Source organism: Setaria viridis, chromosome 6, assembly GCF_005286985.2.
Source record: "Setaria viridis chromosome 6, Setaria_viridis_v4.0, whole genome shotgun sequence".
In the NCBI taxonomy this organism is placed as follows: Eukaryota; Viridiplantae; Streptophyta; class Magnoliopsida; order Poales; family Poaceae; genus Setaria; species Setaria viridis.
In genome coordinates, this window is record NC_048268.2 from 16,250,191 (window position 1) to 16,321,373 (window position 71,183).

The 71,183-nt window shown below is 45.1% G+C and overlaps 3 protein-coding genes and 1 pseudogene across 5 annotated transcripts; 2 read left to right on the forward strand and 2 right to left on the reverse strand.

Annotated features, from left to right (window-relative positions):
* The first annotated feature begins 25,377 nt into the window (after window positions 1-25,377).
* Window positions 25,378-26,332, forward strand: LOC117859635 (L10-interacting MYB domain-containing protein-like; annotated as a pseudogene).
* A 3,175-nt stretch (window positions 26,333-29,507) lies between these two features.
* On the forward strand, window positions 29,508-44,471 carry LOC117860024 (threonine--tRNA ligase, mitochondrial 1). 2 transcript variants are annotated; one of them, XM_034743231.2, is made up of 20 exons: window positions 29,510-29,893; window positions 31,460-31,697; window positions 31,857-31,916; window positions 32,016-32,105; window positions 32,371-32,445; window positions 32,559-32,687; window positions 32,781-32,870; window positions 33,327-33,415; window positions 33,523-33,619; window positions 33,682-33,768; window positions 33,886-33,970; window positions 35,584-35,678; window positions 35,770-35,802; window positions 36,097-36,183; window positions 41,688-41,780; window positions 42,702-42,794; window positions 42,876-43,097; window positions 43,480-43,551; window positions 43,944-44,015; window positions 44,177-44,471. In XM_034743231.2, exons 1-20 carry the CDS (start codon window positions 29,577-29,579, stop codon window positions 44,270-44,272), a joined length of 2,220 nt encoding a protein of 739 aa, XP_034599122.1. In that variant the 5' UTR covers window positions 29,510-29,576; the 3' UTR covers window positions 44,273-44,471. The 2 variants fall into 2 exon arrangements, 1 of the variants encoding a protein (XP_034599122.1); XR_011898591.1 differs by lacking the exons at window positions 43,480-43,551; window positions 43,944-44,015; window positions 44,177-44,471 and adding an exon at window positions 42,068-42,309 and having other exon boundaries at window positions 29,508-29,893; window positions 42,876-42,924.
* A 1,412-nt stretch (window positions 44,472-45,883) lies between these two features.
* On the reverse strand, window positions 45,884-51,016 carry LOC117860025 (homeobox protein knotted-1-like 13). Of its 2 annotated transcripts, none has more exons than XM_034743233.2 (6): window positions 50,260-51,016; window positions 47,699-47,819; window positions 46,823-47,016; window positions 46,605-46,736; window positions 46,310-46,449; window positions 45,884-46,219 (listed from the first exon to the last, which is right to left on the reverse strand). In XM_034743233.2, exons 1-6 carry the CDS (start codon window positions 50,779-50,781, stop codon window positions 46,216-46,218), a joined length of 1,113 nt encoding a protein of 370 aa, XP_034599124.1. In that variant the 5' UTR covers window positions 50,782-51,016; the 3' UTR covers window positions 45,884-46,215. The 2 variants fall into 2 exon arrangements, with proteins under 2 accessions (XP_034599124.1, XP_034599123.1); XM_034743232.2 differs by having other exon boundaries at window positions 45,884-46,227.
* A 1,067-nt stretch (window positions 51,017-52,083) lies between these two features.
* Window positions 52,084-53,360, reverse strand: LOC117861778 (uncharacterized). Its single transcript, XM_072294735.1, has 3 exons — window positions 53,268-53,360; window positions 52,449-52,687; window positions 52,084-52,407 (listed from the first exon to the last, which is right to left on the reverse strand). The coding sequence occupies exons 1-3, from the start codon at window positions 53,358-53,360 to the stop codon at window positions 52,128-52,130; spliced, it is 612 nt and encodes a 203-aa protein (XP_072150836.1). The 3' UTR covers window positions 52,084-52,127.
* Between the last annotated feature and the right edge of the window lie 17,823 nt (window positions 53,361-71,183).

Below are 71,183 nucleotides of genomic sequence, written 5' to 3' on the forward strand. Positions count from 1 at the left end.
CGGTATGTACAAGTTCCAATAAGTCTAATGCTCTCTCAGGAAAACTGTGAAAGGTGCCTTGATCATCTTGCCTAATAAGCAAGCCTCACATGTCTCGTATCATTCAAAATCAAACAAAGTTAAAAGTCCATCAGTATGGAGCTTCTTTATGCGTTTCTCACTTATATGACCTAAATGACAATGCCACATGTAGGTAGTACTCAAATCATTAGGCCGAGGCCTTGTAGCATTTATGTTACAGACAGGTGAACCATCAAGATTTAAAACAAACAATCCATTCACAATGGGTGCAAAAGCCATAAACATATCATTCTTAGAGATCACACAACCATTGTTTTCACACGCAAATGAATAACCATCCTTCATCAAACATGAAGGAGACATAATGTTTTGACTTAAACTAGGAACAAAATAACAATTATTCAATTCCATAATAAATCCTGACGGTAGGTGGAGTTGCATCGTCCCAACAGTCAACGCAACAACTCTTGCATTATTGCCCACGCGGAAGTCAACTTCTCCCTTTTCAACGCTTCTACTTCTTATCATTCCCTACATCGAATTGCAAATATGAGCAATTGATCCGGTATCAAATACCCAAGAATTAATAATTGTATCAGCGAGAAATATGTTGTCTATAACATTAGTAACAAGCGTACCTGAGGTGGAAGTACTCTTACTTCCGCCATTCTTCAATGAAGCTGGGTACTGCTTGCAATTTCTCTTTCAGTGACCAAGTTCGTGACAATAAAAGCACTCTTTGTCTGAAGCAGGTCCAGGTCCAGCTTTAACCTTGGGCGCTGGGTTTGGCTTGGCAGCCTTGCCCTTATTCTTCCAAGAATTGCCCTTCTTCTTAAAGTTAGGCTTGTTCTGTATAGCCATCACATGGCTGCTACTAGCACTTTCCTTAATGTCAGCCTCTACTGTTTTAAGCATGCCACACAGTTCATTTAGACCCTTCTCCGTCCCATGCATATGGTAGTTCGAGATGAAGTTCCCATAGCTAGACGGAAAAGACGAAAGAATGAAATCAATGGACAACTCTTGGCCCAGTGGGAAGCCTAGCTTCTCCAACCGTTGAGTGTAACAAACCATCTTGATCACGTGTGGTCCTACTGTTGCGCCTTCTGCTAGCTTGCTCTCCACAAAGGCCTTAGACACATTAAACCTTTCAGTCCTAGCCTGTGTTTGGAACATGTCTCTAAGCACCATGATCATATCATGCGCCTCATGGTTTTTTTCAAACTGCATCTGTAGCTCGGGTTCGATGCAAGCAAGCATAAGGTAGCTTACTTCGAGGTTAGTATCACATGCTTTCTTGTAAGCATTCTTAACAGCAGTAGGTACATCATCAGCAGGTTCTTCTGGTAATAGGTTATCTAGAACATCTTCCATTTTCTCAGCCCTGAGAACTATTCTTAGGTTACGGATCCAATCTGAGTAATTTTTTCCATTCAACTTGTCCTTCTCAAGGACTGAATGCAAAGCAAATGGTGTGGTGTTGCTAGGTGCCATTTAATCTACAACAAAAGTAATGCAAAATACTAAGACAAACGTATCCATGACAGAGTAAATCATATTAAACTATTTAACAGAATCTACTCCCACTAAAATCAATATCCCTCTATTGGTACTTAGTGATTCAGGATCCACAACTAACAAGTCTACTAGTGAGCTTTAGCATCTCCGCTAGCAAACAAGGTAGATCGGTAAGCAACTCCTTGCTAATCATATCACATATGACTCCTTTTGCTGGGTGACATCTCCATGTCTCGGCACCCAACCTTTATGCCTCAAGGTTCTTAACCGTTAAGATGACCTTGTTAAGCAAACCAACCCTTATGCGTGTAAGTGTCCAACACAAACCCATCTAGTCAAGGAAAACTAGTGGCACCCTAATTTCATACACCCACCACCAATTGTACAAGACATGGCATGGTGCAAGTTTTAGTTGGGAGGGCATACAAACTTAAACTTTGGGAGGGATCATTCTACTTCTAACATCGCATTATGCAAGAAGTAAAACATAAAGAATAGCATTCACATAGTTGTGACACAGTATGGCCCATTTTCTTATGGTGATCTCCATCTCCATGTTCCATGTGCGCCATCCTCCTGGTGATGAGTCCTCCAAGAACTAGAACATGCTATTGCACCTAATAGATACTAATGAAGATAACATAGTTGCTTGGATCATCACAGATTGGTACGCAGACCATTAAATATATTAAAGTGACAACAGATATGGCTCCAGCCGTGTTGCCATACACGTGACACGCAGGTCACAAATGAGTTACACACATGCATCACATACACAAAGGGACCATACTGATCACAAGATCCATCCACCCTACAAAACAGAGTTAGGCGTTCTAACATTTCAAACTTAAATAGCTTGAAACTCCATCTTCCAAGCCAAATTTGGAAAATCTGATTTCACTGAAAATGACGAAGTGTTGAATTTTACGTGTAACTTTTTTTGTAGATCAATTTTCATATAAAATTCGCCTCGATCCGAGATCGTACCGAAAAGTTATGGCTGTTTTACCGAAGCACACGCATACGGCAAAATTCCGACCCGGTAGTAGATCCAATCTACTATTGCACATCTCATGCGCCTGGCGTATGAACCTAGATTTCGATTCGACCAATCACATTGATCTTGACTCCAATGGCAGAAATCCGACCGGTAGGAGTATGTCGTTACACGACCATTGCAGCAAGAACACAAAAAAAGGCCATAGATCAATCTAAAAACTCGCATATCTCCATATGCACACATCCCAAATCCATAATAAAACAGTTACGGCTCTGATACCACTGTTGAGATACGAGGTAGGCTACGCTAGCGCAAAACAAAATTTTTCTACCGCGTAAACCAGGAAAACTGCCGTATATGGATCACGGGATTACCACTCGACACACTAATGTGGAAGATGTAGAATCGTATCGGGGCAGCGAAGTCGATCATGTTGACGTCGAGTAGCTCCTCAGCAGCTCTTCCATGTGCAGCAAGGTCATCCTCGTGTCGCGGCTCATCGTCGGCTCGTCGTGGCTCGTTCAAGTGCTACAGGTGCAACACCTCCAAGGTATCCACACGTGCGGTGAGGAAGCGTCCCAAGCCGGATTGCTAGATCCATGAGTTGCAATAGGGCGAGGGTGTGGGAGGTGCGGCAGATGTGTTTTTAGCCAAAGGGATGAAACCCTAGGGCGCCCCACCCCTCTATTTATAGAGGTTTCTGATGGGTCTCTTGGTCCAAGGCCCATTAGTACTCCTAAACCTGATCCAACTCGGACCATATCCGAATTGGGCTTCCAGCCCCATAAGTGTGTGACCCTATGGGTTCGGATACGTATAGACATGGCTCGAGTATTCCTACTCGGCCCAATAGTCGGTAGCGGCCTCTAGCAAGACGTGCCAACTCCTATACAAACACGAAGATCATATTAGATGAACCGTCACAACATCACGTACATGCTATTCTCTTTGCCTCATGATATTTTGTCTAGCTTCAAGCCGACCGCTCTTTCTTGATCCCGTGATTTGGAATCCCTTTGTAGGTTAACTCTTAACTTTACGTAGCATGGCCATGCATTTCCAGATCTGATCACTCGAGGGGCCCAGAGATATCACTCTCAATCAGAAAGGGGCAAATCCCATCTTGATTGACCATGCCTCACAGCATACTTGTTGACAAACCCGGAAGCTACCTTTTTAACTACCCTATTACTGTGTACCGTTTGATAGCCCCTAAGTAAGTCGATCCACATCTTGAGTACATGCGACAGTCTTAGGTCTAAGGACAAAGCGTACATGTTGTGTAAAGAGAGAACTACTTCTCGTGTTGGGTCAGTCCTAGCACATGTCTCTACATATGCCTACATTATTAGTTTGACATCTCCATGTCCATAACTTGTGAAACATAGTCATCAACTAATACATGTACTAGTCTAATATTCATGTATGTCCACACATGAACTCTGACTAGGCACAACTTTTAGAATAACCATACAAGCAAAGAGTTCCACATACAATTCACATAATTGCAGATCAATTCAAGTAGCCTTTAATGGATATTCTATGAACACAATATACAAATCATGGATACAATCAGATACCATCATCTCTATAATTGCCTCTAGGGCATACCTCCAACACTCACCACCCAGCTCGCCCCCTTTCCCCCGCCCAGCTCGCACCACCAGGACGCCGCCCGCCGCCGCCGAAGCCTGCCCGCTAGCACCCCCTTCCCGCTGCCGTCCGCCCAAGGTAATGGGGCCAAATGGGACCCCCTCACCCTCCTCCACCTTCCTTGCCACTCGGCTCACCGCCGATCGGCCGGCTGCTGCCAGCCATCTCCTCCCCATCTCTCTATCTCGGTACAGAGGAAGGAGAAAGGGGAAAATACCTCCCAATTTCGATCTACCCCCCTGCTATCTCCTATTTACAAAACAGCCCTCCCACCTCTCTCATACTCTATTCACAGATCAGCCCTTCCACCTTCCAAAAGTATTTACAAACAAGTCTCTGGATCCTCACAGTTAAGCCCCTAAGCCTTGTTTTAACCCTTAAACACGCCTTTGCCTCCTCATTTCATGCGCCAAACTTCCTCCAATTAATCCCAAATTCTACCACATCATCCTCTACTGTATTCCTGCCGATTCATCTACAAATCACATAAAATAACTCATTCCTCCTATTTTTTGTTCGCTTACTCTGTTCGAGCTCAACAAGTAAAATCTTATTTTTTCTCTTTTATTTTGTGCCCGATTGTGTGTGCCGTAGATCACGGAGGACCTGTGGAGGAGCCTTAGGAGGAGTTTGACTATGAGCCCGAGCCCAAGGACTAGCACCGCGAGCAAGAACTCCCGGCCAACTACGAGGACGGCAAGTCCAATCTCACCCTTTGATGCATATTTATCCTAGTTTTTCAAACACAACCTATTGGCCTGTGTTACAAAATTGCAAATTGATTTACTGCTGAAACACGGTTGGATAGCCACCCCTTGATTGCTATGAACATTCCTTGAGTGTCCTATCATTATCTCTAAATATGATTTGCTCTGTTTGGATGATAATTACTACTAGAATGCTTAGGACCTTGTTACTCAATTCAATCATGACTACAATGATTTATTTAAACAATAAATGTGTGAGTATTTTCAAATGAGAAAAATGGGTTTTCAAAAATAAAGAAAAGAAATGCTTAGATGAGATGGATGGGTGTTTCTTGTGTGAAATGCCAATAAGTTGGGCTTGTACCTTTGTGGTTGAGCAAGGTTGGGAGATATCCATCTTGTCACAGTTAAGGACTGTGTTGATGTGCCATCTTGCCTAACCCAAGTATCGTGCAACCACTCGACCGTTGTGTGGGCGTCGGCTTAGCATAAATCCCACTAGCTGGTCTGTTAGCCATCAGGAGAGCTGGTGAGCAACAGGAGACCATGGAGAAGGATTAAAAACTATGTGAACTTAGATCCCGGTTAAGACCTTGTTGGTAGGTCGTTAACCCCTTGGTTGCTTCCGTGTTGGCTAGTCAGTCTTAGCTAAGGTGGGTAATGACTTTGATAGGATCTGCACCGACACTAAGGTGATCGTGCTGCGGTACCCTACTTGTGGGTAAAGTGTACAACATCTGCAAAGTTAAAACATATCCGGGTAGCCGTGTCCACAGCATTGGACAAGTTGCGGCTTGGACACATAACTAGTGTTTGGGTGATGGATGGTTTTCATGGTGTGAGTTGGATTTTGGAAGTGTCTGGTAGTTGTGCCGTGAGCTACCACGGACGGGGAGTCTAGTAGCATGAAAATTTGGATCCTTGGGTAGGATCAACCCCACCTAATGATTCGATTACTAAAGAAAATGTTTTATGAAAACCCTTTGGAAAATGAACCCTTGCATGTGTTGAAAAACCTAGCTTTGATGCAAATAAACCCAAGCCTTATCCTTGATATATCCTGTGCATATTCTTGATTGTATCCCCCTCCGTGAATGGGGTTGGACTTGTTGAGTACTTTTGTACTCACCCTTGTTTTCTTGCTTCAGAGGAAGACCTAGACTTCGTCGTTGAGGATTTCGAGTAGAAGGTTGCTTCTGCACCCAACGCTACCTATGGTGTTGGCCTTTGCAGAATGCTTCCACTGTCACTTAGTTTCGATTGCAGCCCAGAGTCTGACTGGACTGCAGCTTGGATATGTATCGTTGTTAGTTTGTTTCTCCTTTGGGTGTAGCTTGCTCGCCCACTCCTTCGGGAGTTGTATGATTTTTGAACCATCTGTTGAATAAATGTGTTATCAGCCTCCTAGGACTGGTATTTGTATCACATTTAGTCGCCGCTGCTGTGGGGATGCTTCAGGGGATCATTGCCTTTTTGCTAGTGGCAGCACTTGTTCTTGTTCTTAAGTTGCTCCTTTGAGGCATATTTCCAAGGGTGTTTCAAGATCATCACATTTGAACCGGCGTTTGCATCATGCTAACCCACATGATAAGTTGAGTGCATCTTTTACTCATGTGACTAAGTTTTAGATTCCCAAGTATATGCTTGCTAACCCTTTGGGATCCAAGACTCGTTCTTCTTTGTCCCCTCATATGTAGGTACGGGGATGCGGGTGGAGAACATGAGCTCGAAGTGACTTGATCTTTTGCTTGAGGTAATCAAGACTTGATGGTTCTCCACACCGTTTGGATGGCCCTCAAGAGGTCTTTGTACACTTGTATATTGGATGACCCTCAAGACGTCTTCGTACACTTGTATAGTGAGCTTTCCCTTCCACACTCTTTTACTCACTTGTATACTATTTGCATGATTTATCCTTGTATCATGCTGTGAATATACCATGGTAGGCTAGCCACCTTTTCATGTTAGTCTATGTGATCTTCATGTATATCTTATCATGCTAGCTTTGTAATATATCTTGGTGGATGATCCACATGAACATCATGCCATGCTTTAGCTTAGTCTTCTTATTTGGTATGGCATGTTGTTCATTTGGTATCATTTTATCTTAGTATCTTTGTATGATCATTTGCACCTTGTTGACATTTTTGCTTGCCCAATCTTTTATTCATAAATGTATAATCATGTTGCAATGCTTTAATCCCTCTCATTGGTATCATCATTGCATTATGTGACATGAATTGAGTTTTATCTTGCTTTTGGGCTTGCCTTGTCTTTCAATTGCATTTTCTTTTCTTTTTGATTGGAGTTAGAGCTTTTCTTTTGCCCCTTCTTTTTCTAGCTTTTCTTTGCTAGGTGTCTTTGGTTGAAGGGGAGTTCGGCTTCATTCGAGAGGGAGTTTGGACCAAGGACTTGCTTTGGTTTCTAATATCCGCTTTTGATCTTTTAATTGATATCACATTTGATGTTTCAATTGGATTTCATTTTCTTCAAGTGATATCAATTTTTGATTCTTCAATTGGTACCTTTTCTATGGTACTCAATTGGGATCCTTGGTGGTTCTTCTTTTGCCATGGAGCTTTTTCTAGATTGGTTTGACCCCCTTATGAGATTTCTTGATTTGAGTCGAACCTCGTCTCTTTTAGCATTGCATTGCATTTGTACCATATTGCACCTTGTGCGCTTTGCACTAGATGAGCTTCTCCTATATATCCTTAGCATTTCCTTATGCTATTTGTGAGCTATTGCATTGGTTGGTGATTATGTAGCAATGTGCAGCATATGCTCTTGATGATATTGTCATATAACCATGTTGAGCTAAATGCTTTTGTGAATCAAATGTTAATCTTGAATAATGAATTCTGAAATGCTTATCACCCATGCTACCTATTTATGCATTGCTCTTGCTTGAATGCTAGATCCATGTTTAGCTTCTACTTGGAATTTATGTTCTTTTCAATTGGATCAAAGATCTAGGTATCATTGCAAATATTTAGCCCATGATGCATTCCTTGGGGACTTCATGTAACTTGTTTAAAGTGAATGATGAAAAATGATGATAAAAAATAATTCAGTAATTCACCAAGTTATTGTGCTTAATGTTGATATCCTTGCTTGCTTAGTTCTTACATGATGTCTACTAAAAGAAGTAGGCACATGGTTTCAACAAGCCTTGACATGACTTGTGATGCATATGTGGGTGTTTGCAATGATCTCTTGTTGAGAATGTATCTTCCTTGTATGAGCTCTGATGGCCTAGTTTACTTCTTGCTTGAGTGATCCATGACTAGGTGCTTACTCATGTGGTGATACTTTTATAAACTGCAAAACTTGACAACTTGCTTCATCTTTTGTTATATCATAATATCCTCTTGATGGCGATGAAATTGCTCATTATGATATACCTACTTGTGCATTATCTCACTTGCATTTTATGAAAGTGCTTTGTGATCTCCCGTGGCATGCATTTTGTGCGTGTCTTATGTTTGCATTTAAGGGGGACTTGCATTTAATGGGGAGTTTTGCATTTGAGGGGGAGCATGCATTCTTTTGCTCTTGTGCATGCATTTCATTGTGGCATGTTTTTCAGGGGGAGCTTGTGAGTTTGGTGTTCTCTTTTGCTCTTTTGCAGGTTGTGTTGAGATGTTACCTCTTCTTGAGGAACAGGCATTTGGTTTGAGCTTTCGATCGTCACATGATTGGTGTTGAGCCCTATCTGCCTCTTCTTGAGGGATCATGCGTTTTTAATCTTCACATGATTGGTGTTGAGCCCTTTTTGCCTCTTCCTGAGGGATCATGTGTTGTTTTGTCTCAGTTGTGTTGAGCCATTGCCCATGTCTTTGGGGACCGAGACTTTTCCAAGTTGATTTGTCCTTTGTGATGCTTTTCATGCCGAGTGACTTTAATCATAGTTTTTACTTGACTTTTGATCACTTGGATGAGATTTTTAACTTTTGCCTCTTAAAACATTTTGTTGTGCTTGAATGTTGTCAACACACTCATCAAGGGGGGGATTGAGAAAATCAAGTTGATATGATCCTTGATTTTATAGTGATGAGCATTTGACAAATGTTGAAATGGCTTTGATGATATTTTGGGAGTCATGAAGCTCTTATGTCTTTCGCTTGACTCTTTGGTTGTCTTGTGGCATTCATCAAGGGGGAGATTCAGAAATGGCTTTGATGCAACCCAGAATTTTTGTTTGGAGCTTGCATGATCCCTTCTCATTTCAAGTGCCTTTGTGTTTTCTTTTACTTGGTTTTTGGGCACTTGAATGAGTTCTCTTTTGCTTTCAAATCATCTTCTGTCAATGCACTTATCAAGGAAGAGATTGAGACACCAAGTTGAGAAGTGCCTTGATCTATTTGTGATGAGTGATTGCAAAGATGATTTGAGGCTTTACCGTTTGAGTCCTTATTCCATATGCGCTTGATTATGCTAACGGCTAACCAGAGGTGTGAGTTGTGTTGTGGTGGTTGTGTAAACATATGTTGTGTGTTGTGTCTCTTGGCTTAATTGTGATGTGCAGATGTAGGATGCGACATGGCGGTCGACGGCATGAGGTGGAGGTCAAGCGAAAGGTTCATGCTGATGTACTAGGGCTGTGAAGGATGGACACGAGTAGGCTTGGACTGAGGGATCCGAGGAGTCTAGGCGGAGTCATGGGCGATCTACATGGTGCATGGAAGAGCAAGAGTACACAGATGGTGATAGAGACGGCGTCGGTCGAGTCAAGCAGAACAAAGGCAAGTCAAGTAGGCAGCTCAGGAGCTGGGAGCGAAAGACTTGGAGGTGTCGAAGGCTTGATGAAGGCCGAACACGCGTCGACATTAGTGAGTCACGCCTTGCGAGGTGTGCAAGAGGGTTTGACCGGCTTGGCCTCAAAACCAAGGATGAGTCATGCTTACGAGGTGTGCAAGACGATTTGATCGGTTTGGCCTCAAAACTGGGTGACGAGTCTAGTGCGGCTAGACAACATCGAGTCGGAGGATGCGTGACACCATCACGAAGCTTGCGTCAAGGGGAAGCTAAGTCATGAAGGCACCGGGTCCGTTCGATGAACGAAGAAAAAGTTGGACGGTTTTGCCCCTAGGGGGTTTGGAGTTGTATGCTTCATGTAAGGGCAACTTGGAAAATAGCCAAGTGTCTATATATATGAGAGATGGCTGGTTGGGGTAGCCATGCTTTTGGTTGTTTTGGTGGTGGGCTTCTCATTTGTTGTGAGAGCCTTTGGTAGAGGGAGAGAGGGAGAGAGGAGGGATCTTTGTGTGGATCTTTTTGCCATCCTAGCTTAGATTGTGCTTAGGAGTGGCTTGTAACCGGACATGGTGAAGCAATCCAAGAATCAATTTCGTGCTCAATTGCTTCTCCTTCTCAAGATCTAAACTTTATCTTTTTTCCCTATTTTCGAAGCATTTTTTGGTGAATTTTTGGATCTCACGATTGGTTGTGTTTTGAGGTGTTTTTCTTGGGGCAAATCGGTGCTAGCACATGTGCAAGAACATCTAGGATGATCCCCTAGCAAATCCAAGCACGAGCACCTTGGATTTTGAGATTTCTCGAAAATCCCCTTCTTGTGCCCTTCTCCAAATTCATGGAATCTTGTAACCCATTCGTGAGCTTTTCAACTTGAAACTTTGGGAACACCTTTGGAATGTTGTTGTGATGCTATGGTTCAAATTTCGTGAATTTTTGAGGTCGTTGGATCAAGTTTCGAATTTTTCCACCCTTCTCACGAAAGCTGATTTTTGGAATTCCGGAATATTCCGAAAATTTCCGGTGCTCCGGAAGTTTCCAAAGTTTTTGTGGAAATCTCTGAAAATCTGGAATTTTCCGAAGGTTTGTCCTGATTTTTCTGAACTGTGGTGTTGGTTTTGAAAGTCTTTCTTCCGATACTTGTTTGGACTCTTTCTCGCTTCCGCTAATCTTAATTTGGGCTCCTAGCATCATTCCTAGGTCCATTAGCTCGTGTATAGCTAAGTGGACTTGATTTTGCTAGAAGAGAGGTTTGTGGTTGGGTTTGGAACTTTAGCTGAGATTCTTTGAGAAAATTTGAATCGGCTTCAATTCACCCCCCTCTGGTCGCCTTTATGGTCCTTCAATTGATATCAGAGCTTGGTTAAGGATCATACAACCTTAATCGGCTTTGTGATCCATGGGCGACAAGGTAAAGGGCGTTTTTGCTTACGGATTTGGTTTTTGAGAGTTGAGCTTGCTTTCGGCAAATCCATGCACGAGCACATTGGATTTTGAGATTTCCTAAAAATCCCGTTATTGTGTCCTTCTCCAAATTAATGGAATCTTGTAACCAATTCGTAAGTTTTTTGACTTGAAACTTTGGGAACACCTTTGGAATGTTGTTGTGAGGCTATGGTTCAAATTCGTGATTTTTCGAGGTCGCTTGATCGAGTTTCGAATTTTTCCACCCTTCTCACGAAGGCTGATTTTTGGAATTCCGAAATATTCCGGAATATTTTGGAAATTTCCGAAGCTCCGGAAGTTTCCAAAGTTTTTCTGGAAATCTTCGAAAATCTGGAATTTTTTGAAGGTTTGTCCAGATTTTTCCGAACTGTGATGCGGGTTTTCAAAGTCTTTCTTCCGATACTTGTTTGGACTCTTTCTCACTTTTGCTAATCTCAATTTGGGCTCCTAGCATTATTCCTAGGTCCATTAGCTCATGTATAGCTAAGTGAACTTGATTTTGCTAGAAGAAAGCTATGTGGTTGGGTTTGGGACTTTAGCCGTGATTCTCTAAGAAAATTTTAATCGGCTCCCATTTACACCCCCCTGGTCACTTTTCCGATCCTTTAGGGCTGCGGCACATGTATTCAATGCACTCAGTTTTATCCTTAAAACCGGATGTAACAAAAAACCTGCATATTCTCCCGACTAGGCTGCGGCTTTAGACGAAAGATCTTATGGAAAAGATTGAAATGTGGCAGAATCCCCAAAAATGATTCGCACAAGTAAACAAAGATGGAGATATGCAAGATGCTATTGGGATTGAGATGGACGAGTTGCAATGAATAGTACTCAAAGATGCCTCGGAAGAAGTCAAAAGTTGGAGTAGCAAGCCCATGCTCTACAAACTGAGCAAATATTACTATCTCATTGGGGTGCACTTCAAACATCCAAGCATTGCCATAAGAGGACCTCTAGCCCACAATCGTCAGCTCCTGTAGCAGCTTGGCATCCACCAGCTCTTTAATCTCTGCATCCTTCATGGTGGATTGCTTATAGGCCATCGCCTGATTGGGTGACGCAGTCTGGTTGGTCTCCCCACCCTTTAGTGCTAGCAGTTCGGGCTCCTTCCCCTTTCTGGAAGTTCCCTTCTGGGAACCCTCCTTTGGTGCCTTCTTGGCATCCTCCTTGGATCCCTTCTTGGGACCTTCGAGCTTCCTCCCCATCCTGATTGTTGCCTTGGTCTTCACTCTCATGCACTTGGGGGTTTCGAGGTGACGCCAAAGGCAACGGAAGGCGGGGCACTAGCAGTTTAAGATGAGATCGCAATGACACTGAGAGCTAGGGTTTTTTAAGCCAAATGACAGATGCAAAATGTAAAGGCCAGGGGTAACTCCCCCATAACTTTTATAACCGTGGCGGAGTCTCTAGGGTAACGATCTAATATTTTAGCTAATCAACTATAATTATAGCTTTATACATGCAAGATAAGTTTTTTTCCAAACCAGTAGAAGCTAAAAGGTGACGGTAACAGATTAAAAAGACCTTGATACCTCCCGAAACCAGTCGGGTGACAGCTCGGGAGCTGCGTATACTGTGGCCGTTGGATAAAATTTCTTTTTCTTCAAAGATCAAGACGAAGATGGAACAAATGCAGATTGACCCTCAGCCTGACTCTTCGATTCAACATAAGGCTTGGGGGCTACTCCATATGGTACATCGCACTCCCTTATGAAGGTTTGAAAACAAATTTCTAAGAAACAACGTCAGATGAGGCTATAGTACCTTCCAGCCGCATGACAACACTGAAGTACTTAAAGACTTGGCCACGACCAAAGCACTCAAGGAGCGCTAGAAACTAGTCAAGCAACGTCTGCAGAAGTACCCGAGGCTGTAACATTTGACTACAAAGTACTCGAGGGCTTGTCGGGTATATATCCATGCGCCTACTAGAAGGTTTGTGCAGATCCATACAAGGAGAGGTACTCCGAGACATATTAGGACATGCAGACTACGGTATAGGGTGGCGTGGTCTACATGAACTACCAGGAGACAAGTCATAGACAACGAAATTACTCTTCTGAATAAGAGTAAAACTCTGTAGTCGTATTCGACTAGTACTCTTGTAGAACAACTACATTGTAACCCTGCTCCCCCGAAATATAAGGGCGGGCAGGGACCCCCTCCAGACAAGTCCAATCCAGTACAAGCAAACAACAAGTACTCTTGTAGAACAACTATCTTGTAACCCTGCTCCCCCGAAATATTACACGATCTAGTGGCCCGAACCTATCTAACTCGCGTGCCTACGTACACCATCGAGCTCTTGATTTCAGCGACACCCACCAACCAAGAACTCTACCTCGGGTACCCCTAGGTAGGTTGCTGGGTAAAACACCGACAGTAAATGCTCGAAAACACTTCCAAACATGGTCTAGGATCTAATGGATTAGGTTGGATGTGTTCATGTGAAAAACTCCGTCGGAGCTTAGCTACCCTGAAACAGTGCATTCAGGTGCCGAAACACCCCCGTTTTGCATCTTTTTCGTACAGTAGCGAAATGCTCCAAAACACTCCCAAACATGATCCAGGATCTAAGGGAGTAGGTTGGATGCGTTCGTACCTAAAAACTCCATCGGAAGATCACTACCCTGAAACAGTGGATTCCGGTAGTGACACTTGTGCATGTTTTAACTTTGCCAGAAGGACCAATAATTTTGAAGCCCCAAATAATCTCATCCACTCAACATTCAATCTTCTCAAAGAAAAATATTAATTATAGTCAGGAGTTAAGACCTGGGGCAAACTACACTGCCCAAAGCTAAATACATTCAGGTTTCCTATCCAAGGCAGTCACCGTGACCACTATGAGAAAAGCGAAAACTAAAGCATAGTGATGCCATCGTACCAAAAAAAAGAAAGAAAATCACTCCACCATGTACACATGCTTCCATAGAATACAATTAGCCTAAGGTAAAAATGGTAGGCCGCTTAGAATTCTCTACAACTCTATTGTACAGTGACATTCTATAAGTGTGCAAACTCATTTCTGAGCCCTGATCACCCTTTTTGGCTCAAAGACTTTCGGGTATATCAGTACTGAATCGACGCACAGACCATGGACATCCCATTTATAAAGAAATATTCTCATGAAAAACCAAAAAGAATGAAATTCTCTTAACGGTATGTTTAAATATTGTAAATTGATCAATCAATATTTCCCAGATCCTTTGTTCAAGAAAACTAATAGAGCAACAATCCAGATACTAATTTTGTAGTTCCAGAATATCTAGAACTTATTTCTGTAACAGAGATGAAAACATAATTTCTCTCAGTATTTAATATGATATAAAAAAGAACTAAAAAACTAACCTCAATGTAGGTGACCTCTTAAAAAGTAAATCCCATGAGGAGAAGTATCCTTACAGTGCCAATGCCATCACACTTGTCATGATTGAAATGAGAATTCAAAAGTACAAACACTTGAGTATGCTTAAACTGAATTGATTTTACCTTCTTGTCCTCTGAAATTCTAGTATACTAAAATCACATGAAATGATTTGAGATGGATCGTTGATTTCAGATGGATGCAAACTAATAACGGACAGGCATTCCATCTCAAATATACCAAGAGAAATTGTAGCAGATAGCTGCTAACCTTTCCTCTGTTTGAATGCATCCCCAAGGAGGTCCAACCCAACATGAACCTAATAATGGCTATCTAGCGAAGGCACATGCAGGCCATCACTTTGTTCATGCCCTGTCATGTAGAGAAAAGGGTCAGCCTGTTGACATTTCAGACAAATGTGATCCTAAATAGAAATGCTTACAAAATAAAACAGATATTAAAATGACTCGGGAAACAAGCCAATAGGTTGCAACCTACCAAGGGGTACCTCGGTAGTGTTTAGTGCGTGGGGCTCGTCGAGATCAAGAACTCGAAGGGGAACTCGAACACATGATTTAGACGGGTTCAGGCCGCTAGATTGCGTAATACCTTACGTCCTATGTGTTGGTTGTATTGGATTGGATTGAACTGCTTTGGAGGGGTCAATGCCTCGCCTTATATTGCTGGGGCAGGGTTACAGGTCAGTTGATTACAAGAATACTAGTCGGATTCTACTCTAATTGCTACGATTAGTTTCCTAATCCTTGACTAGTTCTTGTCCTCCACGTAGATCATGCCGTCCTGCATCGTAGTCTCCATGTTTGACACGTCTCGGTGCAACCCTGTATCTAGGACTGTCCAAATCTTCTGGTGGGCCCATAGAATGTATGTACGACAAGCCCCCGAGTACTTTTTAGTCAAATGAAGCAGTCCCGAGTACTTTTGTAGACTTCTCAAACTAGTTTTTGGTGCTCTTGGAGTACTCCATCGAGTTGAGTCTTCAAACGTACTCGAGTACTATCATTCACCTAGAATGTGCCCAAACCTTATTTAACTTGGTCTTGAATCTTCAATCTTGAATTTTATATGGAAGTGCGTTGAAAGTCGCACTCCATATGGAGTAGCCCCCAAGCCTTAGGTTGAATCGAAAAATCAGGCTAAGGGTCAATCTGTAATTTTGCATCTCTTTTTCCTTAAAACCCAAAGAAAAAACTTATTAGCTGATGGGCACGTGGCACACAGCCCCCGAGCCTTTACACAACTAGTTTGGGTATAAGGATCAACAACTAGTCAATGTGACCGTTCACCAATAATAACCTTATCTCTTTTCAAAAAAATTGAAAACTGACCGCTAGGGACAAAATCTTCGGGTGTTTAAAAACAAAATATTCCTATTAATTTCGCCACTATTTTAACTGTGTCGCGGTTATAAATAACGGAGGAAATCATCCCTTCCATTTCACCTGAGCCATCTGCTCTTCCAACTTCCACACTGTAGCCCTAGCACCGTTGTTGCCCGATCCTCGAGCTCGAGCGCTGGCATCCCCCACCGCTTAGCCCCCAAGCGCATGTGCAAGAAGACCCTCATGGAAGCACGAATGGGGAAGAAGGTAACATCAAGCAAGGCATTGGAAAGCAAGAAGAGGAAGGCAGAGAAGAAGAAGGAAATCCAGCTGTTGGTGCCAAGTACAACAAGACTGACTAGACGACCCCGCCATTGCTGCGTGCGCTTGGAAGAAGTCTGTGCTGAAGGAGGCAGACATCAAGGTACTGGTGGCGGCCAATCTTTCCCAAGGCCAAGACGTCATCAACTGGATGGTTGCCTATAGCAACCCCTAGCCAATGGAGAACTACACACACAAAACGGTAATCTTTACCCACTTTATATAATGCGGATTGTCATTACCGGCTTCAAATTTTTTCCGCGGGCTCCTGGAGTATTACAAGCTGGAGTCGGTTCACTTCAACCCGAACTCTATCCTGCACATTGCAATTTTTTTTGCATCTTTGTGAAGCCTTTCTAGGGATTCAGCCGCACTTTCTGCTGTTTTGCAAGATCTTCAAAGTCAAGCCCCAACCCAAAATGGAACATATAGAAGTAGTTAGTGGAGCTGCGATCCAAATGCGGGAGAAGGCGAAAGGCCTATATTTGGAGTATGAGTTGATTGACTCGCACTCCGGGTGGAAAGAGAGGTGGTGCTATATCGGCAAACACGAGCCCAGACTTCCCAAGGTCAGAGGCTACCCCCCAATTTGGAACAACTGGTGGTTGGACAAGCCTACCCATGGAGACAATCCGCAGCAACCTGACCTCATGGAGAAGATATCCATACTCAAGCAGCAGGGCTAATAGGAGTCAGGGTAGCCTTTAGTTTTATGAAGAGGTGGGTTCAACCCCTGCAGCTGCAATGCACTTTGGGGTACGACTACTCCGGCCCCAATGATCCATCCCGGATGTCACCAAATGACCTCTCTGTGGACGAAGTCATGGCACAATTGAGGCACCTGTTCAAGCATGCGAGCGAGATCACGACAATCGTGCGGGAGTACTGCGCCACCAACCCGTCAAGTAGTGTAAGTACCCATGGCCTCAGCCCCCGAGTACTAATTTTTGTAATTGTTGATGTTCTGACTTGTCTTCTTATGCAAGAAGAAGTTCACTTGTTGTGACAACCCTAGCTAATTTAGCTTTGATTAAGCTTGGATAGGAAGTTGAGGAACTCATTTAGCACATGAAAGGTCCAAATTGCCCTTTTAAAACTTAATTTGGGGTCAATTTTAAAACATGAAATTTTATGTAGGAACTTAAATTTTTGTCAATCTAAGAGTTGTAGAACTTTACAAACCCAACAACTTTTCTTATTTGCATGTTGGCTAATTTGGAGAGGAAGAGGTTTAAAAACTAGATTTAAAACCAGAATCGCCGTACGCGTGACACGCAGGTCACGAATCAGTTACATACATGCATCACATACACAAGGGCCATACCGATCACAAGATCCTGCAAAATAGAGTTAGGCGCTCTAACATTCCAAACTTAAACAGCCCAAAACTCCATCTTCCAAGCCAAATTTGGGAAATCTGATTTCACCGAAAATGACGAAGCGTTCAATTTTATGTGTAAATTTTTCTGTACATCAATTATTATATAAAATTCGCCTCGATCCAAGATCGTACCGAAAAGTTACAACTGTTTGACCGAACCACACGCATACGGCAAAAAATTCCGACCCGGTAGTAGATCCAATCTACTATTGCGCATCACATGCGCCTAGCGTATGAACCTGTGTTTCGATTTGATCAATCATATTGATCTTCGCTCACTGCAACTGGCATTACGTGTATCACTTGACTCCGATGGCAGAAATCTGACCGGTAGGAGTATGTCGTTACACGACCATTGCAGCAAGAACATGAAACCAGGTTATAGATCAATCTGAAAACTCGCATATCTCCATATGCATAGATCCCGAATCCATAACAAAACAGCTACGACTCTGATACCACTGTAGGGATACGAGGTAGGCTATGCTAGCGCAAAACAAAAATTTTCTACCGCGAAAACTAGGAAAACTATCGTATATTGATCACGGGATTACCACTCGACGCACAGGTGCGGAAGTTGTAGAATCGCGTCAAGGCAGTGAAGTCAATCAGCGTAGTCGAACACGTCAACATCAAGCAGCTCCTTAGTAGCTCATCCACGTACAGCGAGGTCCTCCTCGTGCCACGGCTCGTCGTGGCTCGTCGGTGGCTCATCGTGGCTTGTCGGCGGCTCGTCCAAGTGCTGCAGGTGCAACACCTCCAAGGTATCCACACGTGTTCGGAGGAAGCATTGCAAGCTGGACTCCTAGGTCAGCGAGTTGCAACAGGGCGAGGGCGTGGGAGGCGCGCCAGCTATGGTTTGGCCAAAAAGAATTCACCCTTTAGGGCGCCCCCTACTCCTCTATTTATAGAGATTCCTATACGCACACGAAGATCATAACAGAAGAACCATCACAACATCACGTACATGTTAATCCCTTTGCCTCATGATATTTGGTCTAGCTCCAAGCCGATCGCTCTTTCTCGATCCTGTGATTCGGAATCCCTTTGTAGGTTAACTCTTAACCTTACGTAGCATGGCCATGCATTTCCGGATCCGATCACTCGAGGGGCCCAGAGATATCACTCTCAATCAGAGAGGGGCAAATCCCATCTTGATTGACCATGCCTTACAGCATGCTTCTTGACAAACCCGAAAGCTACCTTTTTAACTACCCTGTTACGGTGTAGCATTTGATAGCCCCTAAGTAAGTCGATCCACATCTTGAGTACATGCGACAATCTCAGGTCTAAGGACAAAGCGTGCATGTTGTGTAAAGAGAGAACTACTTCTCATGTTGGGTCAGTCCTAGCACATGTCTTCACATACGCCTACATTATTAGTTTGACATCTCCATGTCCATGACTTGTGAAACATAGTCATCAACTAATAGATGTACTAGTCTAATATTCATTTGTGTCCTCACATAAACTCCTATTAGGGACAACTTTTAGAATAACCATACAAGTAAAGAGTTCAACATAGAATTCACATAATTACATATCAATTCAAGTAGCCTTTAATGGATATTCAATGAACACAATATACAAATCATGGATACAATTAGATATCATCATCTCTATGATTGTCACTAGGGCATATCTCCTACAGCTTGGCGAAGAATTGACACTCTTGGCATTGGCGGACTAGTTCTACGATGTCAGCAAGAGCTGTAGGCCAATAGAATCCTGCTCTGAAAGCCTTGCCCATGATCATTCTTAAAATGTGTGGTTGCCGCAGATGCCTTTGTGGATTTCCTCAAGTATGTCCTTGTCATCTTGTCGTGGGACGCACTTTATTAGTACTCCTAATGATGCGCCTCTTCTGTAGAGCTTGTCTCTGGCTAGAACACAATTCTTGCCGTGTTGCGAGACTTGTTCTACTTCTATTTTGTCTGGAGGTAACTTGTGTTCCTTGATGTAGTCGATGAAGGGGGTTCTCCAGTCTACGTCGATCATCATAACCTCCTGGTCTGGTGCATTGTGACCTTGGTCGATGGTTTTTGATGGTGCCAGCTCCACTATGGATGGCTTGCGTTGCTCGTGGACAAAGACCCCAGCTAGAACTTGAGCACAAGTAGATCCAAACTTGTATTCAGCTTCATTGTTGGACACCTCCGAAAAATTTGCAAGACATATTTGAGTTGTTCGCCTTTGGGAGAGATTAAGAGTACTCCTGCGCCAGCGCCCTCGAGCTTGAGTGATCCATCAAAGTACATGACCCAATGCTCTGGGTGCTCTGCCAGCATTGGTACTTGATTTTCCCGCCACTCTGCCATAAAGTCGACTAGTGCTTGTGACTTGATGGCGCTGCGGAATGAAAAGGAGGGCATCACATGGAGGCTAGGTGGGTGGACGGGGAGGCAAGGATTGAGGGATTTTGAAGAGTAGAAGGAAGGAATAGGGAGAGGAAGTGTGATTGACGGAACTTCGGAAGAGGTGCGGAATCAGCGGGCGCGTGCACGGGAGTGGTACAGGGTGGGTTCAGCGGGTACGCGACGCACGCGGGGTGAAAAAAATCGGCGCATTCTGGCAGAAACATTTTAGCATGTGTTTGTTTTTAGGATGAAGTGGAATGGGTTGGGTTCATCCTACTTTTGTGGGTTGGGTTCAACCCATCTCATGTTTCGATGAGAGGGATAGTTTCGTTCTAGTCTTTTGTTTGGTTGAAGGGGTTCAGAGGAATAGGATGGATGCCATTTTAACACCGTTAGGAGCAGTTGTACGTAGACCCCATATGTCATCATGGGACCCACTTATCATCCTCCTCTTATTTTTTATTTTGTCCCCTATACCCTTATCTTCTTTCTCACGAGGTCACCCTGGAGGAGCTCAAGCTCCACCCGAGCGCCACCCCTCCATCTCCTCTACGCTGGCGGCCGCCCGCCACTTTGCTCCTCCCTCCCTAGCGTCGGCCTCCATGGCCACCTCTCCCTCCCTATCTCCTGCACCAGCCGCCGACCGCCACCTTGCTTCTCCCTCCCCTGTGCTGGCCTCCGCCAGCCGCCATCACCTCCTCCTCCTCCTCCCCCCACGCTATCGCTGCCAGCGACCCCCGCCTCCCCCATGCGCTCACCGTCGTCTCTGGCCTCACCACCAACGGCTACCTCACCTCCCTCCTCGTCGCCCGCTACGCCCACCTCGGTGACCCCAATGCCACGCGTGGGGTCTTCGACGCCTCTGCACCCTGCTCCTCCTCCGTGCAGCCACCGCAGCCCAAGCCGCTCTTCTACAACGCCACGCTTCGGGCCTACCTCGTGCTGGGCCTCCCATGTGAGGTTGCGCTGCTCTTTCGCGCCATGCCCTCCGGCTGCACACCCAACCGCCACACCTACCACCTCGCCGCTACGGCCTGCGCGCGCGCCTTGGAGCTCGGGATCATATGCACGTAAACGCCGAGGACATGGGCCGCCGCCCGCCCCTCCCTTCTCCCCGCCTGCTCCTCCTCTCGTTTTGGGCAGATGCATCCAACCCGCATCTAGGGAGAATATTCCCTTAACTGGGTCCAACCCATTCCAACCCCCTCTAACCAAACACCTCACTAACTTGGTCCAACCCATTCCAACCCCCTCCAACCCTGAAACCAAACACACCCTTAGAATGTTAGATTTCTCAGTCTGCCATCCCTTTCGTCACACTCTCGAACTACCACATGGGCCTATGTGAGGGCACAGAGATATAACATTGGTTTCAATTCTCTCCTTTTTATAGTTACATTACATATAAAAAAAGTGTTACTACTCTGTGACACAATTTCTTACCTTGTGGAATATTTCTTAAAAACATATTTGTAAAATATTTTCCTATTTTAGGAGAGTTTATATTTTTGGAAAAAAAGTATTTGTCCTAAATTAGAAGAGCTAGACTAGAAATCAAACATCTCCTAATCCTCCCGACCCTCGCAAGATAATGGGCTTGCACCTCGGCCTTCCTACTATCCTACATAATCCCTGGAGAACTTATATAGCTTCTCGAAGCTTGGACACTATATGGCTTCCATTGTTTGAGTTCGGGCGGCCCTTGTGGGCAACATGATCTCCTTCTCCCTCCTGACAGGCGTTTGAACCGTGCCACTGCCGCTCGCACGCGCCGGCGAGACCTTGGCCAACGAAAAGGTAGGCATCTAGGGGAAGAGGTGGAGGAGCAGCATACGGTGAGGTTGTCGCATGCTGGGGTGGTGGTCGAGGTTTACAAAGCTCCAGGTTAAGGTTTCGAGGTTCCGGGGGGCTCCAATGTCCGGCGGCTCTAGAAGAGGTCGACGTCGGTGGCGGTGGTTTGGCCGGTAGCGTAGGCAAGGCAGCATCGGATGGGCGGGGGATGGACCCTCGGTGGAAGCCAAGCGACGGCAGGGGTGAGAAGGTTCGTGGGGGTTAGGAAGGGTGGTGGTGGTGGATGGACGGGCGGGGTGGCGGAGGCAGGAGTGGGGTGGAGGGACGTCATGGAAGAAGGTAGGATGGAGGATGGGCCCTAGTGGGCCTCTAAGCCATCATCTTTAGAGCATCTCCAACCGACTTCATGAATTTGAGCCCCTACTTCTCTACACGAGGATTTCTGTTCCACATTCCAACCCCCTACTACTTCACGCACTCCAACCGATTTCTTCCTACTTTCCACCCATCTCTATATTGTTTGCAACTAATATTCATGAAAGGACAACATTTACTATAAATCTATATAATGTTTTTATGTCTATTTTAATATTTATTTTTCAAATGCTAATAATACACACTTAATAAACCAAATATCAATTGATATTGAAAAAAGCAATTGCAATTGCAATGGAAAGAATCTGCTCTCTCTCTCCCATCCCCCTCACACTCCCACGGGCATCTAGCAAGCGAAATCAATTTCCCTCTCTCACAAGCAAAATCAAGCACACAACAGCAAATTCCTATCTTTCTCTCTACACGGCGCATCACCAATCTCCTTCTCACAGCAGCAAAATCAATCTCTTCCTCTACTCACATTTTTGCATCACGGAGCAGCAACAAAAATAAATTCTCTCTCTACTCTCGTCGATCTATCCGAGCAAGGGCCTAGGCGGCGGCTTGGCGCTGCGTGCCGTGCATGGCTGCGCCTCCGCATCCGCCGGTGTGCGGATTTGCAAGCTGTGCGGGACGGAACGTGGGTGCGCGGGTGCGAAGACTCCGCAGCGGCGTGGGAGGAGCAGCAGTTGCTCGCCTCGGCCGAATGAAGGTCCTGGTGGGAGCTCCTCCAAATTACATAGCGTTTGGTTCAAGGAGTGGTAACACAAACGTAAATGCAATCCAATCACAGTGTGATCAGCGCTGGAGTAGGCAATTACAGTCTCTATTTGGTTGGTTAAGTTAATCGCAAACAAGATAGACTTCAGTCACAAATTCGATTTGTTGTGGTACTGTCCTGTTTGTCCAAGGCTTCCTCTTCTCTGTCTCCTCACTGCTTTGCCAAGGAATTCAAGAGCTCAACTCAACCAATCTTCAGAAAAGCTGGTTAAGACCCTATTTGGCATAGCTCCACTCCACAACTCCAGCGACTCCAACAAAAAAAATAGCCAAACACCCCAACTCCAAAACTCCATGGAGCTGCCAACTCCATGGAACTGTAGTGCAAATGGGGGTGGAGTTTTGGAGCACCTCTTTTGCTGCTCCAAAATGCCCACTTTTGAACCTCCTCATGGAGTTAGTGAATAATTACCCACCAATGCCATTGATTAAGGGAAAAAATAATTCGTTCTTTCTTTTCTCCCCCCGAGCGTGACTCCTCTGTTTCTCCTCCGAGGCCCATTGTGTTGCTGCGCCGCCTGTTGCTGCCGCCGCCTTACCCCCCGCCGGCAGCCCAGCCCTGCCGCCGCCCTACCCCCCACCGGCGGCCTGTTGCTGCCGCCGCCCTACCCCCCGCCGGCGGCCTGTTGCTGCCGCCGCCCTACCTCCCGTCGGCGGCCCAGCCCTGCCGCCGCCCTACCCCCCGCCGGCGGTGGGAGCCCCATCGCCGCCTACCCTACATCCTTCGCCAGCCCCCTTTCCCTACCCTCCCGCCGAGCCCCATCGACAAAAGGATGCGCTGTCGCCGTCAAAATAGATCGACGAGGACCGCTGCCTGCCGCTATAACCCCACCGTCGTCAACGGGATCCGCCGACGGCCGCCTAAGCCCCACCATCTTCCACATCAAGAGGAGATCCCCCGCCGTCCCTGGCATCTCCAAGAGTTCCGCCGGCCACAAGGTATGGCAAAAAAAAATTCATTAACTGAAATGCATCAGGAGGAGTACACCTTTGATTGTGCCTTTGAGGTTGATTGTAATTGAGTTAGCTGCCTTTGCTTCAAATCGATTTGATCAGAGATTAGGCTTGATTCAGATCGATTGTGCCTTTGAGGATGATTGTAATTGAGTTAACTGAAAAGGATGGTTATCACTGTATTACCTTGATTCATATCGATTTTGTCAATAGTGTCACTTCTGGATGCAATATTCCATTCTTGGGTACATGGTGGATCAAAACCAATAGGGCTAATATTCGATTCACTCAAATAAAGAAACGTATATCTACGAAGAGTTTGCAAACCAAACCATTATGTTCATTTTTTATACACAATTCATTGCCGATTTTCCACTGCTACAGATAGAAATAAATGAATGGTCTATTATATAGCTACACTATATTTGTCATAATAATGTCAAGTGCATGGTAAAATGAATGGTCTGCTATATAGCTACACTATATTCGAAGCTGATTGATTATGATTATGCTTGTGGGTTGTGCAGGGGCTGGGGACTGGCGCCGTGATCCTGTTCGCATTGAGCGGGAAGCACTCGTGCGTGCTGGTGTTCAGTGAGGATCTCTTCTTCATATACCTGCTGCCACCGATCATATTTAATGCAGGGTATGGTGTTTATGCAAGCGATTGCTACGCGCTGCGATTGTTTTATGTCGTTACTTGGTAATTTTCCTCTGTGCCCATAAACGAAAATAAGATAGAAAGAGCACAACAATTAATAAGAAGCACATCAAGAAGATTTACTCAATTAAACACTTCAATAGCAAAAACAACTGTGGTGTTTAAATAATTCTGCAATTATGTCAATGAATATTTGGCGCTAAGAGCCTCGGTGATGCATCATATATTGTTTACTGACCTAGGTGGTGTGTAACTCATAATTGTCCTTTTTTCATTCCATAATTTAGGTTCCAAGTGAAGAAGAAACAGTTCTTCCGAAACTTCATTACTATTACGCTGTTTGGTGCAGTTGGGACCTTGATCTCTTTCACTGTAATATCCCTTGGTAGGGGTTTATTCCTACATTGTTTTTTTTGTGATTTATATATGTTTCTGGTTGCTTCACTCACATTTTGATCACAGGAAATACATATACAATGGGTTAAAGGATTGGTGCAGAAGCGAGAAGCTGAGGCTAGAATAAAAGAGATTGAAGCGGAGAAGAGTAAACCATTTGCTCGAACAAGGTACTAGGCAGATGGTGCCACCTGTGTTTTTCTCAATTTTTTGTGTAATTAGGTGTGTTTCTGTCCACTGATAACTGATAAATAAGGCTTGATATGTAGCTATCCTATCCTTTCTAGGCCAGTAAATGTTGAACCCTGTAACTGAAACACTAGAAAAATAGACAAAAACTTCACTGGAGGTAATGGTGATCTCTGTCTCCTTCATGCTAGTCCAAGTGGTCATCAGTCTAGCTATAATAATTGATAGCTGCAATCAGTCCAAGTTGGTTCAATGATATACTCGAGTGCTGTGTGTGTATGAAATTGATATACTCTATTGCTGTGTGTGTATGAAATTGATATACTCGAGGCCTTCTAATATGAAATTTGTGAGTTCGATAGATGCCTGAAATTGATTGGAATTCGGAGAACACTCGAGTGTTGTGTGTGTTGTTTGCCGAACAAGTTGAAAAAGGAAATCGGCCAAACACACACTTGAATGCACTTGGCTATGCTGAGGTTGAGAAAGGGTTCAAGGAAACGACTGGAATTGTGGCTACCAAGGGTCAGATCAAGAACAAATGGGACAAGTTGAAGGAAGATTTCAAGGCATGGAAGAAACTAATGCTAAGGCAAACAGGGACTGGTTGGGATCCTATAAAGAAGACTATTGCTATGGATGATAAATGGTGGAAAAAAGCTAGAGCTGTAAGTTGGTTAAAAAATTCATTAATATTTTTTTCCATATGTCAAACCTATTGGTAATACTTATAATAATATTATGTGCTTATTTCAGGACATTCCGGGTTGTGGCAAGTTCAAAAAGAAGGGCCTTGAGAATGAAGATGAATTAGCCAAGTGTTTTGCTGACATTACTACTATTGGTATTGATCATTGGTCTCCTCATGCTGTGAATGTTGAAGCAACCGAAAATGTTGATGTGACACAAGATGAGGCAACCAATTTTGAGCCAGAAGGTGATGATTTCATTCCTGAAACACAAGAGGAGGATATTGGTATTTCTCCTTCACCTGCGAGTGGCAAGAGACTGGCAAGGCCTGTTGACAGGAGTGGTAAAAAAGCGAAGTCTTGAAATGCACTCCTAATTCAAGAAGCAGTAACAAGTATGGCAAGTTCAGCCAATGAATATGTTTCGAAGAGACATGGAAAATATTCTATTGAGGAAGTGATGGAGGTTGTGATTGCTTGTGGGGCTGGCTATAATAGCAATGAACATTACATGGCGTCTGAACTATTTGTGAAGAAGGAGCAAAGGGAGATGTTCATGACCTTGCCTACTAATGAGATTAGGTTCAATTGGCTTAGGAGGAAGTACAATGATAAATATGAAAAGTAGAAATTGGCTTAGTGAGAGTGATGTCATTTGTGTATGCTACTATTTTATTTTTATCGCATGTGTGGTACATTTTATTTTATTGCATTTTATTTATGTATGACAGTTGTACCTTACATTTCATTTATGTCAATGTTCACAGATGTCTTCAAGTGAGTCTGATAAATCTAGTGATTCTGATGGTGAATATTTTTTTAAAATGGTTGAGAGCTGTGGTAAGCTAGCACAAAGTTATCATGACTCATATATGGATAAGGCACCGCCGATATTTATGTTTTCACAACAAAGTGGAATGGGATGGCTGATGGAGACGGTAAACACTCCAGGGGAGTGCCATCAAATGCTTCGGATGAATGAGGTTATTTTTCAGGATCTTCATGATGTGTTGGTTGAGAGGTACGGATTAAAACCATCGAAGCACGTGAATACTTATGAAATGTTGGCCATTTTCCTATTCACATGTGGTGGGTGTGAGTCAAATAGAAGAGGACAAGGACAAAATAAGTTCAAACACTCAGGTGAAACCATTAGTAGAAAATTTCATGAAGTTCTAAATTGTGTGGTTGCCATGGCACAAGATTTCTTGAGACCAACAGATCCTAATTTTCGCAATGTGCACAAGAGGATTAGGAATGACAAGAGAGCATACCCACACTTTAAGGATTGCATTGGTGCACTTGATGGAACCCATATTCGTGTGTATTTATCACCTGAAGAACAAGTGAGATATATTGGTAAGACTGGAATTGCAACTCAAAATGTGCTTGCCGTTTGTGATTTTGATATGCGCTTCACCTATGTGGCTGCGGGTCAACCGGGTTCTTTGCATGACACTAGTGTATTGTACCATGCATTGAAAGCAGATGTAAATATCTTCCCACATCCTCCTCAAGGTAAATATTTTTCCTTATGTTCCTTTTCATATTTGTATGCACAAACTTATCTTATTTTACATATGTGTAGGCAAGTACTATGTTGTAGATGCGGGCTATCCCAATCGTCCGGGGTATCTAGCTCCATACAAAGGTGAAAGGTACCACTTACCCGAGTGGCATCGAGGTATGGAACCAAATACTCCAAAAGAGAAGTTCAACCGTATACACTCATCTGTTCGTAATGTTATTGAGCGGTCATTTGGAGTATTAAAAATGAAATGGCAAATCCTTTACAAGATGCCCGGTTATTCAATGGTCACACAAAAGAAGATTGTTGCTGCTACTATGGTTCTACACAATTTCATACGTGAACATGCTAGCGTTGATGTGGACTTTGCTAATTTTGATAGAGATCCTACCTTTCCGGAAAGATACAACAAGTATGCCGTGTCTCAACATGCCTCTGATGGATCAACTTCGGAATCAAGCTTTGTGACTATGGACACCTTATGGCTACATCAATTGCCCTAACATGGAATTAGTGCAATGATTATTGTAACGACATTATTTTGGAACTATGAATTTATTTCGAAATTTTAAATTTTTGGAACATGTAATTTATTATTATTTTGGACTTCAATGCATGTACTTTCATTTTATATTTGTGATAAGTAGTTCAAGTCGAACCAGGGGCAAGAAAGGCAATCTACCCTCAAACTCCTCTTTTCTGGAGCTAGGGACACCCTCCCAGCCAAACACCCTCACCAGACAGCTCCAACTCCACCCAGAGCTGGCTCCACTTGAAGTTCTGGAGTGGAGCAGCTCCACCCAGAGTTGGAGTCATGCCAAACAGGAGCTTAGTCTAGGGGTGTCGGATGAGAGTCCAGGTGAGGACGAATCAGGATAAGAGATAGGTTGGAAGCTATATTGTGCCACAAAACTCTCAAAAAATAAGGTGAGAATTTAAAAATAAGATGAGAGTCCAAATAAGATACATCACAGTACGGTGGAGACGGTAAAGATACTCTTGTATGGCTTCCATCAGCCTGATAGGAGTCCTATAAAGCTATTCCCATTGCAGGGTTTCTTTGTGCGGTTTCCAAAAGTACTATGTCATTTATGTATATTTGAGTTCGTGAACGAAACAATATCTCCCAACAACATCTCCCAACGTAAAGTTTCATTTTATAATATTATTGGTTAGCTATAGTAATTAATCGTAAGATATGTAATTGAGCACGATATGATGAAATGAAATTTTATAGTCTTCGGATTTCAAGAAACGATGCATACATAAACTCTTATTGTGTGTTTTGGTTCCAGGGATGACGTAGGGATGACGTGGGACGGGACGGGGTGATCCTACTTCGTCCCACTATTTGGTTCGGAGATACTAGGGATGAGTCCATCCCCACAAGGGGATATTCCCTCAAGATGTGGGATACCCCTATCCCTCCAAAACGAGCGGACGGGGGCGTTCCACTTTTCTCCCGTCAGCCCCATTTTTTCCCGTCAGGTGGAGCCATCCCCAGCGCGGGCGGAGCTATCCCGACAGGCGGAGGCGGCGCGCCGGAGCCATCCCGGCGGGTGGACGCGGCCGCGGGCGGAGGTGGCCGCGGGCGGAGCCATCCTGGCGGGCTGAGGCGGCGCGGTCGGGACCCCAGGCCGACAGGTGCGGGAGCCGTGGCAGCCGGCTCTGGTGAGGTGGTGGGCCGGCGCGGATGGGGAGGAGAAAAGGGGCGGCGCAGATGAGGAGGAGAAAAGGGGGCGGCGCGACGGCCGGCTCTGGTGAGGCGACGGGCCGGCCTGGTGGGGAGAGAAGGTGACCCTCCATGGCGGGGGCGAGGCGAGCTCCGCAGCCAGGGCTGACGGGGTGAAGCAGGGGGCGGCAGCGTGGAGAAGATAAGGGGAAAAATAAAAAGGAAAAAAAATAGAATGGGTATAGGTTGACACGTGGGACCCACACATTACTATAGCTAACGGTGTCAATAATATCATCCATATCATCACCTCAACCTCTCTAACTAAATACAAGATGAGACCGTCACATCCTATTTGAACCAAACACTAAATGGGACCGTCCCATCCCACAAAACTGACGTGCCGTTCTACGCTGTCTCCCATCCAAACACAAACACATGCTTACCTACTCCCTGCTTCGTCTCCGGACTCCGGATCACCAGCCTGTTCGCTTCAGCTTATTCAGCTGGCTTATCAGTCACCAAACAGTATTTTCTTCTCACAACAAATCAGCCGTTTCAGCTTTTCGGCGGGCTTATAAGCTGAGCGAACAGTTCCGTTCACGAGCCAAATCGGCCCGTTTCCCCCTTGGTCGCCAGGTCGACGCCGCCGCCTCCGCTCCAATCCACTTTATGCTAGTGTGCCTCCGGCGAGGCCTCTCGCTCGTCCGGCAGCACACCCCCCGCTTCCTCCCCTCATCGCCTCTCCGTCCCGCCCGCTTCCTCCTCCACCACCTCTCCGCCGCCGCCGGGATGGGTGAGGGCTCCTCTGCCGGGAAGGACGCAAAGGGGACGGGGAAGGCCAAGGCCCCCGCCGCGGCTTCAGCCCTGGTCGTCGCGCGCGACGACTCCTACCTGGAGGCCATCACACAGAAGAGGATCCGCATGTTCGAGGACATCCAGGCAAGGCAGGCCCTCGAGCGGCTCAATATTGGCGGCGAGGTTATCAAGTGAGTGCTCTGCCTCTCACAATCTGCTTACGTGGTTGTTGTCGAATTAGAGTTATGCATTTGAATCATAATTCGCACTTGTTTAGCTTTGGAAATTCATATGTCACTATGAGTGGCGGAGCTTGAACTGGAATTGAGAGGGGGCCAATCTTTTTTAGAGAAAGGATAAAATCCGACCTACTATATCCCCATGGTGGATATATACAACGAAAGGACTCTAATCCTCAAAAATGTGGACCTCAAAAACACAAGAAAGAAAACTCTAAGACAAAGAAAGACAATTAGAAGACTAAGCTTCAATCTTCCTCTTCGTCTATGTTTGAACCTTGCATTGTCTTTATGCAGCACCAATCCATCACATCTCTTTTCTGCTTAGAAACTTGATGTCGGAATCATCCAAGCAGAAAACTTGTCTTCTATTGCTCGCGTCGTGCATAAACCATAAAAACACTCCGCCTAGGTAATGAATGTCGTGCCAAAGGACCTTCAAGACGATGCATCCAAGAAGGACATGACGTCAAAGACACCATCACCGCCCATCCGGCGAGCCGGAGTAAGGTTTTCACCCAAATGACCTTGCAGAAAGCACCACAACAAACGGCTCAAGGGAGGGAAATGACACCGAAGGGCGCCGCCGTTGCTGACACCGACACAATAGTCGGGTAGGGCTTTCGCCCGAAGCTCGTGCATGACCACACCATTGCCACAGCAAGAAGTCCGTAAACCACCACGCCACTGGGGAGGTCAAGCCGTGCCGGCAAAGCCAACACTGCCCGTCACCTGCTATCAGCATGAAGGATTTATGACAACCGAGGAGGACAACAACCACATCCACACGAGCACCGCCGGCAGCAACAGCCACCATGCCCCAGCACCGTCGTTGTCACCAGGCCTGGTTGGCCGCCCACCTCACACGCCGCTGCCACCGAGCCCCATCGGCAAGCCGATGGAGGGAGAAAGGGAGGGGGAACGGGACAGGGCGTAGAGGATTTGATGACGAAAGCCTCTAGACTTGGTTGTCACCATGCCGCAGCTGGCCCGCCAGAAACACCGGAGCCAGAGCGGCAAATCTGGGCATCGAACCGCCGGATCCTCCCATGACAGGACCGGAACCGTGCCGTCCTGTCCGCAGCGACGTACGTGCGCAAGTCTGGCTGAAATCCCTGCCGCCGCCTTTCTCATGGCCATCGGGCTTCTGGTGGCCCGCTCAGGTGACGAGGAGGAAGAGGTGGAGTAGGGGGCGGAGACAGGGCAAGGTGGTGCGAGGGGGTGGAGCGGGAGGCGGCGGCGGTGTGGGGAGAGGATAAGGTTTACCCGGGGGGGGGGGGGGCAATCTAACTTGAGTTGCTAATAGAGGGGGCCAAATTAGGAAATTCCTAAGCACTTAAGTGGTAGAATTATGAGCTCATTTATTAAACTTTCTAGATCAGGGGGGCCGAAGCCGACTCTGGTCAGCACAAAGCTCTGCCCCTAGTCACTGTGGAACATGAACTGCCTGTTGTTCTCTTGTTTGATATTACGATGGATTTTCACTTTTGAAGCATTGTTTGGGGTTATGTCCTTCAGAGTAACTCTACCTGATGGCGCTATCAAGGACGGGAAGAAGTGGATAACAACACCAATGGATATTGCTAAGGAGATATCAAGTGGATTGGCAGCTAGTTGTTTGATAGCTCAAGTGGATGAAACACTCTGGGATATGGGGAGGCCACTGGAAGGTGACTGTAAATTGCAGTTGTTCAAATTTGATAGCAATGAAGGCCGTGACACCTTCTGGCACTCAAGTGCTCATATTCTTGGAGAGGTGGGTTGGTGTTTTGCATGTACAGTCTTTGAGCATGTTCTTTCATTTACACCTCCTGTCATTTTGCATGCTATTTTGTTCGTCCAATGAGTTTCAGTATCTGTATGTGACAATTCATTTTCAATTCAATTATCACTAATTACAGATGTAAATTTGCAGTCTCTTGAGAGAGCGTATGGCTGCAAGCTGTGCATTGGGCCTTGCACTACAAGAGGAGAGGTATGGAAATGATCTGAGAATCAATCAGCTTAATGAATTAGCGAAGCCATCTTTTCAGTGGTTGAATTGTTTTCTAATGTCTCCTCTTAACATATTAAGGGTTTCTACTATGATGCTTATTACAATGATCTGACATTGAATGAGGAGCAGTTTGGTATCATTGAAAGCCAAGCTCATAAGGCTGTTGCGGTATGCTGTGAACTTTAACCTCATTTCGTTTAAGTTTATGTTGAACTTATCTTGTGGGTACTATCTACCTGGATGGTTTATTTCGACACACCTTCTGTGAGCTAAAAAGTACATATGATGATTCCAAATCTTGGAATTGCTAATGCTGTATCAATTTGATACCAAATTTGAAATTGGTAATGATGTATCAATATATTGCATTGTTTTTCTTTTGGCATAAGTGAAGTACTTGACTTTTTAAACCATTAGAGCTTACTTGGTGCAGGAAAAGCAGCCATTTGAACGCATTGAGGTCAGCAGGGCAGAAGCTCTTGAAATGTTCGCTGAAAATAAATTCAAGGCAACCTTCCTTGCTCCTGTCTTGTTTGTTTCATTCTTCTACATCTTTTTGCTGCTTATGTCAAATCTACGTGAGCTCCATTCATTTGTAAAAAAATTGATCTACATGTTTAGGTTGAAATCATTAATGAGTTGCCCGAGGACAAGACTATTACAGTATATAGATGTGGTCCTTTAGTTGACCTATGCCGTGGACCCCACATCCCGAATACTTCATTCGTCAAAGCTTTCGCTTGTTTGAAGGTAAAATGATTCTTTGGTTTATTCACTAATCTCCAGATTCTCTTTTCAGTCAAATTGGCCATTTCCGATTTAAACTTGCATGTAAATATTCAGGCTTCATCATCTTATTGGAGAGGAAAAGCAGACCGCGAAAGCCTGCAGAGAGTATATGGAATTTCTTTCCCTGATTCTAAACGTCTCAAGGTATTATAGCATAAAATTTCTGATTTTATGTTATCACCAATGATATGGACAATTGTAAACTGATTCCTAATCAATAGCCCTACTGAACATCTCTTACATTTGCATTTTAGATACCAGCATAAATTATTTGTTTCAGCTGACTAAAAAAGAAAGTTTTACACACATGAAGATATGACAACTATTCACAGAATCAGTACCTGGTGCCTATGGGTATGGGGTTGGGGATATTAGCACAACATGCTGTATGGTAATCTTGTAAAACTGTTACTGAGCTTATCTCTGTGGCATGAATTTGTATTGTTTCGTTCAGATAAAATATCTGTTTCAACATGGTTATATGAAGACAGGGCATGCCTTTTTTATTTTTTATCATGATAATATGTCCCTGACATGTTTTCATTTTTTATTTGATTGGTCTCTTTTTTTCATCTATGTTTATTGCATGATACTTTGCAGGAATATAAACATCTTTTAGAGGAGGCTAAGAAACGTGATCATAGGTTACTAGGGCAGGCGCAGGAACTCTTCTTTTTCCATCCACTTAGGTACCTTATTACTCCTTTATTTATGATTTTCTCTTCTCTTTCTTTCATATCTCGATCTGACATCTTCGGTTTATGATGAGTTGCTGGTTGTATTTACAATTATGCAGCCCTGGAAGCTGCTTCTTCCTTCCACATGGTGCTAGGGTATATAACAGACTGATGGACTTTATGCGACAGCAGTATAGAGATAGAGGATACCAAGAGGTATGTTTGTTATTTACTCAGTGAGATTATAGGTGTTTCTGTTCCTTATGCATGTCTTATAGGTGTTGAGCCCAAATATTTACAATATGCAACTTTGGGAAACTTCTGGACATGCTGCAAACTACAAGGAGAATATGTTTGTTTTTGAGGTAAGCGCATCCACAGCTGATACATCAGAATCATAAGTGTCAAATCTTATTTTTACATTTGTAATAGACTCCTGAATTACTAACCTCTGCTGGTTGCTTGTTGGAATGATTCTCCAGATTGAGAAACAGGGATTTGGACTGAAGCCAATGAATTGCCCTGGCCACTGTTTAATGTTTGATAATAGAGTTCGTTCATACAGAGGTGAGTGTCTTCCTAATCTGATATTGTATTCTAAATTGTTTCTTTTTTTAAAGTGAAGCATGCTGCTTCACAATAATACCTTAAAATGTCTTCCTTTCTGAACTGTTTTTGTCCTTCCAAATGTAATGCTTCGTCTATTTCCTTGTTATAGGTTCAGTATTTTATTATTACTAGCTTTATGGCCGTGCATTGTATCAGGAGAACAGGAATTTCAATAAACATCCAATAGAATGCAAGGTTCCAGGTTATTCGTGGTCATTGGATCAAATAAGGACGGTGGGCCTGTTCGCTTCAGCTTATAAGCCTGCTGAAAAGCTGAGATGGCTGATTTGTTGTGAGAGGAAAATACTGTTTGGTGGCTGATAAGCTAGCTGAATAAGCTGAAGCGAACAGGCTACCGATTTTTGTACATTTCTGAGAATAATAAAAAAACTCCAGCTTTGATGCCCTTAAATTAGTAGTCCCATACTCTTCAACAAATGCAAAAGTTAAACAAAACTCAAATGATTAAAAAAACGAAAAACCTTACAAAGTTACAAGATTCAGTATCAAATGCAACTTTGTGGTGTAATCCCTCAAAAACAGTAAAGAGTGGCAGGCTTTGTAGAAACAGTTCACTATTTCAAACAAGCATAATCTTCCCTTCCATTACATGGACAGAATAACAAAGTTGTTCCCTTGATATCTTGCATAACCCTTCCCTGTTGCGTTGTTTAAATGCTCCTGTTGAACCTTCCTAATAGCCGGCACCATATCTGTGTAAAATGTAGCTGTTCAAATATATCCATTATAATTGAAAACTTTAAAAAAGAAAGGCTCAAACACAGAGCATACAACTCTACACAAATAAGCAATACGTGTGTAAGGAAGTCTTGATCTGTAAAACCAATTTGCACTAACCAGCAGCCCTGATTTCCCACACGAGCTACCATGCAATCTTAGCAAATTTCACAGCAAGCAGTGCAAATAAGAAAGCTCCAACCAGCATCCTCCCACTTGTTCCACTTGGCAGGCGTGTCATTTTGCCAATCCCATGCTAGTTACAAAAGAGAGGTGGCCCATTTCTTTATGTAGCTCTCAAATTTGTTTTTTATTGTCTGTACAACTCATTAAATTTCATTACTACCAAACCAAACTGTAGTATGTGAAAGCATTTAGTTCCTAAACAGTAGCATCTGGAAATTGGAAGGTATTAAAATGGTAGTTAGCAATTCCGGCCTTCTTTAAAAAAATGCACCATTAGCTGGCACTTTAAATTCAGAATTCTCAGGTCAATTGGTGTGGGCTCTATATTCCATAGAGCATCCTGTATACTGTGAAAGGAAAAATACCTAATACGAGAGGCTGTGCACCAACTCATAATTAACTTGTGCTTAAGAAATCTTGGATCAAAGCTAGACTGGATCCAAAGAAGCCTGTACTCAGTGCTGTCTCTGACGGTAACTCCCAATGGCACCACATGCGTAATTTAAGCTTGATTGTTGTTGTTCCAATCATCCTTTTTTTAGTATCTTCATTTTTAAGGGCACCGTAATTTTTTTTATCATTCTTGTGCATTTGTTGACAAACCTTGTGAAATGGTTGCTTTTCTTCTTTTTGAAAATGCGCTACAGAGTTGCCTCTTCGCATGGCTGATTTTGGAGTTCTTCATAGAAACGAGCTTAGTGGTGCACTTACAGGCTTGACACGTGTTAGGAGATTCCAGCAGGTAATATTGCTGGACTGTGAGTTTCCAGTTACATTTAATGATTTTCTTCTGTCCATACTAACTAATATTTTGATGTTTACATTTCCGACAGGACGATGCTCATATCTTTTGCAGAGAGAACCAAGTAAGCTTTATTTGCGTAGACCATACTTGTTTACAATCCTCTAGAATGAATCATATCATACTTTCTTTAGCAATTTATTTCACTATAATTTATACAAAAGTATATGCTGTTATGCTAATTGCTTTGGCATGCTGAAGACCAGCACCCTGCATGCATTCTAATTCGCATACCTGTTTGCACAAGTTGTATAGTGTGTTAGCTGATTCCTTTTTCTGGCTGTAGTGGTTTGGATTAGTTGGATAGGTTTCCATGTATCGTTGCCTTCCTTTGTAAAAAAGTTTGTTTTTATTGCAGATCAAGGATGAAGTTAAGGGTGTTTTGGAGTTCATAAATTATGTTTACAAGATATTTGGCTTCAAATATGAGTTGGAGTTGTCTACGGTATTGTTCTATTCTTTTCTTATACTGATGCATTTATAAGTTCAGAAGAACCAGAATCTATGTTCTAAAATTGGCACGAAATAATGACATTGAGGGCTTTAAGTTGCAAGTTTAATTGTTATGGCTTGTTTATTGACAATGAACAGCAATGGCAGAGATAACCCTCGCTTGCCCTCTCGCTGGAGGCTCCGAGTCTTGAGGTTTATCTCTGCTTACCCTAAACAAATCTCCCATTTCTTTATTTATAGAGCCGGCCTAACAGATAGACTAACCAAATCTTCCTAAACAAATCTCCAAACAACTTCGAACTAATCTAATCAAGCCACTAACAAACCGACTAATGGGCCCAAAGTATCTAGCCGCTTATGGACACTACGCCTTTATTCCTTTGCTGGAACTTGCAGTCGAAGAAAGTGTTCACAACATTAATATGCATGATGAAGTTCACTTATATGTGTTAGAGTTAAGTCTTGATGGTGATAGAATAATGTATTAGTAGTGCTTGTGTGCACTTAGTGCCTGTGAGCACTTGTACCCGTGGGTGATTCGTGCCTACGTGCACCTTATCACCACTTACTGCTTTAGATGCTCTTATCTACTTAGATGCTTTTTAGATGCTTTGCTTAGCTTCTAAGCCACCTACCCATGGTTGGCCTATATGTACCCCAAACAACCCCTTTGTGGGTGTGTGGAATGGAAAGTGATCTTTTGGGCTAACAATTGGTATCAGAGCCTAATTTCCTTCCCACCCTCTCCTCTCCTCTCTCCCACCCGAAACACCTGTGCTACAGTACCTTAGCCCGAAACCCTAGCCGGTGTGCGGGCCCACCCTGGCGGCGGCACACCTCCCGGAGCATATCCGGCGGCCGGAGCACCTCCTCCACCCTTTCATAGCCCCGGCGGTGGCTCGCGCGGATCAGGGCGGATGTGCTGCGGATCGGGTGCGGTGGTAGCAGGATTGGGCGCCAGCACCTCGGGCGCGAGCGGCGGTCGCGGGCGGTGGCGCGCGAGGCGCGCAGGCGGTGGACGCGGGCGGCAGCACGGAGCAGCGGACCTGCTGCTCGGGCTCGGCGCGGCTCGGGGCGGCGCGGCGGTTCGTGTGGACGGGCGGCGGCACGTGCAGGCGGTGCGTACGGGCAGTAGCCACCCGTGTCCGCCTGCTGCTCGAGCTCAGGAGCGGCGGCGCACAGTTGACATAGGCGGGCGGTGGCGTGCAGGCAGCGGCGGCAGCGACGCACAGGAGGTGAGCTTTCTTCCCCGACTTCCCTTCCTCATCCATGGCAGGCTCTAGGCGGGTGGCAGGAGGCGCGGGTGGCGCTGGTCCAGCGGCTAGCGTGGCTCCGACGACCGGCGCAGCGCCTGCGGACGACGCAGGGCGCGTGGCCAGTGCACTGCCAGTGCGCCCGGCTCGCTCCTTGGCCCGCTCGCGAGCCTCCTCACACCACGGCCACGACCAGTGGGTGGCGCCGCAAAGCGGCGGCTGAGGAGGCGGCGGGAGGAGCGGCGCGCGGCGCGACCGGAGGAGGAGCAGCATGCGGCAGCACGCGTGGAGGCCGTGGCGGCGGTAGCGCGGTTGTGTGACGCCGCGGCGCGAGAGGCGGCTATAGCTCGGGCAGCGCGCGCGGCGGCTATGGAGGCCGCGGCGGCGCATGCAGCGGAGGCAGCCTGCCTAGCCATGGAGGAGGCACAGGCGGCAGCGGTGGCCGCCACCTAGTGGCGTCTGGAGGCGGACCAGCTACGCGAGAAGGCGGAGGCGACGCGCGAGATGGTGCGGCGCGACGAGATGGAGCTGAGGCGCGCGGCGCAGGGCGTCGGTGCTGAGGTGCAGGGCGACCGTCCTGAGCTGGAGGAGGCGGACTGGCGGCGGAACGCGGGGGTGGACCGGTGGGTCGGGTCCAGGACCTGCATCGAGGCGCGGACAGCGGGCGTCCTCGGAGCAAGTGGAGCTCTGTCCACGATTCCGGCCTCGACTCCGACTCCGACTCCGACTCTGACCTCGACTCCGGGCACCAACCCTCGAGGGTCGTGAAGACCATCATCCGGGAGTCCGTCGGTAGCACGTAGTGGTCGATGTTGACGAAGGCCAACTACATGGAGTGCTCCTCGGTGATGAAGGTGAAGCTCTAGGTGCGGGAGATGTGGGACGCGGTCCAGTACGGCGACGTCGACAGCACGAGGACCAGTGAGTGCTCGAGGTGTTGCTCGCCGCGATCCCGATGGAGATGGCGGCGAACCTCTCAGGGAAGAGGACTGCCAAGGCCGCCTGTGACGCTATCGCTGCGGCCCGAGTTGGTAGCGACCGTGCCTATAAGTCCACTCTGCAGAAGCTTCGGCAGGAGTGGGATTGTATGGCTTTCAAGCTGGTCAAGGACGTCGACGAATTTGCCCTCCGCCTCTCCAGCCTGATGCAGCGGCTGGAGCGGTACAGTGACGACGAGATCAAAGAGGAGAAAGCCTTCGCGTCGTTCCGAAGAAGTACTCGCAGCTCGCTATCTCCATCGAGACGCTACTTGACCTCTCAGCACTGTTGACCGAGTATCTGACGGGGCGACTCAAGGTGTTCGACAACCGCGACGAGCCTTCTTCTGGCGGGGAGGTCATCTTCGGTGGTCAGCTCCACCTCACCGAGGAGAGGTGGCTCGCCCGCCAGAAGAAGCGGAAGGAGGAGTCTTCTTCCTCGACACGCGGTCGCAAGCGCGGCAAGCCGCCCAAGGCGTGAGGACGGCGCATGAGGAGGCGCCAAGGGCAATGCCGCCGACGAGCGCGGGGCCGCACAATACGACACCTGCCACAACTGTGGCAGGACTGGTCACTGGCACGGCCAGGCCCACATTGCGCAGGCTGCGGAGGAGGAGCCGGCTCTGTTCCTGGCTCACGGGACCATCGAGCTTCTTCCCGCGGCACCGGCCACGACGGCTCTCCTCCACGTCGACGAGCCGCGCGCGCACATCTCCCTCGGCGATGGTACCAGCGACGACAAGATCGACGGCTGGTTCCTGGATAGTGGTGCCACATAACACATGACCAGGCGCTGGGAGTACTTCTCCGACTTGAACGTCGACGTGCACAGCTCCGTCAAGTTCGGCGACTCTTTGGCCGTGGAGATCAAGGGCGTCAACTCCGTCCTCCTTATCGCCGAGACTAGCGAGCACCGGCTCCTCACCGGTGTCTACTACATTCCCGCGCTGAGGGACTCGATCATCAGCCTTGGGCAGCTGGATGAGAAAGGGTTGCGCGTGGAGATCGACAGCGGAGTGCTCCGCATCTAGGATCGACACCGCCTCCTCCTCACCAAGGTGGATAGGGGGAAGAACAACCTCTACGTCCTCTACGTGGAGGTGGCACAGCTCAGCACCAAGGAGATGGTGCGGGGCAAGATGGTGGACGGTAGCTCGACTTCGACATACAACGACTACGTTCACTTCGAGGGAGCTGGGGGAGTGGGCAGCTCTCCTTCGCCGAGCGTGCCTACCCCAGTCTTTGGGTCTCCACCGACTACGGCGAGCTCTTCACCAGCGTCAGTGAGTCCTCCACCAACTCCGGCAAGTACTCCTGGCGCAGCGAGCTCTCCACCGCCACCACCACAGCTGGCCACGCTACACTCTAGCACCGACGGCCACTCCTTCGAGCACTGCTTCGTCAACACCGGCTCACGATGAGCCCCGCTCGGTGGAGTTCACCACTCCGCTCCCTCACGATGAGGACCGCGTCAATGCGTGCAGACATTCTCGGCGACCAGCCGGTGTCAGGACGGGTGCCTCACGACCTTGAGGCTGTGCTTCACCTGATGCGCGACGATGGTCAGTCTTGCTCCTTCGCTGAGGCTGAGGGACACGCGGCTTGGCGCGCTGCGATGCAGATGGATGTCGAATAGCAAGTCCGCTTAAGCCCTGGCGAAGAACCCTATCTTCCATGAAGCGGCTACTTGGAGGAAGGGAGTGTCAAGGCAACCACATCAACACTCAGGAAGAGTCAACTTCCAATAACTCCGAACCAGACATGGGATGGTTCGTTTGCCATTCAGGACTTAGGGGGAGAGTGTTAGATTTAAGTCCTGATGGTGATAGAATAATGTATTAGTAGTGCTTGTGTGCACTTAGTGCCTGTGAGCACTTGTACTCATGGGGTGGTTCGTGCCTACGTGCACCTTGTCACCAATTACTGCTTTAGATGCTCTTTAGATGCTCTTATCTACTTAGATGCTCTTTAGATGTTTTGCTTAGCTTCTAAGCCACCTACCCATGGTTGGCCTATATATACCCCAAACAACCCCTTTATGGGTGTGTGGAATGGAAAGTGATCTTTTGTGCTAACAATATGGACAGATCTTTTCCATTATCCTTTTTATTTTCTTTATAGAAAAAAAGTCCAAATTACTACCTTCAAGTATAGCCAAAATCCGAATAACTCCCTAAACTAGTTTTTAGTTCAATTTACATCCTAAACTATGCCATTTATCCCCTAACACAATTTATCTTTTTTTTTGTTTCTTCATACGCATGTTGAATTTCAATTTCAAATTTTGCAGGGTGGTAGTGGACATCACATACACTCAAAAAAATATATCATTAATTTTTCATCACTATTTTTCTTATAATTTTTTATCCCAAGAATCAATTTATTATTAAATGTCATACCCTATCAAAATAATGATAAAAAATTCATGATGTATTTTTCTAACATGTGTTATGATGTCTTATATCATCTCGGAAAATTTGAACTTATGATTCCCCTTGTGCTTGGATGTCTTATATCATCTCGCAAAATTTTAACTTATGATTCCCCTTGTGCTTGGATGTCTTATATCATCTCGCAAAATTTTAACTTAAGACTCCACTTGCTTGGAGAAACAGAAAAGACAGATTGTGTTAGGGGGTAAATTGAACCAAATGGTATAGTTTAGGGGGTAAACTGAACCAAGAAATAGTTTAGGGGGTTATCCGGATTTTGTTTATACTTGAGGGGAGTAATTTGGACTTTTTCTTTTCTTATATATGCGCTAATCACTGGATTACCGGTGAATCTGTGATACCAATGTCTCTATGGGCACATACTTCTCTTTCTCAACCTATTAAAATCTGGGCAATCATGCTAGTTTGTTCAATATTCATGGTTGGTTGCATCTCTTTCATTATTATCCCAGTGAGCTGTATTATATAATCTAAGTTACATTCTTGTATAACATAGAGTTGGTAAAGTTCTCAACATGATGTTTGATCTATGTTCTAGCATTTGATCTTCATGACCCTTTAATTCTGAACAGCTTGATTGGATTGATATATTGTCTTATGGTGATCCAAAAGACACATTCTTTGCAAAATTACTGAGAGTTTGTATGTTACATTGTGACTGCCATTGCTTTTTCATCTTTGCTATTGGATTACCATTATGACAATATCTTTGGGGCAAAGTGCTAAGATATAACGATTTCTGAGCCTCAAAGACAACACTGAACATTTGATGGTGCTTAGTTCATACTCTGATCATAATGTCATTTTTTCCAGAGGCCAGAGAAGTATTTAGGTGACATTGATACCTGGAACAAAGCAGAGCAACAACTGACAGAAGCCTTGAATGAGTTCGGGAAGCCATGGCAGGTACCTACACAAAGACTACGAAGAGCCATTTTCCCTTAATGTTTCCATGCATCAGTGCATTTGTAAACAATATTGCTTATTTTGGTGCAGTAAAGGGAGGTTTCACTAAATTATTCTGTTAAAATCCTATAAACTTGATCTTGTGTGTCTCATGATTTTTTGGATTCACTGAAGCTAGGAAGTCCAATCCTTTGGTGAAAAAATAGAGCTTCTTACAATCAGAGTATGTATTATTAGCTTTAAAGATATTTAATGTTGGTATCTGATACGGCGCCGGGGTCTTTGAGGCGTGCGTAGGGGAGAATGCAGAAGCAAACGAGCTAGGGAAGAAGAGCGTAGCAAGTATCTATGCTGGGACGCCGAGGTGCTCTCACCGCCGGCCGAGGAGGTGCTCTCACCGCCGGCCGAGGAGGTGTTCCTCGCCACCGTCAAAGACAACTCACGCCCTGAAACAGGGAGAGTTTATTTCTTCGATGCCCTAATACAAAACTACGGCTGCCTTTGTAGATGAGGCGAGCCTAACAATCAAGTAAGTATAACTTAACAAATCAAACTAACTTATCCCTAAATCTCTCCCGCACAAACAGAACTCGTGCAATCCTCTTTAGCCACAATCAGTTGGTGTCGTTGTGGACTCTGCCCTTTTCTTCCTGCGATGATACGTGCGGCCAATGAAAGCACCCACAACAGTATCTGTTAGCAATTTGACAATTAAACAAACAATTATGTTGTTTTCAGTTCATCTTGGGATTGAAGTATTGGAATCTTGTCATCACTCTTACTACTCTGATTGTTTTAGGTGCTATGAAGAGTGTGCTTCCTTTATTCCTGTTGCTCTAAGAGGAAGTGCATATTTTGCTAAATTGCTTAGCCATGGCATTGTTTTGTATTTAAAGGACTTATGTAGATATCTGAATGCAGATTAATAAAGGAGATGGTGCTTTCTATGGTCCCAAAATTGATATTGGTGTGTTTGATGCCCTCAAGAGGAAATTTCAGTGTGCAACCCTACAGGTTCCCTTGAACCTTATTCTGTCACTAACTGTATATTTATCTTTAAAAAATCGTGTATCTAACCTATATTATCTGTTACAGCTGGATTTTCAGCTCCCCCTTCGCTTCAAGCTTACCTACTCTGCCGAGGATGAAGCCAAACTTGAAAGGCCGGTGATGATACACAGGGCAATCCTAGGATCTGTTGAAAGGATGTTTGCCATTCTTTTGGAGCATTATAATGGTAAATGGCCCTTGTGGCTAAGCCCTCGCCAGGCCATTGTTTGCTCGGTATCTTCGGGTTCAGTGGAATACGCAAAACAGGTAAATTATCTGGAAACTGACTTGAACTTTCTTCTCTGTGGTAGCTGATGTTAAAAAAGAAAAATCTGCTGTGAGTTATATTTCACCTGATCCTCACTGGTTAAATGGTCTTCTAGATGTTCTTTGCAGTTAGTAGTGTGAAATTGCTTAGTTTTTGTCTCTAATTCAAAGAATAAATATTTACTAATTTAGAGTTGGTTGATGAGATCATTACATTTATGCTTGTTTTAACTCAAACTTTGATAGCTTTAACTTACCATGGTATCCTTATGGGTTTCATGTAATCTATGTTCCCAATGTATTCCCTTTTACAGGTTTAGGCAAACTGGACCTTGTTTATTATACAAACTCGCTAACTGATCATTTGCTCTTCTCATACCAGGTTCTTGCCAGGCTACATGAAGCTGGTTTTCATGTTGACATTGACATGAGTGACAGGACAATCCAAAAGAAGGTACTTTAGATCTTTTATATTTGTTTTCTCATCTTTTTTTTAAAAAAAAATTCTCAATCACAAAAGTAAGGAATTGCATGTTGCGATCTGTGCTTGTTTCGTGTTGCATCAAAAAATGCTTAATTAAGTAATACTCCCTTCGTTCTAAATTATATGTCGTTTTGTTATTTCAATATTCATAATTTTTGCTATGCATCTAGACATAGCGTATATCTAAATGCATAGCAAAAGCTATGAATTTAGAAAAGCTAAAATGACATATAATTTGGGAAGGAGGGAGTAGGATTTATAACATTAAGACTATCCATGTCATTTTTCATGATGCAGTGAGCAAATTTGTGTTTGATGTTTTAGTATAGCAGTTCATATGCATATTCCCTGTTTTCTTGCAGGTACGGGAAGCCCAAATGGCCCAATTCAACTACATTCTTGTTGTAGGTGCTCAAGAGGCAGAGACTGGAAATGTACGTCTTTTCCTCGTGCCATTTTTCCATATAATTCTGTATGAGTATCATCCTGAGATATTGATGCAAGTATCATCCTCAGATATTGATGCAAGCATAATAGAATTCCTTGCTGGTTCATGCGAAATACTGAATTGAGTGGGTCCCTTTGTGTATTGCAGGTATGCGTTAGGGTAAGAGACAGTGCGGACCTAGCCACAATGAACGTTGATGGCCTCATCACACGTTTCAGGGAGGAAACAGCAGCTTTCAAATGATATTGACGCTCCATAATTTCTCAGTCAGTAAGTTCGAGAAAAAAAAAATTCAGTCAGTAACTCCCCATTCGTGATTTTGACGGTTTGTAGTGAATAGCATCAAATTCTTAGAAAGCTACGAAGGCTTGTCTTTTGTTAATTACAGATGTGCAAGTTAAATACCTTGATTTTATGTTATACAAAATGCTTTGTTGCTTTATTTCATTTATTTTGAAAGTCTTTTGGTTCTGTAACTATTTCACTTGGATTCTGTCCATATCGCCGTTCAATGTAACATGCGGATCTCCTGGACCAGTCTGGCTGCACGATTTCATCGTACTGTTACTAAGAAGAGTGCATGCCATTTTTCAATGAAATGAAATTGTCACTCTTAGTGTATAGTTTTATTGCACAGATTCATAGACAGCATGCAACATTTAATTTTTGCGTGTAGTTATGATAACATTCTGCGAGTTTTATTAGGTTTTATGAGATTTGGTAACTATGCCATGTGTTTTATGTGGATGGAACTCCCCTCCTCTCTTCTCATAATTAAGTTGCCAAGTCTGCAAAACTGCTAATGTGGTATAGGATTTAATGCTCATAGAAACCATCCATGACTCTTCACTAAGATTGTTAACGCCCATCTGACCGGGTAGAATGCTTTACTGCTGTCTTTTAAGGAAAATCAAAACGCCCGCCGTGTCTTGCTGCTGTTGGGGATGCAGACGCACTCCAGAAGTTCGATTATACAGTAAGCTATAAGTAATGGCTCCGTTCAGCTTCAGTACTATATTTTATATTTTTATCTCGTGCGGTCATGCCTGCTCTTCGTATTCACTCATGTCGTGAGTCGCGAGTGAGCATGGTCTTCCGCGAGTCGCGACTGATCTTCCGCTCGATTATCAACGCAGTTGCTATTTGCTCCCAACTACACCACTGCATTCATGCTCGCACACTCACTCCGCCTTTTGGTAGAGCGCCGGCCGGCTCTGTGGCATCCCGAGAGCTGGAGCCGGCAACACAAGAGTTGTTTTCCTCTCTCCCCAGTAAGGATCTGTTGAAGCTACAAATTAGGGCTCCTCCAGCTCTAGCTCTCATAATGCTACAGTACGCACGTCAGGAGGAGCCGCACGTCAGGAGGAGCCGGAACCAGCTAGCGCTCCATCAAAGAGGCCCCTCACTGATGCCATCCCCCTATTTTTTGACCTCCGTTCGAACTCACTTTCACTATTTATCCCCACCTCTATCACCGCTCACATTCAAGCTCACTTACCCAGTTACCCCTATTCGCAGGTTCCATAAGAAGAAACCTAACCAAGCTCAATTGGTTCGCTAATATCTAAAATGAATTTTCAATAACAGCACTAGCTCGATTGGCACAATTGAGTTGCATGCACCAACCAATTCAACCCAAAAATAGCTGATGAGCAAAGTTGGGCTCCAACAGGTACAATACAAAAATATGCAAACAGAACTGAAAGCTGGATGGAAGAATATTAAAACGTGCAACGTGGCATACTGAGTATATAGCAATATACACAGAATATATACACCACGTCTGAACAAAAATTGTGTAGAAAGGCCATCTCAAACATTGGAATTCTACCGTGTGTGGAGAACAAAAAAAGATAAATGCCAATCTTGTAAAAAAAATATTACCATATGGTGTCTAGCAATCAATTATAAATATTGCCATTTTATACAACCCTTTTGGAACAAAGAAAAAGGAACTTCCTCTAATCTTCAATAAATCAAACCCGTACAGAAACTATATAATTCCTAAGAGGCAATTAGGTTCGTCCACAAAAGACTACTGGTGTCCTAAATGGCTGTTGATCCTGCTGAGAAGTTTTCTGATCTAAGTACCGCTGTGCATTGCTGCCTTCCCTAATTTCACGTGGAACTCGCTCAATTCAGCATTCAGCCCTCAGCTATGATCCCATGAATCCTATGAATTGCCATCACCTGCGTTGCTTTTTTGTTCAAATTAAGTACACATCAATTGATCAGCACAACTCGAGGTTATACCACGGGTGGGCAAGATTAATTCAGTACCTTTTGCGTTTGCTTTTGGCATTGGTGGATGATGAAGATGGGTTACTATGCCAGTTCCTTTTCCTTTGGTTGATGAACCAATTGTTGATCTGCTTTAGCTGTAGCCCAGTTTCTTGAACTAGCCGAGCTTTGTCTTCCTCCTGCATACCCAAAAAAAATATTCATACAAGTTGTTGTAGTTGTTGCCACAACACATAATCCAAAATAATAAAGGCATCAAGTCAAACGGTATGGGCAACATGGCTGTGCTCAAATGCTCGTACAACATGAAGCTATAGCCTGACTCAACACTTACTGTTGGGTATGGCCACTTCGAATGAGACTGCCACCAAGCTTTCAGTGTAGAAGTTGTATCTCCTGGCAGCTTTCCTGCTCGTCGTTTGCGAAGAATTTCTTCTCGAATGTCTATAAGCTTCTCTTTGTAACCCTGTATCCGCAAGTGGTTAATGAAATTTATCCACTCACATCAAATTTCAGTAGAATAATTATTGGAGTTCACTCTGAAGTCCGAACCTGCTTGAGCTCGTGCTTTAGCTCTTGACGAACACGTTCCATTAGGGACCGTTCACTTTCTGTGGGAACAAGCGGGCCAAAGCCCATAGTATCAGGACTGTCCAAGCCTGGATCATATATGTTACCCTCACTACCAGCCTGATCATCTTCACCATCAGACATGGTTGCACCCGTGCCCTCACCCGGCGAGGCACCTGTCAATGCATTGTCAATTAATAACATGGAGGTTTTGCCAACAGAACAAGAGGCAGGTCACAATCTTGATTGGCCATATATAGGATACAGCACTCTGTAACAGAAATACGTACTAAAAGCAATCAGAAGTAATTGTTATGTGACATACTATATCAGGGGCATGGATAGTAAGATACTGTGCTCGCCATTTCTGTTCACTGACTTTCCCTGGCATAGGTCTGAGTTAAGAAATTGTCCAAGAACACATCTAATCGCAGCCAATGCAGGCCAGTTAATGTTTAACAAATCGCATTTACACAGAACAAGCTCAAAGATGCACAAACGTTTTTGTTGATGACCGGATTAGAGACTTGAGTACCAGATCACTGCATATACAAACAAAAGACAGGAATTCTAGAATCTCTACATAGCAGCTGATTCAACTTTAAACTTATCTAACAATTCAGAATAATGCACGCAAGATCCGACACAAGAAAAAGGACAGTTCTTTGATCTAAAAATAAAACATTTTCAATAAAATAAAGATGTGAAATAAAAATATGATTTGCAGCAGGATTTTGAGGTCCTAGTTGAATCAACTGGAAAAACAGGTATTAATTTTTGGTAGTATGAACATGATGAAAATAAAAATGTTGCTTATGTAAATTAAATAAACATTAAATTAATAGAGAAGAACAAAACCTGTCAAACTCTGCAGATTCTGTTCAAGTTCCCAACAAGCCATCACTGCTTCCATTGCGTGAACACGAACATGCTGTTGTAGTTGTTCTTTGAATGAACAAAGTAGCAAGACATAGTGCGTCTAAGAAGAGAAATAAACATAGATTAATAGTGTAATTGTCAAATACAATGGTTAAAAAATCATCGTTTTAGAAATAAAATAATAATCTCTCAAAAAAAAAAACTCTTGAAGTAAAAGTTAGGAGAAGCAAAAATAAAGGAGGTTTGTAAATAGCCATAAACAATTAAGGAAGAAGTCTGAATTACTCACCTGGAGTATGGTTGAAGTGCTAAGAGGCAATTCCGGGAAGATTTAGTTAGTCTAGTTGGAATTGTACCTTCTAGCGAGAAGCTTTTCATAGGAGGAGATCTTAATAGGCATGTAGGTACAACAAGTACAGATTTCGAGACGGTTCAAGGAGATTTTGGGTATGGTACTAGGAATCAAGAGGGTGAGGAAGTCTTGGAATTTGCGGTAACTTTTGACTTACGATAGCGAACATTTTTTTTAGGAAGAGACAATCCCATTAAGTGACTTTTAGTAATGGTCAACACTATAGCCAGATTGACTATCTGTTACTGTCCGGGTGGCATGGACTATCACAGGACATACGCCCAAGATTCAAGAGAATCGGCAAGGAACACCGAAGAATACAACGATGCCAGCTCAAAAAAAACACACAAATTATGCTAACTTGTTTTCGTTTTCTATGCTGGGCAAATAAATAAAACTTGAAATTTATACTAGTTATAATTAGATGGGACCAAGGTTACGCTGCATCGAGGTTCTGGTCGCATGGCCCTAGATACTTTCAAGGACATACCCCGAAATAAGTGGATAAAACAAGAACCAAACAAAAGTACCATGGACCATCTTTTAGCAAACTGATGGTCCTGTACAAATGCAAACAACAAATGATATAAACAAGAACAATACGTGGAAGTACCACTACTGCACTATGCCACGTTCTTCAAAGCTATAGTAAATGGGGTTTCAAAGGGATGCCCCTGCTATTTTTTTAATATTTGAGTGACTCGATATCCATCATTTTTTTTAGATCTCTGGTTGATTTATGCCATCTAATTTATGTCCTCTACTTTTTGAACTAAAATAATGTATTTAGTTGCATCAACAAAAATAATGTATTTAATCATTTTGGTAGACTCAGTTCTACTCATTCCAGTTGCAACATAACATGAGCTACTCCCACACTTTATTACATATGAGCTTGTAACATAATATTTCCTACATCTGATTCTCACAACTATTTCAGTAGACTCAGTTCTACTCATTCCAGTTGCAGCTAATGCAGAAAACAAAATCAAGGGCCACCATATTAAGGAATCATGTGGACCTACATGTAAAAACCCTTGAGCATAGTGACAGGCATAACCAGGGCCCAGAGGTTGCTATGGATTGAAAACATCTTTACCAACCTAGGCGCAAACTTTGCCCCATGACTCCACCCATAACAGGAAACCATATAGTCCCTACAACATTTATGGCGGTCAAGCAAGAGACACGTACAACCCGCCCATGCCGATGGGACAGAGAAGAGAAGAACTAAACCCTTCTTCGGAAAAAGAGCACACAAAATCCCCTGCTTTTTCGCACTATCTGTTACATCTACTCAGATTCCACATGCAGAAGGGACACTGCCCCAAATCGCCAGTCAACCAGAGAAGCTAACAAAAGTGGTGCCCATGCCAATCATTTCTCGTACAAACTTGTTTGAAGAGTGGTTGATGATAGGAGGTTTCTCGAATATTAATAGGCCCTAGCAAAGTTGTAGTCAAAACCCTGCTTGATTGCAAGAACACAGTATCGCTACAAGCAGACCAATTAAAAACAGGATTATTTCCTAATAGAAAAATGAAGGAAGAACAGGATTAAGAAATCCTCCCTCCGTACCAAATTACTATTTTTGACTTTCCCACGTACACATGCATAGTAATTTGGGACGGATGGAGTAGACTAAGAACGCGGAGCAACATGGTCAAAGTCTCAAAGAAGCTGCGCGAATCAAAACCATGAAAAAAAATATGTGAAAATTTTCCTTGTTTCCGTCTTGTGAAGTTCCCTAACCATTAACCAAGAACAGAGAGGAAAAACAGATTGGCTCAAAAGGTAATAGACCAAAACATCAAAATCAATCAAGCTTGGTGATCTCAAAATCAAACTCCCGTTTCGTTTGAATTGCTAGCTTGTACAATTAAAAACCCAAGCAAGCAAAACTTAGAGACGAGAGGAAACAAACATGCCTGCAAGATTATATGCTAACAAAGCCTCGGAAGGACGCGAGTCTCTTTTAGCCTTTAACCCTGGAGATTAAATAACCCCTCTAACACCAACTTTGCCGTGATTAAATTACGGTAAGCGGGCACTCGCATCCCGTAATCAATCTGACGCCACCATCCACCAATCCCAAGGCAATCCAAATAGCAACGGAAAGGGGGGAGCGCGACGAGCCGAGGAGAGGAGAGGAGGCGGAGAGACAGGTGTCGTGGATTGGCGTGCTCACCATGAACTGGTCGAGCTCGCGGCCGTCGTCCCCGGCCGCGGCGGTAGCGAGGCCGGAGTACTTGACGACGACACCCTGCGACTGCGCGAGCTGCGCGTCGATGCGGGGGAGCTGGTCCACGGGCGTGGCGATGCGGAGGCACGCCACGTGCGCCGAGAGCAGCTGCTCGTACAGCGGGTGCGCCAGCACCTCCGCCTTGCACCGCGCCGCGTCCGCCTCGGGCTCCTCCGCGCCTCCTGCCGCGACCACGCCGGCGCCCATCGCCGCGACCGCGTCCTTGCCTGCTCCGCCCATGTTCCACTGCAGCCCCGCCGCGGCGGCTGCAGCCGCCGCGGCCGACGGCGAAGCCGAGGAGTCCGACGTCGTCTGCAGGTGCAGGAAGCTCCCGTCGCCGTACCGCATCCACGCGGGCGGCCCGCCTCCGCCGGCCCCAGCCGCCGCAGCCGCAGCAGCCGCGGCAGCGTCGTCCGCGCCGAGCTGAGGCATGGACATCTCGTGCGGGAGGTGACCGTGGAACGCCATATGCTGACTCCCCCGCCTCCGGCACGCGGCCGAGCTGCCTAGCAGCCTACCTATGTGAATGGAGACTTACGCAGCCGCGCGGGGTTATCTCGGCGGCGTCGCTCAGGGAGTAGGGAACTAGGGTAGCGGAGAGAAGAAGGAGAAGAGCGGGCGGGGTAGGCAAAAAGCCAAGCGGAGCGCCGGAGCGGGGAAAGGGATGCCTGCTTCCTTCCTAACGCTACTGTGCTGTGTACTACCGGCCCGGGGGGGGGGGGGGTGGGTGGGGGGGGGGGGGGGGGGGGGGGGTAGGGGCGGGCGCGAGAGGGGCGGCCATCCCGGGCCCCCGATTACTCAGGGCCTCACCCCCAGGTATGCATACATATGACTGGAGAACGGCGCTACGAGAATACGTATAGCTCGTGACATCCGTAGAGACTCAAAGCTACTCCTCGAGCTCTTCCTTCTATGCGCACGCACCGGGACGATTTAATTGTTTCGTCTCTTTTTCTGGTGGAGGCCCGGTCCGCAGGCAGGCACCATCGTCGAGGGCAAAAGATCTTCTACCACGATTTCTTTTGCCTCCCCTTGCGCGAAGACGGCACGGGCGTGCAAGAAAAATCTAGCGTTCGGTCACTATATCGACAAATAGTGTGGTTAGGAGGGAACCGGCAGAGAGAAAGAGGAAGGCTGAGTGTTTAATAGAGCCATAGAGGGGTCGGGGTTAGTTAGGTGGGCCCCGATTAGTGATACAGGCACCCGTGTTGTGACGACGTGGTTGGGATTTGCTAACGCCGTGGGCGTAGATGATTGGCAGGGTACGGGCAGTGCATTTTGGAATAATGGTCAGAGCTTGTACAAGAATCTTTCTCAAGCCTGTGATTTTGTCCAGCCAAAACATTAGAAATGAAAAGGTAACTGTCATGACATTAGGTGTGTAGGTAGTGATTGGTAGGCTGCACTAGTTCCTAGCTAGGCTAACTCTAATCCAAACAAATTTTGACCAGGCTAAATCAATGCAAATTTCTCGTGCTTGGTTGAGTGGCTAAAGATAGCCTGTTTTGCTATGCTCATGTTTGGTTGGCTACACAATGTGATAAGATGACCCTGTATTTCCTAAAGGTGAAGTTACCATCCATCATCTCCCCCCTTCTCTCCTCCGCCATCATCACCTCCTCCTCCTTCCTCTCCTCGGCTCCATCGAGTCCAAGCATGGCCCAATCAAGCTCCAGCAAGGCTCAATCGAGCTCAAGCATGGTCGAATCAAGCTCGAGCACAACCAAATCAAGCTCCACCGATGCTCCTCCTACTCATGCGTGGGTGCTCACCTCGCCGGCCCTACGCTAGGATGCCTGCTCGTCGTCGTCTTGCTAGTCAAGGAGAAGCATGGCGACGGCATTGCCCTCGCGCAAAAGGACGCGGAGCACGAGCCCCGCGATGTCCCACGTGGCACGACGACCCTCCATGACGAGGGACCACCGGGATTGGCCAAGAAGGAGCGTGGTGAAGCTTGCAGTGGCGCAGAGCGCAGTGATGGTGTTGTCCTCGCACAGCACGACGCGGAGTGCGAGCCCCGCGATGTCCTGCATGGCACGGCGGCCCTCCATGATGAGGGACCGCCAGGACCGGCCAAGGAGGAGCGTGGTGAAGCTTGCAGTGGCGCAGACACGGTGACGATGTTGCCCTCACGCAGCAGGACGCGGAGCGTGAGCCTCGCGATGTCCTGCGTGGCGTGGCGGCCCTCCACAACGAGGGACTGCTGGGGCTGGCTCGCGAACTCCAGTAGCACCAGCATGGCGCGCGCCACCATGGCCAGCACGGCGCCCATGGAGAGCATCCCGAACACGGCGTCGTACATCACCGAAGCGTACAACGCCGCGGGCCACACTAGGAGCGACGAGGTGGCGGCGGATGAGGCGGCGGAGGAGTACTAGGCTGGTCATTGGTGAGAGTGATGGAAAAATGGGAGGAGAGGTGAGGAGATGGAAAACCTGTGGGAGGTGATGAGAAAGCAGAGCTATGACTAAGCCAAGCCTGTATTGCTGGAAACGAATGTCATTCCTATTTCCAGTAAGCCTGGCTAGCACACCTCCCATGCATTAGCTAAGCCTGGTCTTGTGCAGGCTACCAAATACAGCGAAGCTGCATTATGGGAGCTTGGATAGGGGCTATGCATCCTACCGATCACAACCGTATTGGTTTTATCCTATTTTATATTTTTGTCTGGGCAGGCAAGTCATCTTATGATTGCATTGTACCAGACTATCAGATAGTCTAAGCCTTTGAGTGCAACAATAGTACTTATATACATATCCTTAATAAGGTGCCAACAACATATCTTTAAAGACCGAATTTGGCATTCAAGCTCAGGCAAAATATTACCTCGGATCGCTAGAAGTAATTAGTCAGACTGTTCAACAGGTAGCACAGTTAAGATTTCTAGAGCTTTCCTGAGCAATTGAGCACACGGCTCCTCCCCATCCACGTGCCAGCCACCTCCACGGCTTCACCTGCTCCGACCGTGCTGTCTTCGTCCTCGATTGCATCTCGCCATCATCCACGCCCCCGCTGCCCCACACATGTGACGCCGCTGTCAGCCGCATAATCCATGTGGTCGGGGCCGGCCTGGTTACCTCTTCCATGCACCTCTTCCTTGTTGGAAAAATGGCTCATGGAGAGGCTCATTTAATGAATCCCAAAGCAAGAGTGCAGTGGCATTCAATAATTCCATACTGCTAGTTTGAGTTGTTGGAAGCCAATTTAAATATAATAGCTCTTTCACTTCTCTAAATATGTAACTGAAGGAGAGAATGGGGCTTGGGTTACACAATGCGCACACGCGTATTCACGTTCCAACTGCGTGACTTGTGACTTGCGATGCAGCGAGCAGCCAAGTTAGTGTAACATTTTGCCGTTTGTGTGTAATCTTTTGACAGCGGTCATTATGGGTGATAACACACAGTCAATGCCATGATCCCGAGTTAACAAGGTGGCTACTACTGCCAATTAGTGGGGTGATTTTATAGCTGAAACGGTCAGCAGAGGGCTATCGTCTTCTCTATAAAAAGTCCTGGAGACGTCCATGAACCACACGCGAGAGACCCATGAACTCCTTCCTTTACTCCCCTTTTCCATCTAGTGATTTGTGCTGTTGTACTAAGCTACTCAACCTCGCTTGCTCTTCTCCTTGGCGTGCACCAAGGAGGAGGGTGAGCGGTATCTCCGAGCCATTGCGACAAGGTGTTCGCTTATTATCTGATTGCTCAAAACTGTGCGATAGGGTGATTTTTGAGTGTTCGAAACCGTGCGACAGCAAAATTTTTGCTCGCCTATTATGTGCGGGCTCCACCATTACACGTGGCAATGAAAATTATTTGCTCTCCCCACCTATCAAGGATTGCCTTGCCAAGTCTTAGCAACAAGGCTAGTGGGCAAGCTTGGGCAAGACAACCAAGCAGACCCAAAGTTTCATCAATGGTTTCATTTTTATTTGTTGATGTGGCACTCTTGGAAACAACAAAATGAAATCATACAACGAGATTGGCAACATTGATAGTACATCATTGGCATAATGTTCAGAAACATAAGGCAACATAACCAATGTGACACTTGCTATTCTTGGCGAGGTGTACAGATGTATGATCCGTTGTCGGAAAAGTAAATAGGACGGATTAAAATTTTTGATCCTTTGTTGGAAAGGGTGAGGGAGAGGAAATAGAGCAAACAGAGCATGCAAACAGGGGATTGATCTTCTATCCAAAAGGAAACGGACCAAAATGTTCGATCCTTTGTGGAAAAAATGGTATGAATTTTGGCAAGGTGAGGAAGGGTTTCCTTGGTTTTGAGAGAGCCAAATAGGATTACATTATTTGTTAATATTCATCCCATATTAATTTTCAACCTCTAAAAAAACTGATGCACTATTCCAAATACAATCACATTAAATGAAACATAAAACAAAATAGGAAAATAGGGGATTGATCTTCCATCCAAAGGAAACACTCCATTGATCTTACAAACAAAAAGATAACAGCATAGCAAAGATAGCTAGGGTTCCAACAAAATCTAAAGTTACTAATTAACAGCATAGCAAAGATAAACATAAGGCAACATAACTAAAGGGACACTTGCTATTCTTGGTAAGGTGTATATAGGATTATGGAGCCGATGATCCTGCAGGAGGAACATTGACGCTCACCATCCAGTACGGTTCGTTGATGATCATGGGTGGCACTGGTCCATCGAGTAGGAACGAGTCTAGCAGGACCCCCTTACTCACTAGGACAGTCAATGCGATGGGCGCACTTAACATCAATGGCTGAGCGACTGACTACGGGAGCCACATGCGGCCGGCCCAGCCTCTAGGGCACTCCACCCACTACACACTAGCTTCAAGTGGTGATGGCGCCTGGTGGGAGATGGGGGTCGCGGTATTCTGGCGGCGGCATCGGGGCTTCCCCCACCGCTCCCCGGCTGACCAGCGATGGCCACTGCAGGTGCTGCAAAGTGTGCAGGGCCCATCAGGCCAGTCCTCCACTGCGATTCCTTCATTACGCCGCAGTCGCCGCATCTCCCTACCGTCACGGTGGCCGGTGGGGACGGTGGGAGGGGGAGCGTCAAGGATGGCCATTGTGTCGCTTCGGCTGGGATTCGAGGAACGATGCCATCCATTTGGGGAGATGTTGGCGAAGGCAACGAACAGGTAGTGGGAGCCGCGTGACAGCAAAGAAGGAATAGTGAGGTTCAGAAGGCAATTAAATAAGGAGTTCCTCACCTTCCATGGGAAGTTGCGCTGGCTTCCCTAAGAAGCTAGGCAACCGACACCTCTTGATCTGAATGAATTGGTTATGATTCTTGGCGAAGGTAGATGTAAATTCTGTTGTCGGAAAAGTGAATAGACCGGACTAAAATGTTATGAGTGTGGAGTTAGTCAAAAACATTTGAGTAGCGCAGTGGTGCATAGCAACTGCCGCACAACAAGGATTGCCTTACCAAGTCTTGAGAGGCAAAGCTAGTGACAGTACACCATCAGCACAATGTTTAGAAACATAAGGCAACATAACCAAAGTGACACTTGGAGAATACATCATCGGGAAAATATTCAGAAACATAAGGCAATCCTATGATACTTTCACTCTAAGTACCATTAGCTACCAAAATATAAGGGCACCATCCCACCTCTAAACCATCTACTTAATTAGCCTTACTACGAAGCATCAATCCTGCGACAACAACAAATAAAGCAAGCAGCACGTGCGCTAGTTTGACATTGTGCCTATAATTCCAAATTGACTTCAGTTTGGCAGTAGCCTTCTGAAGTTGTTGCCGCACCATCTTGTGCTTATTCCTAAGCTCTCTAAGCTCACAGTTAGCTTTTCTCTATTCTCCCTCCTACTTCTTTGCATCCTTTTCAGCTTGCACCTTCTTCTTCATGAGCTTCACCAGAACACCAAATGCCCAATCATCCCATTCTAGATCATCCCAGATCATGTAATCGCATTGCTTTTTTTCTTCCTACAAATTAAATGCTCTTTTACAAATCACCGTTAACAACAGTAACATGAAATCACAGAACCAAAATCTCTGTGAAGCAGGTAGTCATTACCTTTGGGCAGCAAGAAAACTGGCGGCTAGGGTTGAGAAAGGTCCAAGAATACTTCACCACAGCTCTCAACCCGTGATCGCACTTGTTTTCAGGATGCTAATGGGTAGTGTTCCAGGAAGATGTCACCGAGCAGTAGCTACCAACGGAAGAAGATGATGGAATACTTGGACGCTTCATAAAAGTCATTGTAACTTGAAATCAATGTTTAGTTTTGCACTTCATAAACTATAGCCTATCAACTTCTAACACCAATCAAAATGCAAACCTAAGGGTAGGACGAAATCGGAATCTACTGCCTTCAACCGAAATCCCAAATTCCAGAAATCCCCTTCCCTCTGACGAAAGGAGAAGCAGCAGCATAAAACAGGAGATTGACCTAACCGTAGCTCCTACTCCTCCCTTTGCTGCTAGGATGCGCCATTCCCGCCGCCCGTTGTAGATCTGCATACCGATGCCTCTAGGCTTAAGTCTTTGCCATAGCCAACAGGAGCATACCAATGAGTCCCTTGCAGTGTAAGCCGTTGCAGATATACCTGTTGCTCTGGCCTGCAACTGGGAAGTGGACCACACTTATTAGGACTGTAATATAAAGAAGCTGCCTTTTTCAAAAACCATAAACTGCATTATGTCTCAATGGTAGTGCTGACTCTTCAGAATCAAGAGGTCGTCGTAGGTTCGATCCCTGCTGCGGACACTATTACCTTTTTATTTTTCTATGAAAGTGCATCTAGGCCCCTAAGTGGGTTTTGGTGAATTGGATGACAAAATGACTAAATGACTAACTTGTTTGTCTAAGTTTGTGAGCAGGAGTTTATTCTTGTACTCATATTGCAATATTGACTTATCAAGTGAATGAGTATCATATGGCACATAAAGAAGGTAGCAAGCAAGTATGTGATCCCTTAAAGACCAATTAAAAAGCAACAACAAGCAAGAGTTAAATGATGCTTGGGGATGAGTTTTTATAGTTTGATCTATAACTTACCAAGCAAACTGTTAGCTTGTGTTACCAAAAGAAAAGGGGTCATCAAGAAAAGTTTGAAATATTCATAGAAGGAAAATTGCAAGACTTCATAAGGACATGCTAAAAGACACGAGCTTATGATCTACATATTGGTCTTATTAAGTGGAAGATTGCAATTCATGGAAGTTTCTTTATCAACCTAGATCAAGCATTTGAAGAAGACTTCAAATGGGATTTAACTATTGGTGTCAAAGCAAAGCTAAACTCAATGTGGCAAGAATGGGTGAAGAAATCAAACGAGATACTAGAAACGAGGGACTAAGCAAGCTTTGGATAAGCGACGGCTTGTGCCATGGGCATATTCCTAGGGTGAAGTAGCTAGTATCCGGGGGGTTTCGAGGTATCATTTCTACGCGTTACCGAGGGAAGCAATGAAATGCATCTAGTCTATCGTGGTTTGTAAGATGGAGTGACTAAAAACTTCAAGTATACTTTATTATGGACAAAAGAAAGTCTTAAGTCACTAGCTCAAGTTGGATGTGCTCAAGTTGAAGATTATGTTGGAAGCCCTCAAGTATCCAAAGATTAAAGTATGGCAAAAATAAAGACTTACAAACTCAAGAGGATGATATGGTTTTTATATTTCATCTTGAGTATAGGTATGCCGTACTATCAAGAGGGTTGCAACATTGGCTTATTCACAACACCAAAAGTACTCTTAGTTGACCCATGTGAGTTTCACCCTGAGAGATACCCTTGAGTGAGTTAAAAGATTACAAAACACATAACAAAGGTTGGCTTAACCTTTAGGTCAACAAGAGTGATGTTAGGAGCATTGTGGCTGGCTCAGCCAGACCGGTCTGACCAGTCTAAGTACCAACGGCTAGTTTTTGAGTTAGACCAGTCTGATCAGTCTAGCAGACCGGTCTGATTGGTCTGCCCAGTGTTCCAATGGCTAGTTTTTGCTCTTTGGGGTATTTATACCCTACGACGTCCACTCTTGGAGGTTGCTGCTCCTGAGGCAAAAACAGTGATCCTAGACCATTCTAAGCCAGGCCAAAGCTAAAAAAAGCTCTCCCCAACCCCTCTTTGTGAGGTTGTGTGAATCAAGTGAAATCTTGTGAGTTGGGTGGAAGAGAGAAGTGAATTGACAGCAATTGTGAGATGAGAAGAGCCATCCATAGGTTGAACACCTGTGGTTCCTGTTGAGAAAGTCTTGAAGCATTTGTTAGTCTTGGAGGTTTGCCTCCTAGATGGCTAGGTGTCGCCAGGTAGCTCCGAACGTGTGGTGAGCAGCGGCAAGTTTGTGAGGGCTGCGATCTTGCCTCCGCAAGGGAAAAGATCAACTAGTGGAGATGAAGAAAGTTGTTGAAAGAGACCCGGCTTGTTGGGAGGGAGTTGAAAAAGACTCGTATCTCAATAGGCTCCTTAATAGAGATGTAGGATTCATTGGTTGAATCTGAACTTCAGATAAACAAATCCTCATGTTCTCTTTACGATTTACATTACTTGTTGTATTCTAGCATTTACTTATACTTCCGCTCCGATCTACTTGGGTGTGTCATTACTGTGTGTAGGAACAAGTTTATTCTTCCAAATATCATCTACAAGTTACACTCTTCAAGATTGTTGGTGCTAAAAGTCGAAGAGGGGATGAAGCATCAATTTGGTGTGCCTCACTGCTTCATATCGGTCTGACCAGTCTGGGAAACCGGTCTGACCGGTCTGTCCAGGCAGCAAGGCTCAAGGTGTTTGAATTTGGTTTATAGTTTGTCAATTCGCCTATTCACCCCCCCCTTAGGCGACATCAAGATCCTTTCCATTGGTATTAGATCCTGAACTCACTTTCAAGCTTAACCGTCGTGATAAAAGATGTCAACAACAAGTAAGGTATCCTTTGAGCCTCTCAATTGCGAAGGCTCAAACTATGCTTCTTGGTCTGCTCATGTACTCAATACTCTTAGGACCATGGGTCCATCTTATGAGCATGATTTAGTTGCTAGAACTCGTCTCCAAAATTTGATATTGATCACATTGATTGATCCAAAATCACTCTAGAGGAATTAGAGTACTCGCAACTCAACGCTTGTGTTATTAACTTCTTGCGTAGCAATCTTTGTGAATATTTGTAGGATATTATCTTTGACATTGAATATGTTCGTGAAGACACACATCTCATTTGGAAGCTTCTCATTGCAAGCTATGCTACGCCCGAATGCAATAACGAAGACCAAGTAGAGGAGGAACCCACATACACACCGCGCATGTTAGCCCTTCACATTGCAGACACTGATTATGTTCATACAATTCTCCATTCACAACACTAACAACAAGAGTACAATCAAGGTGTATTAGAATTGAAACAAGTTATCGTTTACCTCATTGTAGGATGCATACCGGCACCCAGGGTTGTCAAATGTCCAATTATACCTCACAAGGATACCATACCCGTGCTCGCACTTGTTTATAGGATCCATAATGATAAGATCATCCTCAGGAGGCCCCGATCTACCACTACCAATGACTTCAAGCACCTCTAGAAGCTAGCAAAATACAAAAACCTATCAATCCATAATACGATCCAATTTAAAACCTAACTGCATCACGAAAGTAATTATAACTTGAAATTGATGTTTAGTTTTGCACTTCATAAACTATAGTCTATCAATTTATAACACCAATCAGAATGCAAATCTAAGGGTATGACGACATTGGAATCTAGTATGTTCAACCCAGAACCCTAAATCCAGAAATCCCCTTCCCTAGGACGATACTGGAAAGTAGCGGCTCAAACCAGGGGACCGACCTCATCGTGGCTCCTCATCCTCCCGTCGCTGCTAGGTTGCGCAATCATCCTCCAGTCACCGCTAGGATGCACCATTCCTACCACGGGCCATTGCAGATTTACGCAGCGAAAGTCTTTGCGAAGCTAGGGAAGCGTGGTGCCGGCCATACGATCGGTAAAGACTCACCTGAAACTTACATGTGGGACCCAGTCGCGGTAAAGACTTCCCATTCGATCAGTAACAGGTTCGACCCATGGGAGGAGCACATCTTCCTTTTTATTTTACCACCCTATTTATTAGCTTAAACTTACATGTGGGACCTTGGCTGGTTTATCACATTTTTGCGGAGCTTATATCATCACAAAACCATCATGTAATAGCTAGTGACGATTTCTTTTTGGCTACAGTGGCAACTTTTATGACGTTCCGAAACTTTATCACTAAATTTGCTTGATATGAAACTTTATGATGTTTTCAGCTAAAAACGTCATAGATATATGAAAAGAACAAATGTGTCATAAATTTTTGTCATAGATTTTAACACATTTCTTGTAGTGAGGCTTGCTGTCCTTGTAGGTCCTTATGTTAAAATTAATGATGATGGTAGTCCTGAGTATTCTGAAGCTTGTATCATTGCTACTTGACATTGGCATAGACATTAACCTAGGCTGTAAACACAAAATGCGTGTCACTTATTGGGATATATCAAGTCGTAACTATGAAGAAGTTACATCTGACCAAAATTTGTTGCATGCTATTGACATGTATTGGGAGATAAGAAGGCTCTCTTTGCAAGTGTGTGTTATCAAAAAAGATGATTTTGAATTCATGCATGATACTGGGCGGGAGCAGAGCATGCCTTGTGAGTTACAGGGAAGCACTCCTACCCCAGCCAATGAAATTAGTGCACCGCCTCCGCTTGAAATTGCATCACTTGGACACCAAAGAGATCACTGGGACACCAAAGAGATCCACAATATGCAAAAGGTGCAAACAGCTTGGACACATGGACAAAACATGCAATGAGTATGTTCATGTTTCGATGCCTCACCACCTGCTCCTCCAAAGCCAAAGAGAAAGAGAGGCAAGAAAAATGTCACAGTAGTACCATCCTGTGTTGCTGAACCACCACAAGAACAACCATCATATGCTGATCCATTGTAAGTTTTCAACTCTAACTTTATGGAATTTTACCAACCTTTAAACATATCTTACATATGTAAACAACTTATAGTGCTTCGACACCAACTAGAGCCATCACTTGTGCTACACCAGCTAGAGCCATCACTTGTGCTTCTACAACAAGCCCTGTTACAAGAACATGAAACTATAATATGCATATTTTAAACTAGAAATCTTCTCCTTTAAGTCTGCAATTTCACATGCTTTTTTCTACATGCAGTATGTCAAGAAGGCTGATGGAATCAGAACCATCTACACCAACTAGACCCATCACTTGTGTTTCTACTCCAAGCCCTATGACAAGAGGGTATAACTCATTTGAACTTTTTGTGTGTTCCTGTTTTTTATCTCTATTTAGTTGACATGCTTATGTACATCTACTGCTGTAAGAGGATGCTAGAACTTGAAGGGACCATAGAGCCTGTTGCATGCCCAGCCATGTCTCCAATTGCTATTGAGAAGGGAAAGGCAAAGAAGTTGAAGGTTTGTGAGATCCAAGAAATAATAGGCTGCAATGTGTGGATTTGGAGTATTGTGGCTAAGACGTGTTGTTTTCGTGTTGCTGTACTTGATAGACAAATGTGGCCGAAACCATGTTATTTTGTCTTGCCATACAATCCAAACCAAATATGGCTGAACCATGTGCTTTTATATTGCTGTGTGTGCTTTTGTGACTACTGCATCATCTGTTTAAAGAGCAAGGATATTCTTATCCAGATTCATGTGTTCTGTGACCTGTTTGAGGTGGAAATATTATTATATGAGCCATGATGTCTTCCAACAAATATCCATAGAATTATAATGGTTCCCGGCAGTGACACAATTTTTTAGTGGCTTGTGGCAAAACCCACCTTTTAACGGTGTCCTGGGCAATTTTTGCCTTTTCATTTTGCGCTTCATTATCCGTTACTTCTTTCTCTTTTTCCACGGCCTTCTTTCTTTTCCCCTTCTTATCCGTTTCTCCTCCTATTTCTCCACTCCGATCCAGTCCAAGCTTGCGCCGCCTTTGCTCTGCCATGCCCACTCGTTGCTGTGCCGGAACGGCCCTAATTAACTTAACTAAAGCACAATTAAGTCGCTTGACACGTGATCATATGCTTTAATCAAGTTAACTCGGCAGTTCGTCGGATTTCATCCGATAAACCACTACACAGGATCGAGAAAGCAGAGCTCACACGAAGGTGAGTGGTTCGAAATTCAAACAAAGTTTGCAGAGTTCTTAAGCAGCGGAAATAAACAAACGAAAGGTAGCGCCGAATTCGGATGTCACGACGAGGCCAATCATGACATCAATGAGTCCTGTCCTTGCCGTCCGAGGAGGGATCCCACTCGACCGTCCACCCAGGAGGAAGCTGGGGATGCCAAGTGCCACTTGTAGCAAACTCAGAGGCGTCAACATCACCTGAAAAGAATGTGCCACAACAAGGCTGAGCGACTACTCTCAACAAGACTTAACCGACAGGTGGTTCTAATCCACCAACTTCTAGACATGCAAGGCTTTTTGGCTGAGGGGTTTGTTTTTGCCAAAAGCAACTAGCATAGGTCCTTACTTTCAACATTTTAGCCACAAGTTCTATTGTTGTTTACCATTCTAGGTTAGTAGCTATACTAAGCCAAGCAGGGTTTTCCAAGCAATTAAACAAGTAACAATTTAGATCACCATCATCTTCCATTCTTACTCAGTGTTGCATAGCGATCAAGTAGTCCCAAACTGTGAGAGGTAGACGAATCAATTCGAATTTCTTAACCATGCATGGTCAACCTAATCTCACGACATCCGTGCACCACGAAGGGTCGCTTCAGTTGTCAGCCGTCCCCATCAATTCCCAGGCGCGTGTCAGGTCCAAACCGCCTTTGGCATGCAATGCTCCACAGTCCCGGTCTCTACCATACTGTGACCGCACTTGCACCCACATGATGCACCATGGGAACTACGTTCCAAGGACAACAGGGGTATAAGCCACTTGCCAGTTCAATCAGGTACTAGGCTTCCCCATCCCATACTAGGTATGAGATTCGTACTTTCAAACACTTGATCACGAACACCATCACTTTCCGACCTTAATCCAATTTCATGTAGACACGCAGGGCAATCCACCGACCACCAAAATAGTTCACAGAGCCCTACCCCGTCCATCATCCTTATGGTTGTAGCAAAAAGAAGCAAGCAACTCCTATAACTCGCGAGTGATAGGAAATCACTCGACTTTTAGCGAGTCCTATTTAAGCAAAGCAGCTACTCGGCCAATCATACTAGTGTTCAGATCAAAGGGAAACTAAGTCATGCATCTACGGTTTCAATAAACTCCTGAACGTAAATGCACACACATAACAACAGAAGGCATGCACAAGTTTAGAAAAACTGGGTTATGCTCCGGGGCTTGCCTTCAAGCGGGGCGGTAGCGAACTGGTCCTCGGCGTGCACGGGCTCGACTCCTACAGGCGGCTGCTCAGCTATGACTTCGTCTTCTAGCACCGAGTGAAGTTCGTAGATGTCGTCTGCGAGGTTCATTTCTACATCAGATGGAATGCAAGGGTAAGACACATAGACGGTGATTTCAACAGTATTTGCAAGGATTTAAACCCAAAACTATAGAAAAACTACAGGAAAAGGTGCAAAACCCACTTTATTGGACTCTACTCAGAACGAGGATTCCAACCAAAGTGATTTCACATTTTTCTGATTTTTCCTCAATTTAAGATGTAATTTCCAAGTTTCTGTTGATTTAGAACAAGTTAAAAGAGTCGGATCAGGAAAAACTTATGATCTGACCCTTGGACCTAAGGAATAATTATACCGGGGTTCTCATATTAATATAGAGAAGTCCTCGGAACTTTTCACATATGCCCTCGGTCAAAAGAAAAAGACACAACCGAGCCCTCGGGCGAGGTGGACAACACTCGGGCGACTCGGGCGAGGCGGACAAGGTTGGGTCGCTTCCGTTAACGGTTCAGGGTCGGGAAGAGCTGGAAAGGGGTCGGTAGCTCACCTCTGGTCCTACTGATGAGGTCTCGGGGTCGGGAAGAAACAAGCCGAGGTGGAACAAGGATCAACGGCGGTTCGGGTCGGCGTCGCGGGACTGGCGGTGTTTCGGCGGCGGTGGTGCTTCTGGTGGACAACAAGCAAGCTTTAGAGCTGCATGAGAGGATGGCGAAGCATCTGGTGGGGTCAGCAAGATGTGGGGTTGGGCGGAGAGGGGAGCTCCACAGAGAGCTCAGGCCGCGGCGCTTGAGCGTGAAGTAGAGGAGTGTGCGGCAGCAAGTGCGATGGAGAAGAACAAAGCAAGTAGTGCGGCAAAGGCAGTGGTAGCAAAGGGAACTCCGGTAAGAGGCTTCGGTACCCCTTTTATAGCTGCGCGGAAGTGCTCGGAGGAAGGAAACAAGCTCGAGCGGCGAGAGGATAAGATCGAGGGAGAAAAGGAGTGCTCTACTGCGGCGGCGATTGGTCGGCGTCTCCATTGGTGAGCTCGGATGCGATCTTGCCCTGGTTGGGCAGCAACGATTTGGGGTTGGGGCAAAGCGGGTTTGCTGGGCATGTGGATTTGCTAGGTCTGCGCGCATGTGTGGTCGCGGGCATCGATGGCGACGGCAGCATTGGCAAACAGGAGGGAGGGAAGGGCACTGCAGGCGATGTGACAGGGCGAGCGGTGTGAGGCGAGCATGCGCGGGACTAGCGGCTCAGCCGGGGCATGCTACTGGCGAGGCGGGGGAAGGAGCGGTCATTGCCTGTGCGGCAGTTGGTGGAGACGGCAGCGTCGCGAGGCGCGCGCGCGGGCAGCGCGACTGGGGTGTGATGGGAGGGCCGAAAAGTGTTGGGGGCGCGTGGCCGGGGATCCAGGTGAGGCAGATGTGCACGGGAGGTAAGGCGGTACCGGCGCGGCAGCGGTCGGTCTTCAGTCGCAGAGTGGCCGGGGCAATGGCAGAGCTGCGGGCAATCCGCCTGACGCGGCTGGCGAGGCCTCGGGCAAGATGAGATGCGACAGAGCGGAGGACCGCAGGTCGTCGTCGCGCGCGACTGGGGAGCGAGGCACGTCGACCCATCTTGTCGTGGCTGGTGACTGGGTGAGGCAGCGCTCACCAGCGAGGGCACGCCACATGGCGGCGGCGCTCTAGCACTTTCTGGCCGATGGATCCGCGAGATCCTTTGCCGGGCCCATCTTCCAGCCTCTTGATCTCCCGATTTTCAAACTGTGCCACGTTAACTCCCTTTACAAGAGTTGTAGTACACAAACCAAGGTCCAACTCTTGTAATTTGATGGAGTTCAAAAACCTGGTGGATTTGGAGATTCAAAGCTCCAAAGTTTGGAGGAACGTCGGTTTCCGGGACTTAGGGGAAAACGGCGGTTTGGCTGGTTTTTAGGGTTCTGGGCTCATTTGAGCTGCAGATTTGGGAAGCTTCAGAGGTGAATTGGACCAAGGTCCAATTAGTAAGGTTTTTGTAGGAACTTAGCTCTCCAACTTCTATAAAGAGGTTTCTTGATGTTCTGATCAACTTTCCAAAGATAAACCCGCCCTAAGGCGCCAGGTTGGGCTGATTTCCAGACTTAGCCGGAATTGCTAAAGGGGCTAAGTTGACCAAACTAGGGAACTTTGACCTGGATTTGAAGGCTTTTGGGGCAGATTTCAAACTTGCTCCTTAAAGCAAAGTTGTTAAGGTCCTGAAGCTCTAAAACTTTGGTATAGGGCTCAGCTCAAGATGACATTGGAAACCTCTAAATAGAGTGCCCCAAATCTTGGACTTTGCATAAAATTTGCCAAAGCTCTTCTTTAAGCACAAATGACTTGCTCTTAAGATTAAAACACCTGTTTAAGCACCCAGGTTGTTACAGTTGTGTCTCTCTGTCCATGTGCTGTACCTAGCCTCCGCCGCTAGCCAGGCATTGCTACCACGCCGCCGCTGCCACTCCAGTGATGCAGCCCCCAGTCGTGCAAGGGGGCCGTGCTCCAGGCGAGGCTGGCCCGCGTGGCCTTATCGATGCCAATGCCGGCCAGGACCGAAACGAGTCGGGGGGGGGGGGGGGGGGGTGGCACCAAGGTGAGCCGCCGATGGCCTCCCAGCTGCACGCCGCACGCCGATGATAAGGCATGGAGGAGGCTCTGGCGCATTTGTGCCGTAATAATTCCAAATTTTGTGGGCAAACTATGGGGATGGCGAGGAGCCAGCTACTTTTTCTTGCTCCACCTCAGTCTATTTTTTTGCTCTGGCTTCACAGTGACTCTAGCACCGAAGCCCTTTTCTACCAGGGCAGGGCGTTTGGTACGGCTCCAGTAGAAGCCGCGGCAGGAGTCGGCGCTAGATCCTCACCAAAGAGCCCCTTCCTTTTTCCCTTTGCCTTTGATATTGTTACATCTCGACATGGCAATAGCTGTAAAGCCAGATTTTCCTTTTTTATTGGAAGAAAGGAATGCTTGCTATTTTTCCTTTTTTGAAAATTAGTAGGAAAGACTCCACCCTTATTTAAAAAAGTGATGGAGTTTGAGAATAATAGGATCAGTTGAATAAGGCCTATAAACTACTGAGGAACCATTGGCACTAACCGAAAAGACATAAGTCAATGGGATTGTGTTATGGACGGTGACATTCGGCATGTAAATTTAAAATGGCTTTTTTAAATGTCAATACAAATCCTAGAATCAGCCACGCATCTTTGAGGATAAAAGTAAAAGAACCTAAACGTTTTGTTAGTAACGAGTTTTTCCACCCAAAAGTTAGTCCTTTCAACATGCCACAAACCATCAATATGAACCAGTCTACTACTCTGCTCTGCATTTTAGCATTTAATAAACATCCATGTTTTTTGACAAAATTCCTTATTTTCCATTGGAATCTACATCGCTTCCTTATTTGCCATTGCCTCAAAATTGCATTCCCTATTTTCCATCAACGTAGTTAAGTTGACAAAAAAGACGATTTTACCCTTATAATATAGGGATATATTGTTGTAAAATTTAACCAGCTGCATCGCATGGCATCAACACATCTTTCAAAAATAACATCTTTAAAAAATATTGGGCTGATATGGAGAATGCAAAACTAGTTGGATACAAATTTTACAATGGATGTGTCCCTATGTCATAAGGGTAAAAACATTTTTTCATTTCCAACTTAACACAATTGATGGCATATAGAGAATAAATTTTGAGACGATGGCGAGTAAGGAAGACAAATTTTTTCGATGGCAAATAAGGAAGCGACATAATTTTCAATGGCAAATAAGGAATTTTCTCTATTTTTTAACAGTGGAATAAACAATATTCTATCCTCCCATTGTGCTCTCTTCCCATACACCACAGTTGCATTCGTTGTCTCTAGCAACCCAATTGTCACATCCTGCCTTTCTTCGTGTCTTCAACTCCTCAATATGTGCCACCTGGTTCCCGAAGGCCTACCTTGCGACCATTGTATATCACACTTGATATAACGGCAAGTCAATCAAAAGTAAATTTTTAGTAGATTGAATTTAGCAGTCCTAGAAATATAGAAAAGCTAATGTTGGTGTAAGACGGTCCCGAGATGGATTTCGTCACGACAGCTCTCAAGATGTTGACCAAAGGGTGGCTGGGTAGACCCCTCAGTCCGTCACTCCTCTCTCTTTACTCCCATTACTTCTACTTCTACTGCCCCGAAGTAAAGACAAGAAAGTAAACAACAAGAATGATAAAAAACTTTCATTAATTTCGGACCAAACATCTCATCAGTTACTGTCATTTATAAGCCCAGAAGTCCACCTGTCGGATCGGATTTATAAGCCCAGAAGTCTACTAGGAGGTTACCCAAGTGGTTGATTTGTAGGTGGAAGCGATTGTGAAACAAGAACTCGAAGGTGATCACGAGAACACAAGGAACACGAGGGTTTTAGACAGGTTCGGGCCTCTGAAGAGTAATACCCTATATCCTGTATGCTTGGTGGCTTGTACTGCTTGAGAGATTCGATGGGATTGCCCTCGGGAGTCGCCCTTGGCCGCCTTATATAGGCTCATGACTTAGGGTTACATGTCAGTTTGAATCTAATCTAGTCGATTGTTACATGAAAAGCAATCTAAGTTGGATTACAGTAAGTATCCTGCAGTATCCGAACTAATTTGAATCACCCGGCCTCCTCGACTTGTGCTCCAAGTATCTTCATGTCCTTGGCCCACACGTTTTGGTGGGTGGGCCTACTTGTTAGGACCAGCCAGTATCCTGGTCGGTGGGGACCTATGACCCATATCCCTCAGTTACAATTACCCCTCTATTTATAGGGGAGGCAAACCATTTTAAGGTACAATTACACCTTACTCTTACACAACGACTAAATTCCAAGAATATTCAAGGGTGAAACGGAATTTACACCATTGGTAGACTCCCCTCTTTTGCATGGGAGGCCTCCCTTTGACCACCACGCCTTCGGGTGATTACCATTAGCTTCCGAGGGGGTCATTCGGTCGCCTTGCTGCTGTACCTCCCCAGTTTATTGACTTCTCGATGACTACCCCAAGGAGGCTCTTTTCCTTGACCTTCTAAGGGGCTCTTCAAACACCTGCAAAATAGACCATCCTTCTAGAAACTGGACCTGAAGTCCGGATGTTATGGTACTCTTATGCATTTGAGATATGCATTCTAGCCTTCCAAAGGTCCTAATTCCTTCGAAGTCGGTTCCAAAGGTGATTCCCCCAACAGCTAACACTCACTTGAGTGTTTTGGCTAGATATAGCACTCATTTCTAGGCAACGCAATTTATACCTTGATCTGCATGGGAAATCTTTGTATTTGACCTTGGCAAGTCTAGCAAGCTTCAGCCTTCGGGTCATGATTTTAGGATGGGGTTTTCCGTAAGGGAGCGTGTCAGGGATAAAGGGAACTTCATTGGCGCAAGATTGCCCTAGAGATGGTAGCGGGCCTGAAGATGGATGGGGCCACAGTGACATCACTAGACGTGGGAGGAGCATGATCGCTAGTTAGGTGGGGTACAATTGCACTTCAAGCAGACCTAAGCATTTTGAAGGTGAGAGCAAGAAAAAAATGTCCGATCTATTTCAAGCTAAAAATGGGTGCTTAGGGCAGCCTAACAATTTTTTCTAGCCTGCAAATGTGTCCGAAGTTGGGCTCAGGTCAGGCGGGTCAAGCCGTCCACCGTTTTTTAGTAAAAATAAATGCTTTTTGTTTTGGTCTGGGTCGGGTCCAGTCCAATTTTAATTAATTCAGTAGAGAACTGGCCTTTAATCCCGGTTGGTAGGGTGCATATCTTCCGAAAATCCATCCGGGATAAACCAACCGGGACAAAAGGGGGTGAGAACTGGCCTTTAGTCCCGGTTGGTAGGGTGCATATCTCCTAAAATCCATCCGGGATAAACCAACCGGGACAAAAGGGGGGGTCTTTAGTTCCGGATCTTTCAACCGGGAGTAAAGGTCACCCTTTAGTCCCGGTTGATGTTACCAACCGGGACTAAAGGGCCAGCCACACCAGGCGCAGGATAGGCCCTTTACTTCCGGTTGGTAAAAGCAACCGGGAGTAAAGGGTGCCCGTTTAATCCCGGTTGGGTAAGGGTTACCCTTTAGTCCCGGTTGGATTTCCCAACCGGGACTAAATGGCGCCCTGCATGACGCGGTACGTAGTACCGTGACCCTTTTGTTAACCTTTAGTAGTTAAGATTTTTTTTATAATGAAATCAACTAGTATTTAAAGGAATGAAATTTGTAATTATACAATTACTATATATATACACAATTCTTATACACAATTCAACTAGTACAAATCGATCTTAGCGCGTATTATATATACAAATAAATCAAACTATATATCTACAATCTTCCCGTCGAGGTGTTGCTCGGAGCGTCTAATTGTCGTCTATTGTAATAAAATTCTCCTTTAGGATTTACCACCTCGTCCATTAGGAATCCAATCACATATTGCCGCTACTCTTTCTTCCTTCAAGAGTCCTTGTTGAATATTTAATATCTATAATTTGGAAATTTGTGAATGTTAGACGAACAATTAAATATAAGGAGCTAGAAAATAATTAACTAGTAATAGTTTTATTTTACGGACTTTAAAGTTGTGCGGCATCATCTTTAGTCCCTTGGGTCCCATAAAACTGTGCATGTGCTCAAAAATGTAGTAGCCACATAGATTATTCTCGGGTTCCTATCTTAAGCACTTCAGTGCGGAAAAAAATAAGTTATGAAATATTCATGTTATACAATATAATAAATGTGCAGACTTCATACGTACCGAGAAGTCTGTGTTCCATGTAAGTTTTTCTTTTAATGGACCTTTGTGTGTTCTTATGAATTGTTTCCATGCGCTGCAGATTAGAATAATGAATGATATAGTGTAACGGGGATAAAATTTAGGAAATAAATTTTTGCATAGAGATAAAGGTCCAGAATTATTACAAGCCTAGCATGTCTTGGTACTCCACCGGATCTTTCCTCAACAAATCAAAGACAGTGACGTGGCTCCTTTCAGGCTCAATTATAATAAGGATCCAGTGGAAGCTGCGTACGTAAAATGTTCATGCATATTAGAGTTAACTAACATTAATCAGGTAAGGAAAAAGACAACAAAAGTAGACGGTATACACACACTTACTTGAAGTTGTATGGAAGTTGTATGAAATCCTTGAATGTTTGTTTCTCTAGGAAATTGTATATTTCCACCAAGGTTTTTTCCGATGATAATTGTATCTATTTTTGGTTAACTACGGATGGATCCATGAAGCCAATATGTAGGTACGCCTCTCGTCGGCACGTCTGAATTAACATCCTACATAAAATGGAAGACGAAGTTAGTACGGTGACGCACGCAAAAAAAATACTGATATGAACCAAAATTTACATGTAGAGATAAACGGACACTTACAGAACCCAAGCGCTGATAAGAGAGACGTCCAGGGCATCATGATGATA

Coding starts and splice junctions, on each gene's coding strand:
- LOC117861778 (XM_072294735.1), bottom strand. CDS start 53,360: ATGCGGCTGACAGCGGCGTCACATGTGTGGGGCAGCGGGGGCGTGGAT. Junction 52,688..53,267: donor AGACAGCACGGTCGGAGCAG/GTGAAGCCGTGG, acceptor TGACCAGCCTAG/TACTCCTCCGCCGCCTCATC. Junction 52,408..52,448: donor CTCACGCTCCGCGTCCTGCT/GCGTGAGGGCAA, acceptor CGCCACTGCAAG/CTTCACCACGCTCCTCCTTG.
- LOC117860024 (XM_034743231.2), top strand. CDS start 29,577: ATGCTAGTGTGCCTCCGGCGAGGCCTCTCGCTCGTCCGGCAGCACACC. Junction 31,698..31,856: donor GTGCTCATATTCTTGGAGAG/GTGGGTTGGTGT, acceptor GTAAATTTGCAG/TCTCTTGAGAGAGCGTATGG. Junction 35,679..35,769: donor GTGTTAGGAGATTCCAGCAG/GTAATATTGCTG, acceptor CATTTCCGACAG/GACGATGCTCATATCTTTTG.
- LOC117860025 (XM_034743232.2), bottom strand. CDS start 50,781: ATGGCGTTCCACGGTCACCTCCCGCACGAGATGTCCATGCCTCAGCTC. Junction 46,737..46,822: donor TAAAGCACGAGCTCAAGCAG/GTTCGGACTTCA, acceptor TTGCGGATACAG/GGTTACAAAGAGAAGCTTAT. Junction 46,228..46,309: donor GCCAAAAGCAAACGCAAAAG/GTACTGAATTAA, acceptor TGAACAAAAAAG/CAACGCAGGTGATGGCAATT.